Source organism: Humulus lupulus, chromosome X (genome assembly GCF_963169125.1).
Source record: "Humulus lupulus chromosome X, drHumLupu1.1, whole genome shotgun sequence".
Classification (NCBI taxonomy): Eukaryota; Viridiplantae; Streptophyta; class Magnoliopsida; order Rosales; family Cannabaceae; genus Humulus; species Humulus lupulus.
This window is the reverse complement of record NC_084802.1, coordinates 14,864,811-14,936,899: the sequence shown is the minus strand read 5'-3', so window position 1 is coordinate 14,936,899 and position 72,089 is coordinate 14,864,811. Positions and strand designations below refer to the sequence as shown.

The window sequence follows — 72,089 nt, the reverse complement described above, 5'->3', positions numbered from 1 at the left end:
TAAAAAATAACATTTTTCTTTCTTTATTTGTCTTGGGTGTCACTCATCTCAGGCACGTCCTTGATACAAACTTAACTTTAATAATCTTTTCCTAAAATAACTTATGTTTGGAATCCTGATAAGTATCAAGAATTTTGTATAGAATGTTCATACTATTATTATTTTGAGTACACTTCTTAAAATTATGAAATTTATAAAAACTTAAAAAAGATGAGCTCTTTTATATAATTTTATTGAACTCCAAAAATGTCATAATCGGCCGACAACGGTCCTCGGCTTGTACCCATATACGTACTCATCATGCACGTGACAAGTTTATTAGATTATAAAATAAGGAAAAACTTTAATTATATATAGAAATTAAATGTGGGTGGATCTTGATTGTTATTTTAATTAACATATCCACAGATCTTTTGCTTCATATAATTGCTCATCTTTACAAATTACAACGATGCATGAATTTAATTGCTTTTTCTTTTCCTTCACTTTTGGGGATGCAAAATATGTAATAGTACTTTGGTGCAAGCTAAAGTAAAGATAAATTGGCTTCCATTAGGTTGTGTCTTTTGTATCTAGTTAGGGGGCTGAGCATCATACTTATCTGATTTGATATTGAATATTAATGACTAATAAAAGCTATATATGATTTTGAAGTTTCATCTTCATTATATATATATATTTGGTAAATGCAAATACATATCAACTATCTTTAATGATACTTTTTGCATTCACTTTTTGGAGGATTTTCTTTTCTTTTTTGACTGCACATAAAGTAATTTCCACACCAAAAAAAAAGTTGATTATACCTTTTTTTTTCAAAAATAAATAACAACTTCCTATAATGTACTTAATTTAGCAGTAGTTTATGATAATGCACTTAACTTTTCTTTATCAATACTAGGAATATACGTCGTAATACACATACATGAAGCGGGGTCAATTCTGAGATGGATGAAGCTGAATATAAAATAGAGAAATTTTCATATATACGGTAAATAACAAAAAAATTTGAAATTTATGGTGTTTCAAGTTCCTTACAAATATTCAGTAAATCTGAAGCCCACAAGCCCAAAACCCAATATCATGTATACGGTAACCCCTAACCCACAAACCTAACCTATTACAACCCCGCCCATTCTTGTAACATGTTGTCTTCATCTTTGTTACAAAAATCTGCAACACAAAAAATAAAAAACTAATTCAAGAGCTTACAAATTTGTGAAGTCCGGGCAAAATCAGAATTTTTCTACTATAATCTATTGCGAAATTTCCAAAATGATGTGTCTACAAAAACAACTTTACGACAAAATTAAAACATCTATTTTGTGGTAAGTTATCTTGTTCTTCTATTTTGTTCTTGGTATATCTTGCATCTAGAGTAGATAATTAGTTTAGAACTTTCGAAACTCACTAAAACAATCTATCAAAATCATATATTTTGTCATAGATCTCCACAGAATCATAGACAAATCTTAACATGGTATCAATTGTAAAACAAGAAATATTTTTATAAAAAAAATGTTACACAATTATAATCATCTTTCTCATCATTTCTCCATTTTATTGTAAATATTTATTAATATATAAGTAATTTAAAATTAGACCAGGACATTAACAACCATGTAACACATCTTTACAAAAACATAACACAAGTTAACAACATCTAAACAAATATAACCTGGTATGTATAGAACAAAACCATTATCTTGCAACTTAAAAAAAAAAAAGATATGATAGAGAACTTACGTGTTACAAACCTGTAACAAGCTTTTACAGACAACGATGAATTTATATGTTACGAACCTGTAACAAGCTTTTACAGACAATGACAACTATGAATTTAAATGTTACAAACATGTAACATGTTTTTACAGACAACATAATACATAGGTTTGTAACATGCTTTTACAGACATCATAATACATAGGATTATGTTTGCTACTACCACTACTACTACTACACAAACCTTCATCCTCAACACTTTTGGAGACATAATTTGACCCATTTCCAACCCCCACCTGTTGAGCAAAACACTGTAAAATAAAGGGTTATTGATAACCAACAACACTTCAACAAGTTCAAAACAAATTCCTCTTTATGCAGTAAAACTCCAAACTTTTTCCAGCCAAGGTTGTAATTCATAATTAAAAAAAAACAATTTTGAACCCAGTTATCATTCTGTTATACCCAAAAATTGGAGAATGCATCCTAGGAGGCTAAGGAGAATGCATTCTAGGAGAGCTAAGGGGAGTGGTCCTAGGAGACCCCAAGAGAGTGATCCTAGGAGAACCCAAGGATGAGGTTCGAGGAGAACTCAAGAAAGTGGTCTTAGGAGACCCCAAGGAGAAAGTGGTCCTAGGAGACCCCAAGGAGGATGTGGTCCTAGGAGACCCCAAGGGTGTGTTTGAGGTAAGCCTCCCAAGGTTTCCTAAGTGTTGGGTCGAACGTGTCCAAGGTAGGTAGCTAAGGAGGAGGAGTCCCATGCAAGTCAAGAGTGGAGACTTAGTTTTTGACAAGGAGAGCCTACACAATGTCCGATCGGACATAGTTGGGAGATGCTAAAGGAGAGTGCCTCAGACTTGTCCAAGGTGAGGTGCCAAGGAGGATGTCTCGGACCACCTTGGTCAGAGGAGAAGGCCACGAGGTCCGAAGGGACCTTGAATGGAGGAGGTATGCTCGGACTTGTTCGAGGAGAGAAACAAGAGAGAAGGATGCCTCAGACCACCTTGGTCCGAGGAGAAGGCCATCATGTCCGATCAGACATGTCATGGAGGAGGTTGCCTCAAAGTTGCCCGAGGTGAGGTGCCAAGGGAGTTGGCTCGGACCACCTTGGTCCGAGGAGAGCCAAGCTTGTATCACCTTAGTCCAAGGAAAGCTTGAAGGAGTAATCAACTTAAATGTGAGACTACGTCAAAATCCCTTGAACGACTCTAGCAAGAATTGGTCTAGGCACCCGGGAATCTCTCATTCCTCACTCAAATTGAGGAATTAGTTGTATTTTAAATATTTCTTGTAATATAAATATAAGATGAATAATAAAATATCCCTTTCTAAAGGGGATATCAGTTGAGTATCCCAGGCCTATAAATAGAGGGCTTATGGGATTAGAGAAGAGGTTCTTCTGCTTTTTCTTTCTAGAGAGAGAAAATTGGGTCTGGGTATTCTAGAGAGAGAATTCTTGTATTTTTGCCATCAGTACTGAAGAAACTCAGTTGGCTCAGTCGATCTGATCTTGAGTACAGATATATAAATCACAACTCTAAGTGGATTAGGCTATTACCGACAATCGGGGCTGAACCACTATAAAAATACTGTGTGTTATTTATTTTTCTTGTTTATACCGTCTGTTGTCGTTTACATTCTCTTGAAGGTTTGTCGTATTTGACGTTCTCACGTCGTTGGCTAAAAACGCAGTCAACACATTCCTTGTCATCTTTTTTTGGTGAATAAACGTGCCTTTTATTCATAAAAGTTAGACAGTATATAAAATAGCTGCTAATTAAGATAATCTCTTTTCACACTCAAAAAATCTCAAATGAAAACAAGCTCGCGAGTAGAGATAGGAGCTTTCTTGTCCAAAAAATCAAACACCCATAAAAGTTTCACACAAAAGAATTCATCATCTAAAGAATTGTATTGTATTGTTCCAAGAGAAATAAATAAAGAAGAAGAAGATGGCATACAGATAAAGGAGTAAACTTTCTTTATGAGAAATTAAAAAAAAATCAGACTTTTTTTTTTTTATTTTTTTATGAGAAAGGAGAAGCTTCCCTTTTTATTTTCTTAGCAGCACTTGAAGAAGCAACAATGGAGTTCCTTCGTAGCCAAATTTAGAAAACTCAAATACTTGAAAACAAATGATTCAAACACCAAACCAACAAATTGTTAGTAGCGGGAGATGAAAATTTTCAGTCATCTTTGGGAGAAAATGGAGAAGAGAGGAGCTGAGAAATAAAGATGGAGAGAGAGTTAGAGTTTTCAATTGGGGAAAAATGAGATCTAAAAATTTTATACCGTATAATTTTTTTTTGAAAGTTTCCGTATTTTTTAAACAAAATACCGTATAAAATAAAACAACCGTATATTTCGAATTTTTTTATACTTTATAGTGAAGGGTGTAATTTTCCCTATAAAATATGATATTTTTCTAATTATCATATACAAAATGGTAATTTTCTAAATTTTATGAACTTTGATATAAAATAAAAATACATTTTCATTTTTAATTTTGGGCTCTTCAAAATACCTAGGTAGTTTATGTAGGTGGTGGGTCTCTTGGCTTTGTAACCAAGAGGCGAGGGAATCAATTCGTGCCCATTGCATTTACTTGTAAATAATTTATATACATATTGTGTATAGTATATACTATGTTTGTGCCCTATTTTGGGTTGTATTTGTTGTTCCTTCTGTGAGTTGTTTATGATCTTCCTCATCGAAGAGCAAGATTAAATACTTGGTGCTTAACATAACATGTTATTAACTGTATTGTAATATATATGATTGAAATACATAATGATTATAAAAAAGGTGGTCTGGCCTACCTATATATACTTAGGCATGCCATAGAGCCATGTTAACACCAAGAAATTCCCTCAAAAAAAAAATCTTAAAATTAGTATTATTTTCTAAATGTAACTCTATCTACGAAAATAATAATAAAAAAAATAAACTTTTAAGCATTTAAAAATCGACTGTCCTTTTGAAGTTGTTGCCTCTACGACTATTACCATTTTCATGGCATTTGTTAGTGTCACTCAAACACGTTGATTGAGGTAAAAAATTGAAAATTTGGGTATCGGTTGTGGGGAATATATGACTTTACTCTTTACAAATCAACAATGAATAATGATAGTAATGTAATATTCCAAACCTTAGATGTTGGTCAAGATTCAAATTTAAAGTATGAGTGCAATTCTTGATAATCAAATAAACATGTTCATGATATGAATGTTAATCTTGAATATAAGAAACTAAATGATTAAATGATGATAAGAAGAACTTAGATACATTTAATCATCTATTCCAACAACGAAAAACATAAAAGAATAACAAAATACAAGAATAAAGTTAGAGAGAAACAACCTTTGTATTGAGCAACTTGAATCTTTAAACTTGAAGAACTTCTAAGGCTTATATACAGTATGAATATTGTTGTCAAAAATCGTTATTCCAAGCCTTCCCAATTGCTTGAAGCTTCAACTAAGTAGAATGAGATTTGAGATTGAACAAGCCTTGAAAATCATGCAATTCAAGCAAGCTTGATGAGTTTCTTGGAGAAAACTTTAGTCTTAGAAAGCTAGAGAGAGAGTTGGAAAGTGTGATCAAGACTTTTCAACTCTAATGACCCATATATATAGTATAGGCATCATCATTAGTCTAACAAATAGGATTAGAACATTTAAAACACATCATTTGGAGCATTTTACGTAAACTGTACGACCCTAAAAGCCTAGGCGATACTTCGCATTTAGGCGATGCTACACCACTTAGGGGGCGACGGAACGCCACCCTCTCAGACTTTGGACCACTCTAATAGTCCTAACATTGCTCCGAATGATACCAAACTTTTTGGGAATGTTTAGATACCTCATTGTATCACTTTAGACCCATAAAATTCACTTTTAGATGCCTTCTACGTAATCTCATATATTCACTTCTCTTCAAGTGAAAACTGTTAAGTGTTTTGAACCTTAACGTGTAAACATCTTAACCATTATATTTAACCATTATCTCACTTAGTTAAATATAATCATCTCTTCTTAGCTTAACAGTTTTGGTGCATAAAATAAAGTATCTTTCGATTTAAACTTTATCTTAGTTAAAGTATTACAAAGTCTTATTGAAGTCATTGGTGTCTTAAAGATTGAACCAAGTACACCTTAACGATAAAACCGGCAACACCTCACACACCTCCACTTGACCATTCATTTTCTCACTTTTCTTGCTTAGCACTCATATGGCCATGTGCTCTTCCATTTCATGAGCGTTCCAGGGTGAAACTTCAACTCCCATGAGAGGCGGCACCACCTCTAAGTTCACATATGTGAAGTTCTTACAACATATTTGCTACCTTTTGAGATGCTTGTTGCACACAACTAAACTTCATTAAAATCCAGAGGTTTATGCCTCATTCGGTAGCGACCAACACTAACCATCCCTGGATGGAACTTATGATTTTGTTAGTATTGAAACAATTCACCCAATAACTTGTTATTACCTATTGAACTCTTGCCCTTGATTTTCACAAGTTTGGAGTTGGGTACCATCATTGGTGAATATATTATTCTAGGAGTTTTAGTCTCATCATTTTTGTAGTAGAACTTACTAACCTCTTTGCAATAAGTTTTGTAAATGGATCTGCTAAGTTCTCACTTGTCTGAACATATGAGATTGATATGATTCTACCACAAATCAATTGTCTCACATACTCATGTCTTAAACTTATATGTCTAGACTTCCCATTATATACGACATTATATGCTCTAGCCAATGTGGCTTGACTATTACAAAGTATCGAGATTGTCGATACCTCATCCGCGAAAATTGGGATCTCCAACATGAGATCCCTAAACCACTCAACCTCTTTGCTGGTTACCACTAGACCTATAAATTCGGCCTCCATGGTTGAGTGTGAAATACATGTTTGTTTCTTAGAACCCCAAGAAACTGGTCCTCCTCAGAGCATAAACACCCAACCACTTGTGGAGTATTTATCTCATACACTTGATATCCAACTCGCATCGAAATATCCTTCAAGTATCTTCAGAAACTTTGAATATTGGAGGCCTAACTTCCTTGTCCTTTTAAGGTACCCTAGAACTCTCTCAACCGATTTCCAATGTTCCATACTTGGATTGCTAGTAAACCTACTTAGTTTACTAACCGCATATGCAATATCCGCTCTTGTACAATGAGTGGCGTACATTAGACTCCCCAATGCACTTGCATACTCAAGTTGAGCCACTGCTCTACCATTATTCTTTTCAAGATTTATGCTTGAATCAAATGGTGTATTTGCCTCTTTGATTTTGAGATGACTAAACTTGTCAAGCACTTTGTCAACATAGTGTTCTTGACTTAAGGCATAACCCCCATTATTTCTTCGCACTTTTATACCCAAGATGGTATCAACCTCTCCAAGGTCTTTCATCTTGAAAGTGGAAGATAGAAACCTCTTCGTTTCCATTATGTCTTTCATATCATTACTCAAAATCAACATATCATCAACATATAGACACACCAAGATGACATAGTCATTACAATTATTAGAGTATAAGCACTTGTCCGCATTATTGTGTCTAAATCCATATGAAATTGTAATGCCCCAAATTTCCTAATAATGTTTAAGACCTTGATTAGGAGGCCAGGAGGGACATAATTGATTTATTATGCAATTAAATGATTATATACATGTTTATGTGTATTAAATATGCATGTGAACTAATTTATGATTAATTGGGTGATTTTCATATTTTGGTCATTTCGGGCATATTTGGCATATATGTGATATGCATGTGGTGCTTCATTATTATTTGGTTATGCTAGGGTTACTCAGCACGAGACGATCCTAAGAGGTAAGCTAGTGGGAAAGTCACAACGGGATTTATACTTGAATCGGAGTGAGTCAAGGGGTATTTAGCATTAACGAGTTATTGGGTAATGGGAATACATATTTGATGATAAATTGGGAGTTAATAAGATCAGGGGGAAATTTTGGAAGTTTTGACTATTTTTCCCTCGGAGATAATTTCGGGACCCCGAGCATTAGGATTTGCTTGAGGTTACTTAAGCTTGAAGTAACCTATTAAGAAATAAAAAGAACGTTCAGAACGTTCTCTCTTCCTAAAAGTTCCATTTCGACACCCGATCGCATTTTCGAAGAAAACTTGAGTTCTAAGACTCGGATTTAAGCGAGGATCGAGGCATAACAATTCTAGTGAAGATTAGAAGCTTATTAGACAGAGGATTTAGTTGGTAAACAACTCAATTGGAGGTAATTCAAGTTTTAAGTTCTAAGTTTTCAAATTTTTCAAGCTTGAATTGGATATTGTGTTTTGATGAGTTTTTTTTTTATTGAATTGAAGCTTGGGTTTTGTGGGTTTTGGATCACGGGGATGTTTGGGTAGATTTTTGGAAGATTTTAAAATGGTAAAATCGAGGAAAAATGGCTAGTTCGTGGTTGGGCTGCGGCCCTGTTCTTGGGCGCCGCAGCCCAGGCTCAATGAAGAAGGTGGAGGTTGCTGAAAGGCTTGAGGGCCGCAGCGCTTGGGAGGTGGGGTCGTGGCGCTTAAGATCATTTTTGGCCAAAATGGTGTTCTTATCATGGGAACTTAAACCTTAGGCATCGGGATCGTTCCTACTACTCGGTTTAGTGGGATTCGACGTCCTAGAGGCTAGGTCATGGCCCGGAAACCTTTTATTACTCATTTTGATGAGGTTTTATATTATGGTTGTGACTAGATTATCACTAGAGGCTTGGAATCAGGATCGTGCTTGTGGCTTGTTTATTGGTAACCCGTGCTCGGACCAAAGGTAAGAAAATTGCACCCAGTATGTGATGCATGTGATGCATGAGAAACATGTGGTTAGGGCAAGCCATGAATGTTGAATATGAAATTGATCAGAGCTTGAGTCTCTGTGTTTGTGCATGATCTTAATTATGCTAGCAATTGTTAAGTAAGCATGCTGAATGCCTCACATTCAAATATTTGACATATGATATATGCTTGGTAGCATTGCTTACTTGTGCGTGGCACTGACTTACTAGTCAGAATCGACAATGGTGTCAGAATTGGCTGTGAAGTTGTGACTTGCTAGTCAAGTTCGACAGCGGTACTGAGCACTGGTCGTGTGCTATTGACCTATGAGTCAAGAGTGGCATAAGCATCATGAACGCAGAGCTGATAAAAGATTAGATCTAATCGACATCTGCATTGAATGACTCATTATGAGCATTAATGTCGGACCAACCCCAAGTTCGATGAAAAACTATAAGCGCTTGTCTAGTCTATGACTAGTTACTCAGAGCCGGGGCCAGAAGGCCCAGGTGACTGTATCGTCACATGGCTAAGGGTACAGAACCCACACTAGTGACTTGTTCATCAATCACTCATCTAAGGGTGCAGATCCCATGTTAGTAACTTGCTCATCAGTCACTCATCTCAGGGTGCAAATCCCATGTTAGTGATTTGTTTATTAGTCACTCATCTAAGGGTGCAGATCCCATGTTAGTGACTTGCTTATCGGTCACTCATCTAAGGGTGTGGATCCCATGTTAGTGACTTTGATTAGGGCTATAAGCCCAGCATGGTTATCGGAACCACCAGTGTTTAATTACTCATCTGATTAGGATTGACTTGATAGTCATCCACTCAGGAGGGCATGTTTTCTTATCCTGGATACCCCATCATTATCTGAACTTATTTGCATGCGTGATTAAGGCTATTATTTCTAGGCATGCACATTATGATTTGATGACAGGTTATTACTGTTCATGAGCATATTGAGTTTTCTTGCTGGGCTTTAGCTCACGGGTGCTATGTGATGCAGGTAAAGGCAAAAGAAAGTTGGACCATCCTTAAGATTGGAGAACTTAGGGGACAATGTGTACATATGCGGCCACTCGACCGCCACGGCCGAGGGTTTAAAGAGGAACTACAGTTAAACCCTATTCTGCCGCTTAGGTTGGCTGGTTGTAAATATTGTGTTGTAATAAACCTTTAAATTATATTTTTGGGATCACAATGTATACAGTAAACGTTTTAGTGAAACGTTATATCTTAACCAAACTTTTTAACCCTAAACCGCTAATCATACTTAGTTACACGATTATGGCCAAATGACTCGATTAATGAGTTTAGAACTGTTTAAAAGGCACACCGTAATAGTCCCTGGAGTTTAGGGTGTTACAGAAATTATGCCTTTATCAAATTTCTCATGCCATTTTTTTGGTGCTTGCTTTAAACGGTATAATAATTTAACAAGCCTACACACTTTTTGTTTATTTCCCCTTTGAACAAAACCCTTCGGTTGTTCCATATAAATCTCCTCATTGAGATCTCCATTTAGGAATGTCGTTTTGACATCCATTTGATGAACATAAATGTTATATATTTATGATAAGGCAAACAGTACTCTTATAGTGGTTATCCTAGCAACTGGTGCATACGTGTCAAAATATTTGACTCCTTCCTTTTGTTTAAACCCTTTAGCTACTAGTCTTGCCTTGAAGGTTTGAAATGTGCTATCAGTGTGATATTTCCTCCGAAATACCCACTTGCACCCAATTGATTTTGAACCTTGTGGAAGGTCTACCAATTCCTATGTGTGGTTTGAAATAATTGAATACATCTCATCATTTATTGCTTCCTTCCAAAAAGTGGAGTCTCTCAAAGACATTTCTTCTTGGAATGTTTTTGGATCGTCCTCAACTTGAAGAGTCATAGGAAATTTCAATGTGACTTCTTCAAGGTTTCCCTCTACTAGGTTGAGTGTCTCCACTTGAGAACATGTCTCATTTAATCACAATTCTTTAAGCCTTTGGCTTCTCCTAGGCAATATAGGTTGTTCATCAACCTTTTGATCTTTCTCTTTAAGAGATTCTCCAACACTTGTGGGTTCTTGAGAATTGCTATCACAATATAACATATTCTCAAAGAACTCCACTTCTCTTAATTCAATTATTACCTTAGAATCAAAGTCTAATAGCCTATAGGCCTTGCTATTTGAGGCATAGCCAACAAATTCACATTTATGGCCCTTGGACCATACTTGGTTCCTTTTAGGCTCTGTGCTCTTGCAATAAGCAAGGCACCCCCACACTTTTTTTTTTGGGGCAATGATAACTTCATTGAAAATAATCAAAAAGTCGTACAGCCTAGAAACTAAACATCCCTAAGAAAGGAGGGGATGTCATCTAACCAAACAAGTTGTCTATCCATCCAAAGAGCACGCACAACTAATCCATGAGCTGCCATATTGGCCGACCGACGAACATGGATTAGGGACACTCCTGGAAATCTGGACAACAAACTTGCTATATCCTCTAACAAAGACCCATGGTCATTGAAAAAGGTTTTTCTCTTAGCATAGGCAGACACAGCTGCAAAGACAATCAGTTTTGACTATGTGTACTGATAGTCCTAATGAAAAAATCCAATCCAAAGCCACTATTAATGCCACACATTCTGCCTGTATAACTGTAAAACCTCCTACAAAATAAGGAAAACACGAAAACAACAAAAAGATTAGTAAGGAGAAGGACATTAAAAAATTGAAACATAAAGATAGAGAAATATAGAAGGACAATATAAAGAAAATGATATATAATACTCCTAAGAATGGGCATAATATGTAAATACAGTAGAAAGACAGCACAGGAAGATTGTATGAGTTAATGTCAAAGTTGGAAGCTATGGGGAAACAAAGAAACATATTAATGAGACTGCAAAACAAACCCAAGATCTACACAAAAAAAAACTAAAAAAAAAACGACTAGTAGTCATATTGATCTAAATAATAAGGGACGTTCCCGATTTCCATGGCCGACTGCATCCCGAGGACTTTCTTGATTGGCTAAGTAGCGTGGAGAAGTTCTTTGATTGGAAAGAACTATCCGAGGTGCGCGAAGGTGAAATTCCTGAGCACGGGTCATGCCTCAATTTGGTGGGATCAAGTCCAAGCAAGGCGTGAGCGGAAAGGCAAAGGGAAGTACATGAGACAAGATGCGATCGACAAGAACAAATAAGTTTTAGCTAATGTAATAAAGATACCAATTGTCGGTTCAAAAACACCATATGTTACCTATTAGAAATAATAAAAACATTATAGTTACCTATTAGAAATCAATATCATAGAGAATGAGCAGTATATTGGCTAAAAAATGATAAACAAGACTAGAAGAATTTTATGACAGAGAACAAACCAAACAATTAATAGACATTCATAAAACAATATAATATATGATATCTTTAATCATACTCAAGACTACCAAATATATTTTTCAAGAAAGGAAAAAAATAATATAATTACCAAATAGTGGTTTAGATAAACATGCGACACCATCTCCATTTGAATTTCGAAGAATAGCTCCAATACCAATAGAATTTGAAACCGCGTCAATAGAAGCATCAACATTTAATTTATACTGGTTCAACAATAGATACTCCCAAAGTCTAGTTGAAGTACATATGTGGGAATCAACCAAAACCTTAGTATTCCAAACCTGATCAGTTACAACAATAAGAAAAGGTGTAGATGAATGGAAAAACAAATAAATGGAAGATTAATAAACATATATGAAATATGTTATAAAGTGGTTGATGAAGTCATTGTTCAATCTACTTATACATATATAACCACTAGATGGAGAGAGAAAGATGAAAATTTGAAGAACAATTCAAATGTACTTCAGACTAATTACACCTCTAATATAAGTATGTCAATAGACAGATGAAAAAATACACCAATAAAATATACCCAGTTCAAATCAAAGGAAACCGGCTAGTATTAGCCACCTCTAAAATCATACGAGGAAGAGAGATGAAGACAAAAATAAAATAAGGAAAAGATACAAATAAAATTAATTTTCTGACCTAAGAGTACTCTTGAAACAAGGACTGAATTCGAGACACTAAAATATGAGGTGATTGTGAAGGCAGACCATGAGTTATATTATTTCGTTCCCCCCAAATATACCAAGCTGATAATATAAATAACTCGAACTCAGATTTGGAAAGCACCTCAGAAGCTTGGAGAATCACTTGTTGAAAAGAGATATCAAAAAATACTTTATGCAGGAAATCAAAACGTAACAACCTCCAAACCTTCCTGACTCGCGGACACCAAAAAATAGCATGACCATTAGAATCTACAGGATTACTGCACAAAGGACAACTTGGACTTGGTAATACTTGCCTATGATAAAGCCCAACTGACTTAGGTAAAATGTCATGAAAACCCTGCCATGCAAAATGTAAATTTTTTTTTTCAATAAGAATATCTTCCAAAACTTCCTCCACCAGTCCAAAAAAACTGCTCTAGATGGAGACGGGTCAATAGAAGCTATACTTGTGGCCAAGGAATAGCAGCTTTTAACAGAATAATTACCATCATTGGTATAGTGCCATAACCAACTATCCTCCTTAGAAAACCTGGTAATAGGTTGATCAACTACGTGCTTGATCAACTACGTTGAAATACGTTTTGAGAAGATCCATGTTCCAACCACCTCTATTAGATAAGATAAGATCCTTAACCAATAAATTTGGGTTGGATACATCTATAGTCGTAGGTAAAAAGAAAGGGGGATGTGGTAACCAAGAGTCCTTAAAAGCCAAAATATTTTCACCATCCCCAACACGTCGACGTAAACCATTTAGTAGTAGAGCTCGCCCCCAAATAATACTTCGCCATACATAACTTGGGTTATACCTAACTGAAGCTGTGAGGATGTGGTTCTCGTTATAATATTTGGCTTTAAAAACCGAAGCCGCTAAAGAAGTAGGTTTTGTAAGAAGACGCCAGGCTTGAGCGACCAATAGTGCTTGATTATGGTACACAAAGAGTGAAAGCCTAGGCCACCTTTAGATTTTGGAATAAATCATTTGTGTCATGCTAACAAATGAATCTTACGATGATGAACATTACAACTCTACCAATATCGAGCCACCGTAGATTCTAACTCATCACTCAAACATTTTTTAATTTGAAAACATAACATTACATATGTTGGCATTGCTTGGATTACTGCTTCAAGGAGAATTTCGCGACCTCCATAAGAAAATAATTTAGAATTCTAAGAATTGAGCTTTGACCAAACCTTCTTCTTAATATCAGCAAAAAGCCGAGACTTATTTCGACCACTTAACACGGGAAGACCCAAATATTTCTCTATAGAATGTGTAATGGGCATCCTAAAAATCGAGACATAGATGTCTTTCAAATTTCCTGGTGTATTGGGAGAGAAATACATCGTTGATTTGTCAAAATTAATTAGCTGTACACCAGGACAAAAGAAAACCATTATCAGAATAAATGTTATACCCAGATTTCGAGCCATGGTAAATATGACCTCGAAAGTTGGATTCGCAACAAATGGTCTCGTAAGGATTGAAGTATGCTCCAGGATTGTATATCGAGCCTGCAAAGTACGATATATGACCTCGAATATATGATCTCGAAAGGTAGCTCCGAGAATACACTCATCTTCGGGGACGACTTCGGATCGGGGGTCTCGAACTAGATGTATGTATGGTCTCGAAAGAGACGTGATCTCGGGAGATGCCATTAGCTCGAACAAGGACGTGAGACCTGGGATGCTAAAGCCTTAGAGATACGCGATAATCACCTTGAATATCTACAAGTATTATAAATATGAGATGTAATCCTCATTTATTAATGTAAATCCCCAAGAATCGTGGGATATTATTTGGTCAGCTATGCGTTTCCTGGTCTTCAGGGACGTTTCCTTTTATATCTGATTATAGGCATTTAAAGCCATTTATTTTATTCACAAAAGAGTAACTACCCAAAATATGTGGGATAGTATTCTGCATCCTTCTCTATAAATAGAGAAGCCATGCACCATTGTAAAAGACCGAAATTCTGATCCTTGAGAGAAAACTCTGAAGAATTCATGCTAAGGAATTTTCAGAGATAATCTTAAGATTAATAACAGAGACTCATGGACTAGGTAGATTTAACTGCTGAACCACGTAAAAATCGCGTGTTTGATTTGTTTTATTTCGTTTAGCCATTGTTATTCATTGTTTACGTGCTCTTCTTTTACTGTTTGACAAGAAACGGCGTCAACAATAAGTATGGAAATAAGAAAAATATTAAGCCTAAAACAAGATCACATATATAGAGACAGAGTGATATAGATTGATAAATTAAATTACTATTAAACATTAAGTACAAATCAGACATCCACGATCAATAAACAATTACATGGAATAGTAAAAGTAGACAACATAAATATATATGTTTACAGTAACAATTCAAGAAAAACTTAAGCATATATAAAAACAGTAAGAATGTGCCATAAACAATTAATATATAATTAAACACAAATGGATAGACTAGGAGATTACATATGTTCCTTATATTAAAAGTATTGCTTAAAAAACAGAACGCATTAGTATAATATTGGGCATAATACACTTATCAATCAAATGGAACATTATAATAATAATCAGATAATATACAATACACCTGGCCTGATGCTTTGGAATATACTTCAAAAAATTTAGCCATAGTTTGACATGATGTTTATGAAGCACGACAAAAAAGGAGATTATCATCTGCAAAAAACAGATGAGTAATAGAAGGAGCCGTCCTAGCAATCTTATATCCTAAAAGATCTTTATTTCATTCCGCTTGACAGAGAAGTGAAGAAAATCCTTCTGCACAAAAAAGAAACAAATACGGGGAAAGAGGGCCTCCTTGACGTAACCCACGTGAAGGACAAACATTTCCAAGTATCTCGCCATTAATAGAAAATGAATATTGAACAAAACATACACAATTCATCAATAGACTAACCCAAGAAGGAGCGAAACCAAACTTAAGCATAACAAATTCTAAAAAATCCCACTCAACTCGATCGTAAGCTTTACTCATATCTAGTTTCATCACCGAATAATACTTACTACCTTTAGTAGTAGCACGCAAAGAGTGCAAAAGTTCACAAGCCACCATAGCATTATTTGTTATACAACGTCCTTCAATGAACACACTTTATGCAATATGAATGATATCATCTAACCAATGATGCAATCGATGAACCAAAACTTTGGAGACAATCTTATAGAAACCATTACATAGGCTTATAGGACGATAGTCACTTATCCTGGTTGCCATCTTCAATTTTGGAATCAAAGTTACGACAGTGGAGTTAACAACAGAAATATCAACCATGCCATTTAAACATTCCAAAACTGCTTGCGAAACCAAAGGCCCTAAAGTATCCCAATGATTTTGATAAAACATGGCATTCATTCCGTCATCACCCGGACTTTTATCTTGAGACATTGAAAAGACTGCTCTATGGACTTCATCTTCCGAGAAAGGCAGCAACAAAGAACAATTAGCAGTATCTGTAATTTTGTGAGGAATTGTAGAGGTTACTAAAAAAATATCGTCTGCAGACGGAAAAGAGGACATAAGGAGATCAGTATAATAGGACTCAACGATGCACAAAATATCAGTAGTACCAGTGCACAACTGTCCTGCAACATTATAAAGGCCTGTCATAAGAAGAGAGAAAAGAAAAGAGAGAAAAAAACACAGAGCGATTAGAACATGTAGATGCTCGAAGATAATGAATTAGAAGTATCCATATGAAACCAGCAACCTAATGTAGGAAGACAACTATAAAAATGATTGCAGTCCCCAAAAGGAAATAGAAGTCTGACAGAGGAATTAGAACAAAGAGACAGGCAACTAGAACCAGTATATTATTTAATCAAAAAATACAGCAAAAGAAGAAGAAACTAAATTACCAAACCTTTAATAGAGTTAGTAGAAGATCTTATTCGGGTAAAATGATGAGAAAACTTTGTGTTTTGATCGCCAACTTGAAGCCATTGGACACGTGAATGTTGCTTCTAATAAAGTTCTTCTTTCTCCAATAAATAAGAAAGGGAATTCTCTAAACGTAGCGCCTGGGAATGGTCATACGATTGTCCTATAGTAAGCTAAGCTTGAGACAGTTTCTTTTTAACATCCTTAATTTCCTTCGGTAAAGAACCATATTTATGGGCATGCCAAGTAGTCAATTGAGCAGAACACGATTTGATATTCTGGAGAACCGATGATAATGCAGAACTACTCGTGGAAGGCAGCAATTAGAAATAATTATCTCATGACATTCAGCATCCCCTATCCAAAGAGCTTCATATCGAAATCGCTTATGCTTATGATTTGGTGGACAATCCTTGTCTGAAGAAAGTCCTAAGTTTAATTTAAGAGGACGATGATCGGATCCATAGAAGTCCAAATGGGATAAAACAACAGAAGAAAAGAGTTCCGACCAAGGTTGGTTAATAAAGGCCCAATCAAGACATTTGAAAATATCCCCATTAATCGAACTATACTTCCAAGTAAAGTGATTGCATGTAAAATTCAAAGGATAAAGATCACAATCTGAAAGCACTTGTCTGAATTGATCTAACTGTGACTCTCTCCGTAAATGGCCGCCCACTTTATCACCCTAACTTAGAATCTCATTAAAATCACCCTTACATAACCAAGGACCATTAATCTGAGAAATTAATCTTTGAAGGAGTTGCCATGAGAGATACATGTTGGATTGTACAGGGTCACCATAAAAGCCACAAAAATTGAACAATAAGTTACTATCCTGAATTATGATAGAACAACAGAGATATGGTGCATATTAAATGAATGGATAGTGACTTGTAGAGTGGAATCCCACAAAAGTAATAAACCATCACTTAACCCAAGACTTGGAACTTCAAATCCATGTGAAAAAGAAAATTTATGACATATTGATGGCAAAGATCCTGATGGCAGCCGTGTTTCTTGAGTGAAAATAATAGCAGGATGGCAGTCTTTAATAAGTAGACATAAAATCGTTTCCCTTTTAGGCCATTTAACCCACGAGCGTTCCATGATATCAGACTCATAATGAAAACTAATATGACTGATCAGGAAAAATATTAAAGAAAGGGGAAGAGATACATAAAAAATATTAAACTAGGTGGAATAAAATAAGGGATTATCGCAAGTGAAATAGGAGATTGGAAGATATGTTAAATAATAAAAGACGTAACAAAACAACCCCACAGTAGTGAGCACAATTCACAAAAACTAACAGCCAAATAAAAACGAGGGAATGAAATTGAAATTGAAATTGATAGATGTTGGTTAGAGTGTGACAATTAATTTGGACTAATATGTCAACTGTGGGAACGTTATTCAGTGATATCCATAATTTAACAAAATTAACTGAAATTGCCCAAAAAAATAAATAAATAAAGAAAAATAAAAAATAACTGAAATAGATAAGATTAAATATCACACGTGTGTCAGAGTAAACAAGAGAACTTAATAACTGTAAAAGATAACCGTATAAATAGATCATCATCGGTTATCAATAGAAGAGTATTATTAATACAATTTAATGGAAAACGACAACGAAATCATGAAAAGATAATAGCAATCTGATATCAGCTAACATCCATGAAAGTACAACAAAGTTATAGTCAATGCCTTAAGCATTTAAAGGAGTTAAAGTCCGTACAGCAAATAACTTGCTATCCATGTGAGCCAATATAAAACCTCAAGGAAATGTGGAAAGGAAGACCAATTGAGATAAACATTCATAAAGTCGCAATATGGTAGAAGAGTAATATCCATACACTTGTTCCAAAAGATTGGTATTAAAAATTGAAAATCATATTCTAGTTGTAGAATTATTGATTAAATGTCGAAACATGAGTGATATGAAACAGGCATAAGATAAAGAATATTATAAAACTACTGTGAGATGGATAAGAGTAGAATAGATAAAGAAGAGGAGCCCGGGAAAGATGGACAAGAAAATATATAATATGTTATATAAACAAACAACATAATACAATTTCTAGAAAGAGTACAACAGAACCATTGATAACCAACGTACATAAGTAATTGAACAACTGGATTCACAGACTTAGCACAAAAGCATAAACTAGAACCCCTATTAATAAAAAATTAAAGCAAACCTAGAATAAAAAAATAGTCTTTTAAGGACATAATAAGATAAAACAGAAATAATAACAAGTAAATACAATGATAGATTACTGCATAAAGACACTGACCACAACTAACCCTATTTAGAATTCTTATTATTGGAGTCCACCATAGCTGATTTGGAAGCAACCGTATGAGAGTCTTTCTTCTGTATTATCTCTAGAGTGGTAGATGATATAACCTTTGATACTTTAATTACTGGTTAAGTGGTTCCAATCATTGGTCATTTACCAGCAGCTTTGGATTCTTTAGCTAGCTAAATGAGAGGTGTGTTGGTCAGAATCTCAGTGTCTGGAATAGAAATGGGTGGTTGATTGGGCATAATCTCAGTGATATAAGTAGAAGGTGGAGAAAGTGAAACCCCTTGAGCAGTTGGTGGCATACTTTTTCCATAGGGCATTGATTATACAGAAACAACTCTATAGGAAAGGTACCAATCATTTGGTGCCCGTAATGCAACAGTGTAGTGACAATCAGCTTGTTCTCCTTTGTCCTGTAAATCATTATAAACATCACGGCTAAAGACTGTATGTCCTACAAGACCACAGTAGAAACAGACGTCGATGAGTTTTTCATATTGAAAATCAACCTCAAATGATGATCCATTAGCACTGAAAGCAAGAGTCATTCCTCTAAGTAAAGGCTGAGTGACATCAAGCAACACACGAATACGCATAAAATGATCCCAATTATTACTAAGGGAAACCCTATCAACATCTAAAAACCTCCCAATTTCATTCCCAATAAACTTAGTAGTTAATTCGTTCATACCTCTAAAAGGGACCCTAAGTACTCGAATCCAGAATTGAGAAAATTTAAAAGAAGCAGGCTCAATGGATTGCAAACCATCTATAAGCTAAAACAGAAGAAGTGCTCAATCAAAATTCCATGGTGATCCCACTTCCACTTTGCAAAGATCAATTTCACAATCAAGGTGAAACAAAAATAGATCATCTGGAATATCTTGGATATGGAGTCGATCTCGTAATCGCCACACCCGAAGCATTTCATTCTTGATAGCATACTTGGTAATCTGTTTCTTTGTAAGTAGCTTTCCCACTAAACATAAATTGACACGAAAATTAACATCTTCATCTTCAGAGGAAATTATTTGGTGGACCTGCAATTCCTTCTCACATCGGGAAGTATCAGCATGAGAGGAGGAGAAAGCCATGACCAGCAACCACGTACTGAGGAGGAGAAATCCATGACCAGCACCCCCACACTTTAAGATAGCCTAAGTTAGGTTTCTTTCCTCTCCATAACTCATATGGAGACACGTTGTTCTTTTTCATAGGAATTCGAGTCATTATATAACACGCAACAAGCAAAGTTTCACCCCACAAATTATAGCACAATTTAGCATGTAAAAACATAGAGTTACTCAAGATAAGTCATATTCTTTCTTTCAGCTTTTCCATTTTGTTGTGGAGTGTATGGTGCAGTGCATTCATGTATAATACCATGTTTTTCACAAAACACAATGAAATCATTTGAAAAGTATTCACCACCTCTATCACTTCTAAGAGTCTTTATTTTCTTTTCCAAATGATTTTTTACTACAACTTTATAGAATTTAAATGCATTAAATGTCTCATCCTTACTCTTAAGAAAATACACATAAGTATACCTAGAACAATCATCTATAAAAATTATGAAGTATCTATTTAGTCCTCTAGTCAACATGTCATTCAATTCACATAAATCACTATGTATTAAATCTAGCAAGTTTGAAGATCTATCAATACTTGGAAAAGTCTTCTTTACCATTTTAGATTTAACACATAATTCACATTTATCATGCTCTTTCACATCACAATTAATCAATTCACATTTAACAACTCTTTTAATTGTGTTATAACATATATGAGCAAGTCTATTATGCCGCAAAGTAATAGAATTAGAATTAATCATATTGCAAGATTTAGATGCCATATCATTATTGTCACTATCAAGAGCACAAAGTTTGATCATTTCATCACATGTATAACCCTTTCCCACAAAAGTGCCCAATTTAGTCAAAGTGAATTTACTGAATTCAAACTCCATTTTGATGCTGGATTTACTTAATAGACTTCCACTCATAATGTTTCTAGTCATATCAGGAACATCGAAAATATTAATTAGGGTCATTTTCTTTCCATTAGTGAAGAACACATCAATGCAACCCCTTCTAAGTACCTTGGATTTCTTTTCATTTCCCATTTGGACTTCAAGTCCCACATTTGCACTTTCAAAGGTTTTGAAAATGGTTTTGTCATAGGTTACATGAATGGTGGCACAAGTATCATACCACCATCCTTGCACATTTTCTTGGGTTGCATTAACTTCACTCAAGGTTGCAATGATCTCAACATCAAATGCATTGGCCTTAGTATCTTTACTTAGGTTTGCAATGATCTCAACATTAAACGCATTGATCTTAGTATCCTTACTTAGGTTTGTAATGATCTCAACATCAAATGCATTGACCTTAGTATTTTCACTTTCTTTTGCAATGATCTCATCATCAATTGCATTGACATGTTCACATTTTCTTAAGGTTGCATTAGTCTCATCACTGCATGCATGAACCATGTAAATTCTCTTTAGGGTTATCATACATTCCTTATTGAATGTATTAAATTCAATTAAGGTCACAAAGATCTCATCATCAATTGTATTGACCCCATTCTAATTATGGTTAATTTTACAATTACCATATCTCACATAATGATCAATAACTTTACAAAAAAAACAAGTACAACAACAACCCTTGAATTATTTATTAACATTCACCAGTGTACTCTTAATATAAACAATGATCTCAAACTCACAAAAATATGGAAGCAAGCATATTTAATTCAAATTCTTGAAATCTACACATTTAGAAATAAGGAACTTGATGATACCATTCTCCTTAAGCATGTAATCCCATTGAGTTGCTCATTCTTTGCTGATGAAGACTTTGAATCCATAACCACATTCATATAGAGAATTTCCAAATAGAACTTTCTTTGATCTTTCATAGTTATTTGTCCAACACAAACCAAATCTTGACACAATGATTTGAAGGTTGTAGAAGATGAACCAATTTTCCTCATTGTTGATTATGCAAGACACAAAATGAAAGTAATTAGAGATAGAGGTTTTGATTGTTGGGAATATATGGTTTTACTCTTTGCAAATAAACAATGAATAATGATATAATGCAATATTCCAAACCCTAGATGTTGATCAAGATTCAAATTTAAAGTATGAGTGCAATTCTTGATAATCAAATAAACATGGTCATGATATGAATGTTAATCTTGAATATATGAAACTAAATGATTCAATGATGATAAGATGAACTTAAATACATTTAATCATCTATTCCAACAATGAAAAACCTAGTAAAATGACAAAATACAAGATTAAGGTTAGAGAGATACAACCTTTGTATTGAGCAACTTGAATCTTCAAATTTAGAGAACTTCTAAGGCTTATACGCAATATGAATATTGTTGTCCAAAATCTCTATTCCAAGTCTTCCCAATTGCTTGAAGCTACAACTAAGTAAAATGAGATTTGGGATTGAACAAGCCTTGAAACTCATGCAAGTCAAGCAAGTTTGATGAGTTTCTTGGAGAAAACTTTGGTCTTAGAAAACTAGAGAAAGAATGAGTTTAGAGAGAGAGTTGGAAAGTGTGATCAAGACTTTTCAATTATAATAATCCATATATATATAGAGTGTAGGCATCATCATTAGCCTAACCAATAGGATTAGAACATTTAAAACACATCATTTGGAGCATTTTACGTAAATTGTACGACCCTAAAAGACCGCCCAGGCGATGCATCGCCTGCATGTAGGTGATGTATCGCTTGACAGGCGATACGTCACCTACTAGCAAGCGATGCATCGCCTGCTAGGGCTTTTGATGCACTTCGCATTTAGGCGATGCTACACCACTTAGGGGGTGACGTATTGCCACTCTTTCTTACTTTGGACCACTCCAATTGTCCTAAAATTTCTCCAAATACTACCAAACTTTTTGGGAATGTTTGGATACCTCATTGTATCATTTTAGACCCATAAAAGTCACTTTTAGATGTGTTAACGGTGAGAACTAGTCAACTAAGTTGAGTTGGAAAAATTATCAAGTCAAGATCACTAATAGAAAAGCTGTAGAAACTTAAACAATCACTCAAGAACAATGATAGAACAATAATGGAGAATTCAGTCTTTCATTCACACTCAAGCCTTTGCTACAGTAAAATTTCCAACCCCCTCTCAGGTGGTGTTAGAGTTCATTTTATAGTAGGCTCTAATGGCCTTAGGTACATGGTGGTCCAGGAAACCAAGTGGTACATAAGTACTATGTCACGGGAGTGGCTTCAGAGGTTGTGGTCGTACATCCAATACAGGAGCAGATGTCAGGAGGATGTCTCCACTACTTGTATGTACCCATGTCTGATGAGTGGTGGCAGGCATAGTGGCGCAGGTGATAGTGGTGTCGACTTTGACCTTTGGCCGTAGACGTACGGGCCATAACTCTTATCCCAGCAGTCCCCCTGGTACTGGTGTCCGTACTCAGTACTAGGTCGTACAAGTATGTCCCATTCGACTCGCACTGGAGCCTCTAAGCATAGGGGTCTCAAGGTGTAAGGAATGGGACCCTCGGTGCATGGCTCTACTCACGTGGCCACTAGGTGACGTAGCTCTCACTCCTTCGCGAGGCCCCCTTGGAAGGCTTATTGATGGCGCGACTCTTTTGGCTGTTCAAGAGGCCGAGTGTGCTGCGGATGTGACCCCCATGAGGCCATGGGCGAGGCCAACCTGGGGCCTAGATGGCGAGGCCACCACGGGGCCTAGATGGCGAGGCCACTCTGTGGGCGTGGACGAGGCCACCACGGGGCCTAGATGGCGAGGCCACCACGGGGCCTAGATGGCGAGGCCACCACGGGGCCTAGATGGCGAGGCCACCCCGTGGGCATGGGCGAGGCCACCACGGGGCCTAGATGGTGAGGCCACTTCGTGGGCGTGGGCGAGGCCACCACGGGGCCTAGATGGCGAGGCCACTCCGTGGGCGTGGGCGAGGCCACCACGGGGCCTAGATGGCGAGGCCACCCCGTGGGCATGGGCGAGGCCACCACGGGACCTAGATGGCGAGGCCACTTCGTGGCCATGGGTGCCAAGGCTCGGCCGAGCGACGCCAGAGAGACGTGCACGCGAGGTGGCCTAGCGACGCCAGGGGATGCGCACGCAAGGAGGGCCTCGCGCCTGGGGCACGGCTGAGCGACGCCTGGGGGGTGCGCGCGCGAGGTGGGCCTTGCACCTGGGGCATGGCCGAGCGAGGCCATGGTGACGCGGCTGGGACTTCGCGCATCGCGGGTTGATCCGAAGTTGCCGTCAAAGGATGATTGGCCTTCACGGGATCTTTTATGGGCGTGGAATATTGAGCGTCCACAAGATGCCTTCTACACAATCCCATGTTTTCACTTCTCTTTAAGTGAAATCCGTTAAGTGTTTTGCACCTTAACGTGCAAAAAACTTAACTATTATATTTAACCAATCTCAGCATTAGCTCATCTCATCCTACTTAAGGCTTCCTACCTATCCGGTGCGCTCCTTTCCAACTTGGGCACATTAAAAGTAACATGATACTCTTTAGGAGTTCCCATAATGTTTAAATTCTTCTTTATCTGGCTCAAACATCTTTTAGCCACCATGGAATCTTGTCCACTTTAGACTTAGGCATTTGAATCCGATGAAAATATGGAAGTGATGGCTTTGTCGAGCAGTTGGATCCATCTATTAGGCGGGAATGCAATAAATGGAACTAGGCTAAAACACATTGGCTCCACCAATAATTCACCTTCCACATTCGCATCACTGGGTTCCTGGAATGGGAGAGGTATAGGGGGTGAGCTTATAAAGCCTAGTAGGAAAGCAACTAATATCATAGGACCAAAAGTTTAATAAAATCCCTGCATGGTTAACTTTGAAAACAAAATTTACATTATCATGTATAAACCAAAATAGAAAGAAACCAAGAACAGTCACTAGAGCATTGTTACACGTGCACATCACATCGTCCACTAGATCCTTAGTTCCCATTACCCACCATAGAAAAACCGACATCCTAAACCGGGTAGCCGGACTTGATAACCACCATAAAAGGGAGGCTCATAACACTTCATGTATACAGATGCTAGGTCTTTACATCTGCAGGTGAGTGGACACATGATCTACCTATGATGACACAGAGACTAGGTCGTGAAACAACAACATGCACAAATCATGATCACTATGGCTCTCATCAGTATAACCAAATGCTAGTAAACATGAAAAGAAGGAAACATATTCCCTTTATATTTTAGAAAATTTGGCAGCATAATAGTTGCATTTGAATAAAATCCCAAAATCATAAACTGCATAAATAAGTGAACAAAAATATATTTGGCACTCAGTGCCCTCAGAACAGTCCAGAAAAACATGCAGATTAAGTTTTCATTTTTTCAAACATTTTATAAATATCAAAATTGGAATATGTTTAATGCAATCCAATACAAATAAAATAAGTCCGAGTACCGAGTTGAGTCTCTACCTCTAGATACGATCATTTGATAATTCTCTGAGATGCTCCCCAGCTTAACGATGATCCTAGTGTGATTAACCCAATTAAAATATCACGTTTTCCCCACGTGCACCAAATGAGCAAACAATTATCAACATTCCATTCCATATTCAAAATCGTGTCCAATGACATATAATATGACTATTTAAAATTTCAAGTTCTAGAACCTCACCCAAGCGGTGTACAAAAGTGGTTGGTGGCAGCAGTGAGCGGTGTACCAGAAACGTCGATGAATATATGCATGGCATATATATCAAAATGATCCCCTCAATGAGTACATCACAAATATGCAACTCATTATCCCAAACAATCGCTGGTGTCGTTGGAAAACACTTCTAAAGGGGTGGAGATACCCAAAATCTGGCTGGAGAAAAACAGCGAATTAACCTGAATGACTTAGTGGGAGACGTTCCTCTTGCAATGCTGATTCCAACGGGGCCACCCACTCACTGAATGGTGGTCAGAGTTCGCTGGAAAGTCACCTCAAAGTTTTGACGACGAACTTCGGAGTGGTCGTATGAGTGCGTCCTTGCTCCGATGGTCACCAAATTTTGGGGTTGTTGTCATCCCCGGTCAGAGAAGCTGTAGCTCCGGCGGTGGTCCGACTGGGTTGTGGCTGTGGCTAGTTTGGAGAGAAAACGAAAGGAAATAAAAGAAAAAGAAGAAGAAGAAGAAGAAGAAGAGATGATTCGAGGAGAAAGAAGGGGAAAGGAGAAAAAATAGAGTCATTTGACTCTTTTGACTCAGGTGGGTCTTTACAGAAAAACTCTCATGTATATAAAAAAAATGATTAGTGATGCAAATGGGGTGGAGAATGGCGGGGATTGCTCTCCCTGTCCCCATCCCCACTTATAATTTTAATCCTCGTCCCCGCCCCATCCCCGTTTATTCCCCATTGGGGACGGGGCGGGGAATCCATTTATTTCAAAAATCAATTTTAGATTAAAATTAAAATAGTAAATTATATGTACATTATAATATTGCACAATATTTATGATTTAAAATACAAAACATTATTCAAAATAAAATTTAAAATATTAAAAAAGTTACTATTATATTACAATAACACATAAAAAAAGATATAAAAACATATAAAATATTACAAAAATATATAATAATTTAATGGGCCCCGTCGAGGCGGGGAGTGTCATTCCCGCCCCCGCCCCATTTAATATTCAAGGATTAGAAATTATCAGCGTTCCCCATTTAGATGAGGATTCCCCACCCCATTCCCATGGAGAAAATATCCCTACATATGATTAATATATATGGTATTAGACTAATGGAATACACTTTTGATGGAAATAATATAGTATGATGTGGTGAGTGTTTTGCAATAAAGAAAAATCCAAATGATGAATAAGCTATTAGACCTAATCAAAATGAGAAAATATTATATGCAACTGGTAAGTGGTGCATGTTTCCACAGTTATATGGACATGGCCATAGAAGGCAATGGGAAAATGTGATTGAACAATAATTAATACTGTGAGTAAATATATTCCCACGTTTTCCGAAATTACACAATGTTTAAATTAAAAAAGAAAACTAAACCAATATTAAAAAGAAAACTAAATCAAAGTTTGAAAATTGTTAAGAATAGAATATTATAATGTAATGACAATCATCAGTATTAATATTATATTATAGTAATAAAAAATGTAAAATCTCCGAAATTTACATATTTATTCTCAATATAAAAAGACAAAAGATCAAATATACGCTTAAAAACACTTTTTTTTAAATCTTAAAAACACATTTTTAAAACATATAAACATATTGTACAAGCATACAAAATAATTACATATTTACATAGAATTGGAACACATACAAATATACTATATATAATCAATATATAGAATTTATAAAGCAATTAATTGATAAAAATTAGTGTTATCCAAACAAAATTATTTTCTTAAATGATATCAAAGAAATATACAACAACTTTTCTTCTTCTTAAGAATATAACACCTCTTTAATTCTTAGCTATATATCCATTATAATTATTAATCATTTACAAAATTAAATAGAATTTATAATATATATAAATTTATATAAATTAAGACAGAACAAATTCCTCCGTAACAATTAAAGATCCTAATTTTGCTCCTAACATATCTCCTCTAATTGTTACTAATAATTTCTCTTAAGTTTTTCACTCTCTTTTTAATTTTAACCATTTCTCTCCCACGTACAAAATCAATGACCAGAGACACCCCCACCTCAGAAACCACCACCGTCGCCGTCGTGTCCGCCGCCGCAGAAGACCCCGGAAACGACATTTCGGCGGAGCCAGTAGACTCCCATTATTCCAAGTCCCAAACAGCCATCCAATCTCTCTCCGCCATCCTGCCCTCTATTCCTCCCTCCCTCTCCACTTCCCCAAACCCTTCTCATTCCCTCCTCCACGACCCCCAAGTGTCCACCCAAATCTCCACCCTCCTCCGCCACCCCTCCTCCGGCACCGGAGACAACCACCTCTGCCGCTGGCTCTACGACACCTTTCAGTCCGGCGATCCCCACCTTCAACTCGTCGTCATCTGCTACGTCCCTGTCATTGCCTGCGCGTATCTTTCACGTGCCACCCTTCGGAGACCGCTTGCCGGTTTCGAGGCCATCCTCCTCGCCCTCTACGCCCACGAAACCACTTCACGCGCCGGCCAGCCGTTGACAGTCAACATCCCGGACATGTCTCACCCGAGCCTCTACCACGAGCCGACGACGCCGACAAAGAACAACTCCACGTCGCTCCACCTCGCCGTCGTGTCGCCGAGCCTGGAACCCCACCGGACTGTGAGGTCCACTCGTCGGGCGTGGATCGTGGGAGTGGCTATGGAGCTTTACTACAGCAAGATTTACGCGATGCCCACGAGTTCCAAGGTTGAGTTCTGTGAGTTCGTTAGGGTTTGGGCTGGTGAACAGCGTGACGAATCAGAGGGTGAGTCCGGGCCGAGTGAACTCGGAGAAGGGAAGCGTATTTCTCTACCGTGGGAGCTGTTGCAGCCGATTATGAGGACTTTGGGTCACTGCGTGGTGGGTTGTGGTAGGAACAAGGAGATATTTGACGCTGCCATGGCTGCTTGCAAGGGTTTGCATGGAAGGGCCGTACATGATATCAATCCCAAGGCAATTTTAGCCACCGAGAGCTTGCTTAGGCTGGGGAATATCAGCTTGGAACCCGACGACGACGCCGTCGACGAGATTGACAGCGGCGAAAACGACAATACCAACAACGACAGTGGCCACCAACAGCTTGATTCTGCTGATGATGAAAGTCATATGTCCACTGATCATGATAATTACTCTCGAGAAATAAGTGATATGATCTAGATTGAAGATACATATGTTTCTTTATTTTATATTTTTTATCACATGCATGATGATCAATAAACACATATATGTTACCACATGATTAAGTTCAATTAACATTAAAAAAAAACCCACTTACATGCACTCTACATAGTTGATAATTAATCCCTTGTGTGTTGATATATAAATATATATATATATATTTAAATAAAGCAAATAAGTGGTACACATTTTTACATAATTAGTTTGACTCAAACACTATGCTTGGAAGTATTTGAGAGACAGCAACCTTTTTTAGACAAAATATTATGAAATTGGTGTTAGAAATATTTTATATGGATTGTGTGGACGCGGTTCTTCGCCAACAGGTAATTAAGAAAATAAGAGGAAGGAATTAGTGTTTTTTCATGAACTGAAATAGATGAATGATCTTTTTATGGACTGGTGACACGAAATACGTTTTTTTAGGTGGTTCAAATGTTAAAATCCCCCTACTCCACCAGTCAATATTATTGCTATATCACTGGTATTCTTTTACGGGGTATTTCCTTATACAATAGAATCCAACCATTTGCAACTCCCAGGGTCTCCATATTTATAGGAGAGGGCACCTGAGGGTTGGTAAGGGGGGTCATCCCGTGACCTTCTTATCTATCATATCACTTCGGTGACATTCATGATTAATTCCTAAAACCTGACACATGAAGTGTGGTCTAATCAATAGGTAAGGGGGATAATGGGCCGCACGGCCCAACCCAGTCGTGGGTGCCTGAATACGCACGTTCATGATGCATGTCCGAGAAGTCAGGGATATATCATACACGTGATGTCTGATATATGCACGTTTACCTTGCGTGGTTGACATTACAAGAGGTCATAGCTTCCAACTCCAGCTCGTGGCACGAGCTGGATGCCCCCTCGACCTGTGGCCTTCACAGTCTTGACTCGGTCCTTGAGTAGTCTTGGCGAACCTTTTGGATACCCAAGCTAACGAGGTAGGACCTGACGACAGCAGATCCGGTCATGGGGGATCCACGTGGCTGATATGATTTAGGCCGTATCTCAGCTCGCTAATAGCCCGTTGGAAAATTAGGGCGTACATTTGCCCCCCAAGTCCCTGCTCGTGGTACACGACGTCGTGTAGGGCCACAGTAGGGGCTTTTAGGCTTCCCCATGAACTCTTCATATTCCACCTTTTATGCAGGCGCCGCATACGTGGAACATCGTGGTTAGTGACGGTACGTCTTCCGAGAACCGCATTAAATGGCCTAGTCTATACTCAGCCGTCGTTTCGCCTTTTGGGTGGAGAGCCTTGGATCCTACATCAGGGCAATCCAACGGCCCTCCTCACGTGTCCTTTCATATATATAAAAGGGGTGGCCACCTTACGCATGGGCCACCCGGTCATTAAAAATTTTCTGAACCTTCCACTTTCTTCTCTCTTCTTCATCTTCAAAAGAAAAACCCTCTTCTTTCCGGCCGCCATTCACAGCACTCAAGAAATTCAGGTGTAAGGGCTCCCTTGAAGCTTTGGAATCAACTACTCTGACGAAGCCCCAACCCAGACGATCTCTTCATCCTCTTCTCAACAAGAATACTTCGTAAGTCCCCTGACTGTGCATGTTTTGAATTTTTTTTTTACTATAGCTGCATGCAAGGTTTTGTTGGTTCTTTGTGGGCATGAAGGGTGAAAGCCTTTTAGGTTAAGGTATCGCTTGTAGTAGAAAACCATTTAGTAACACGGTTTATAGGGTGCATTTTCTGGGGAAATATTTTGGGTAGGATTTTCGGTATGGTTGTTTAAAATATCCAGTATTTTTGGGTGCAAAATCGGGTAGCTTAGGGGACACGCCTCACAGACGGTTTTGCATCCCTTGCCTACTGAAACTTTCCCTCCAAGGAAAATTTTCACCCTGACCCTCCTGACACACGAACCCCGAGCAATTGAGGATCTGTTGGGAGCACAGGCGCGTGTTCATAGAACTGCGTGGTCTCACTCTCCACGAGCTGAGATTACCTCTACTTGTGCAAAGGAAACTCCTTTTTTTGATTTTCCCTTATTCCTAGGTCGCCTTTTCTGAAAATTTCTTCTTTTGTTCGCTAGGCGACCAGATGGGACCCAAGAAGAGCGCTTCTAAGAGGATCGCAGGCAGCTCGTCTTCCCAACAATCCAAGGGAAAAGAGGTGATGACAGACTCCCCAATTTCTGTCTTCGGGCCAGCCGTGGAGCGAGAGCCCGAGGTGGCACCCGACGCTTTCTTCGAGGCCGAGAGGATCGTCTCGAAGATCACCGACCAGGGGAAAGTGAATAAGACATTCCTTTCCCACAACATCGAACTCGGGAGGGGTACCTTGATCGCCCGACCTCCCCTAGAAGATGAGCGGAGCTGTGCGCCGCTCGACGAGGAATTCGCGGCCTGGAGTGACGAACACTTCAAAGTCGGGGCTTTCCTCCCACTGGACCAGTACTTCGCCGACTTCCTCAACTATGTGAAGTTGGCCCATTTCCAGCTCCCCTCCAACTCCTATCGTTTGTTGGCGGGGCTGAGATATCTGTTCTTGAAGCAGGAGTGGGAGGTCCCCACTCTGGCAGATATCCTATACTTTTTCTGCCTCAAGGCCAGCCTAGAGCAGCGGGGGCGAGGCGATGGGTTCTACTACTTGACTCGGTTTCCGAATACGGCTGCGGTCATCGAGCTGCCCAGCCACCCCAACGACTTCAAAGACCAGTTCTTTATGTCCAAGGGGTTTCGCAACTGCGACCTGCATTACTTCAACCGTCCTCGTAAGTACTTTTCATCCTTAGCTCGTAAGTTAAGTATCCGTTAGCTTTCCCCCTTATCCGTTTCTGACTTAGATTAATTCTGCAGCCATTTTCGCGAGGACAGACAAGTCTGTGATCCTCGGGAGCTAGTACGAGACACTGGCGGGCTTGCCCCTAGTGAAGAGGACTATCGCCAGCTCGTGACAGACGAGACAATGCTAGCATGCAAGCTGATCTCTCCAGGCCAGACTCTGAACCTGAGGAGACCCCGGGTGCCTCCCCCAGCTCGCGAGATGAGGCCTATCTCCGAGGAGGAGGCCGCGGGGGAGGAGGATGAGGAGGACGGGGTGCCCCTCGTGAGGAGGAAGCGGGAGCTAGAGGAAGCCCAAAGAACAGACGAGGAGAGGATCCGGTCCGGAGCAGCTGCAGGTCCCTCCGGCCAAGGTAACCCATATATGTTTAGGAACTAGATAAGGCCACTGCAGACCCCCGGCTAGCTAGGTTCAATCCCAAATAGCTCGTCTAACGCCATCGAAGTGATCCAGACTTTGATGTAACCCTGCTCCATTGCGTCGACCGGCTCGTGTTGGATTACGAAAGTAGCCGCCCTAGGGGTACCATAGTTTGAGACAACACCCTAGCCTTTAGGTCGGTCCTATTCGAGGAGTATGGGACCAACCTTCGGTCATGGCCATCACTCCGGGAGGGTGTCATAGCCCCGGATCTTAGGCAATATGTAGAAGAGTCTAGTCCTGAGCCAGCCTCGGACCTAGAACCCGCGCCAGCTCGAGAAGTAATTGTCTTAGATTCCCCCCCAGAAACTCCGGGGCCGATGGTCATGACCATAGATTCATCTTCTAGCTCGAGGGGTAGGATTCCTTTTAGTATATATACTTGAGTTTTGCCTTTTTCCCCCTTGTTTTTGTTTTTGCATGACTGCGTACTGATATATTGATGTTGTCTTTGTTTTGCCAGAGGAGATGTCTCAGCCCGGGGGAAAAGATCTGCGAGCTATGTTCACCGAAGGGAACTCCTCAGCTGGGGCCTCTGGGCCCAAAATGAATAAGCTCCGGGTGGTGAAGAAAGCCGCTGGGACCCCAACCAAGTCCCCTGCAAATGGGAAAGAGCAGACCCCAGCTACCCAGGCCAAGGAAACTGCACCTCTTGTTGTAGTGGGGAACATGCCCCCACCCCCTCCGCGAGCTCCGGCCTTTGTCTGGGACACAGGGGCGGAGCTCGAGGCCTCGGCAACTGCGGCCCCCAAGGTGTGTATCCCGGTGGACCCCCAGGCCCTGGAGAAGATTCCAGATGTCTTTCAGGGGACGGTGTATGAGACGGTGAGCTACGCCGTCGACCACTTCTACCGCTTCACTGAGAGAGAGCTGCGGGCCATCGAAACAAGGAGCCCGGATAGTGTGATGGAATCTTCATTGGGCATGGCCCTAACGGTAAGTTGACTTTACCCTTGTATGATTTTTGATTATCATGCCTTGCCCTGTTTTTCCTCTCTCTCTCTCTTTTTTTAAGGCAGTTGTCTCTCTGTTTTTGTAGAGTGTCTTGGCCCTTCATCGGAGCATAGCTAGATCCAGGGCCCAGCTCGAGGATATGAGGGATGAACATCAGGCTGTTTTGGCCGCCCATCAAATTTCCTTGCAGACGGCCCAACAGAAGGAAAAAGAAGCCATGGATGCTCTGGCGGCCGTACAGGCCGAGCTGGAAGAAGCCCGTCCCAAGGTTCAAGAGGCCGAGGCTACGAAAGCCGCCCTTGCTGCCGCGCTGGTCGAGGTAGACTCTACGAAGGCTGGGGCCAAGGAGGCTAAGGCCGCCTTGGAAACGGAGAAGGCAGCTTCCAGCACTGCCATGGAGGACATGCTCTACCACTGCTGGGCCTATAACCCGGACGGCGACTTTTCCTTCTTAGGAGCGGACGGGGAGGTCTTCCTGGAGGGGTTCAAAGCTCGCCTCCAGCAGGAGGCACCTTCTGAGACCGGGGAGGCACCCGCCGTGGCCGAGCAAGAGGGCGAGACAGCGACCTCCTCGGGGCAGCCTGGTGGAGCTTAGGGCCTTTCTTTTTCGCACCCATTCCTTTAATATTCTCATTTTTTTTTGTAACTTTGCATGAGGTTTTTCTACCTCGAGACAATTGGTTTTATCAATTTTTACTTTTGATTGGTTTACTTTCTTTTGCTTCTACGTATTTATGTTACTGCTTTGAAAAACTTAGTTCGCGTTAATTTTTATCAATATCTCGTGCTCTTTAAGAAAAACAACGACCAATCGATTTAAATTAACTTCTAAGTTTTATGACCTGGTTATGTCCAGGAACTTAGTTTGAAAACTTAGTTCGCGTTAATTTTTATCAATATCTCGTGCTCTTTAAGAAAAACAACGATCAATCGATTTAAATTAACTTCTAAGTTTTATGACCTGGTTATGTCCAGGAACTTAGTTTGAAAACTTAGTTCGCATTAATTTTTATCAATATCTCGTGCTCTTTAAGAAAAACAACGATCAATCGATTTAAATTAACTTCTAAGTTTTAAGGCGACCTGGTTATATCCAAGGTACAGCTTAGTTTGCGTTAATTTTTATCAATATCTCGTGCTTTTAGAGAAAAACAACGATCAATCGATTTGAATTAACTTCTAAGCCTTTTAAGGCGACCTGGATGTATCCAGGCACCATATGCCCCCCAAGTAACTGGGAAAGGGTCTTTCGTGGTTACTTTAGATTACACTTGTAAATATGTACAATCATGAACAAAAAGTTAATTCTCATTGCTTAATACATAAAAAAAAAAAAAGTGGCCTTTAGGCCTTACAAGGGTGTCATTGATAATATCTCTTCAAATGGATGGCGTTCCAAGCTCATGGGACTACCCCTCCATTGAGACGAGCTAATGTGTAAGTTCCTTCTTTAATGACCTCGATGATTTGATATGGCCCTTCCCAGTTCGGTCCCAATGCTCCATCTTTAGGGTCCTTACCGGCCAAGAAGACTCTCCTGAGGACTAGGTCGCCAATGCTAAAGGTGCGTTTTTTGACTTTTGAGTTGAAATAACGAGTGATTTTTTGCTGGTAATGCGTGAGCTAGAGTTGCGAATCTTCTCGTCTTTCATCAACCAAGTCAAGGGAAGTGCAAAGTAGCTCGTGGTTGCGATCCTGGTCATATGCCTGGACTCTATGCGAAGGTACCTTAATCTCCACAGGGAGGACTGCTTCACTCCCAAAAGTTAAGGAGAAAGGGGTATGACCCGTAGGATTCCGATGCGAGGTCTGGTATGCCCACAGAACCTGGGGGAGCTGTTCTGGCCAGACCCCCTTGGCTTCGTCTAGTCTCTTCTTGAGGCTCGCCTTTAGGGTCTTATTGACGGCCTCGACCTGGCCATTTTCCTGAGGATAGGCCACGGACGAGAAGATTTTTACAATCCCGTACCTTCACAAAATTCGATGAATAGGTCGTTGTCGAACTGCGTCCCATTGTCGGATACAATTTTCTTGGGCAGCCCGAATCGGCAGATAATCCTCTTAACCACGAAGTCGAGGACTTTTTTGGAAGTTATTGTTGCCAAAGGTTATGCCTCAGCCCACTTCGTGAAGTAGTCGATGGGCACCACAGTGTATTGGACCCCACCCTTTCCAGTAGGGAGGGCGCCAACCAAGTCGATTCCCCAGACCGCAAATGGCCACGGGGAAGAGATCATCTTCAGCTCGACTGGGGGAGCTCGGGAAACTTTGGCGAACCGCTGGCACTTGTCACATTTCTTGACATACGAGATCGAGTCCTTGGACAGAGTGGGCCAGTAATATCCTTGCCTTAAAACTTTTAGGGCCACGCTCTGCCCCCTAGTGTGATCCCCGCAAAAGCCCTCACGCACTTCCTGCAGGATGGCCTTTGCTTCGCCTTGAAGAACACATCGTAGGAGAGGTAGGGAGTGCCCACATCGGTACAGCACCCCATCTACCATTGTATACCTTGGAGCCTGGTACAGTATTCGCTGCACATCATTACGCCTCTCTGGTAGCTTCCCTTCAGTGAGATACTCAAGCATGGGGGTCATCCAGGTCGACCTGGCGTCGATCATCTCGACCTCCGCCCTGACTTCTTCTATACTTGGTTTCTCCAAGAATTCTACCGGCACTAACCCCAAAGCCTTCGTCTCCCCGGAGGTGGCGAGCTTGGCAAGAGCGTCTGCGTTAGCGTTCTGCTCCCGAGGTATCTGCTCGATTGAGCCTCGCCCAAACGTGGACAGCTCGACTTTTACCTTTGCCAAGTAGGCAGCCATCTTGGGTCCTCGTGCTTGATATTCGCCCAGAACCTGGTTTACCACAAGCTGGGAGTCACTGAAGCATTGGACGGAGCTTGCCTCCAGCTCCTGGGCTATTCTTAGCCCGGCCAGCAAAGCTTCGTATTCGGCCTTGTTGTTGGAGGCCTTGAATCCAAATCTCAATGCCGAGTGGAATCTATGTCCTTCAGGGGATATCAGAATGATTCCAGCCCCAGAGCTGTTCTCATTGGATGAGCCATCCACGAAGATCTTCCATGACGTCTGGGCCAAGGTGACCTAGGGTGAGTCTTCTGCAGGATCCTCCCGGAATCCTGTGCGTTCTTCCATAAAATCGGCCAGGGCCTGATATTTTATAGCAGTTCGTGGGGTGTATAAATCTCGAACTGACTGAGTTCGATAGCCCATTTTAACAAGCGTCCCGATGCTTCAGGTTTTTGCAAAACCTTCCTTAAAGGCTAATCGGTCATGACGTGCACTGAGTGGGACTGGAAGTATGGCCTGAGCTTTCGGGAGGCCGTGATAAGATAGAACGCCAATTTTTCCATCAACGGGTATCAGGATTTAGCCCCGAGAAGTCTCTTACTGATGTAGTAGATTGGTTTCTGAACCCGGTCTTCTTCTCGAACTAATACGGCACTAGCTGCATCCTCTGTGATAGCTAGGTAGAGAAAAATGGGCTCTCCTGCCTTTGGTTTGGATAATACGGGTGGCTCGGCCAGATGTGCCTTCAGGTCGAGGAAAGCACTTTCGCACTCTTCTGTCCATTCGAACCTCTTATTTCCTTGGAGCAGGTTGTAGAATGGCAGGCACTTATCGGTGGATTTTGAAATAAACCGATTGAGGGCTGCCACCTTTCTTGTCAGGCCTTGGACATCTTTGCGCGACTTGGGTGAGGGAAGCTCGAGTAATGACCTGATCTTGTCGAGGTTTGCCTCGATTCCTCAGGTATTGACGATGAAACCAAGGAATTTTCCATATGCGACTCCAAAAGTGCACTTCTGTGGATTAAGCCTCATGCCATACTCCCGTAGTATCTTGAAGCATTCCTCCAGGTCGGAAACATGGTTATCGGCAGTCTTTGACTTAACCAGCATGTCATCAACGTACACTTCCATGTTCTTCCTGATCTGGTTGGCGAACATTCTATTTACTAACCTCTGGTACGTAGCACCGACGTTCTTCAGCCCGAATGGCATGACCTTGTAACAATAGACGTTAGTCGGGGTCATGAAGCTGGTGTGCTCCTGGTCCGCTGGATTCATGGCGATCTGGTTATAGCCTGAGTACGCGTCCATAAAGGACATGAGCTCGTGCCCCACTGTGGCATCCACCAATTGGTCAATCCTTGGCAAGGGAAAACAATCTTTGGGGCAGGCTTTATTCAGGTCGAAGAAGTCGATGCAGGTCCGCCACTTCCCGTTGGGCTTTGGGACCAGCACGGGGTTGGCGACCCAAATCGGAAACTTAGCTTCACGGATAAAGCCGCATTTCTTTAGCCGGGCTACTTATTCCTCTAAGGCCTCAGCCCGGGTTGTTCCCAGGCGCCTCTACTTCTGGGACTTCGCAGGAACGCTCTTGTCCAGATGAAGGGTGTGCATGATGACATTCGGATTGATTCCCACCATGTCCTCATGTGACCACACAAACACATCCAGGTTATCCTATAGAAACTTAATCAGCTCCGCTTTCCTCTTGCTACAGAGGCTTTTCCCGAGCTTGACCGTCCGTGAAGGGTTTTGTGGATCGATGCTTACTTCCTCGAGCTCTTCAATGGCCTGGAGCTCGGACTTATCCTCGCCTATTCGGGGGTCAATATCCTCACTTAAGACGATATTTTCCCTTTTGGCGCTCTGAGGTTTTTCAATCTCAGGATCAGCTAAAGGTTCCTGAGATTCCTCTCCTCCACCTTGGATGGCCATTGCTAGCTGCCCGGGTTTCGATTTTCCCTTCATGGAAATGTTGTAGCATTCCCTGGCGGCAAGCTGGTCGCCACGGACCGTGTATATTCCCGTGGAAGAAGGGAATTTCATCGCGAGGTGGCGAACAGAGGTGATGGCCTCAAAAGCTATGTGTGGGTCGACCCAAAATAACATTGTATGCAGCGGAGCAGTTGATGACCACAAACTCGAGGAGTTTGGAGACTGTCCGAGGTCCTTCTCCTAGGATGATCACCAGCTCGATTGTTCCTATAGCCGCTGATCCTTCTCCCGAAAAACCATACAGCATTATGGAGGTTGCCTTCAGCTCGGTGACAGTTAAACCCATCTTCTCCAGCGTGGACTGGAATAGAAGGTTTACCGAGCTCCCATTATCGATCAGCACCCTCCTAACCCTTCGATTGGCGAGCTGCATTGCTACGACCAGGGGGTCGTTATGAGGGAACTGGACATGGTTGGCATCCTCTTCGGTAAAAATGATTGGTTATCTCTCCAATCGCTGCTGCTTCGGCAGACGCTGCTCTGGGATGAACTCTACTCCGTTATGCGCCTTTAGTTCGTTCACGTACCTCTTTTGGGCACCCCGACTCGTGCCAGCCAAATGCACACCTCCCGAGATTGTGGATATCTCTCCTCCAATCACTGGATGAAGGACGTCTTGATCCACCTGAGACCTGGGTTGACTGGTCGGGACCTTCGGAGCAGGTCAGCCTGTCAGAGCCCTGTTTCACGTGTACTGAGCTAACGGGCCGGCTCTGATGAGAGTTTCGATCTCATCTTTCAAATGCCTACAATCATCGGTATTGTGGCCAACATCGTTGTGGAAATGGAAAAACTTGGAGGTGTCTCTCTTCCCCTTCTGGTGCTTTAATGGCTCCGGCTTCTTCCAGGGGAGGCAAGAAGAGTTCGCTAGGAAAATGTTCTCCCTAAAGTGGGTGAGCTCAGTATAAGTCGCATAGATCAGCTTGAATTTTTCTATGGACTTATTCTTCTTTGGGTCGTGCTGGTTGCCCTCGCCGTTCCCCTTTCTCTTGCTTCCATCGAACTGGTTATTCTGTGTAACGTTTTGGGTCGCTGTCGCGACCTCCATTCCCACTCCAGTGGGCTTCTTAGGGACCTGGCTGGTTCCTGCAGCTGAGGCTTGGGCCTCCTCCATGTTAATCCATTCCTGGGCCCTATTTAGGAACTCATTCACTGAGCTAACTCCCTTCCTTTGTATTTCGTTCCAGAGTCCCCCTCCGACGAGGATTCTAGTCCTCAAGGCCATGAGCTTGGAGCTGTCATCTGCGTCTCTGGCCCGAGCAGTGACGTTCGCGAACCTGCTCAGGTAAGACTTCAAAGGCTCGTCAGGTTGTTGCCTCACGTTGCCCAGAGAGTCGGCCTTGACGCGGGCGGCCTGGGAGGCTCGGAATTCCATTTTGAAGTCAGCGGAGAAAGTCTTCCAGGAGCTGATTGATTGTTTTTTGCTTTGTTTGAACCACTGCCTGGCTGGTCCAGTCAGTGTGGAGGGAAATATCAGACACCTCAGCTCAGGGCCAATGTTGTGGGCCATCATCAGGTTGTTGAACATCCCCAGATGATCCGACGGGTCTCCATCTCCGTTGAATTTGGACAGGTGCGGCATACAGAAACCGGGTGGGTAAGCCATTGCTGCTATGCTGGGGGCGAAGAGTTCAAGCTCGTCCCCTGAATCACACTCGTCTTTCTCTTTCTCCGACAGGAGCTTCCTCATTAGCTCATCCATCTGAGCCAGGCGCTCAAGGGTTTTGTCCTGATTTCCTTGGTTATTCTGGGGCTGCTCGACAGCTCCGGATCCATTGTATACGTTTGGTGGGTTATTGCCCCTCCTATCTTGAGATAGGTTATTTGGGGTGTTCCCACCGTTACGCACCTCGGACAGGTCTCCCCCTGAGCGAGCATGGTTGCCACCTCCTACTGGTTACCCTCTATGAGAGTTAAGGCGATCTCCCAGGTCGCCCCCCTGGGTGGTTTGAGGACTTTGTGCCGAGCTTAAATGTTGACGCAGGTCTCCGCCAGAAAGGTCACTCCGGCGACTACCGGTCGAGTAGCTCCCGTTAGAGAAGCTCGGAGTCCGCCTCTGGGGGTGAGGATTCGGGCTCCCTCTGGGCGCCCGGCTACGTTGGGAAGGTCCTGAGGATCGCGGGTTTCTCCTGCTGCTTCCATAAGCTGGAATATCTCGGGAGGGCCGAGGAGCAGACGGATATCTTATGGGCGACAGAGGATGCCTGATCGGAGATGTAATCCTGGTTCCATCAGGGCGGATCAAGTTAGGTGGGGGCCTTTCAGCCCTGCCAACCTGCGGGTCCCGCGCCTGGCGATCTGGACGAGGTGCAGGATGGCTGGTGCTGTGAGCCCTCCCCGGATCTCCTTCTGGAATTCCCTCGAGCCCTCCTGGGCGCGCTCGAGGCTGGCTGTGAACTGGGAGTTAAAGTTCGGACCGAGCGGCAATACTGTTGTTCGGCTCTAGGCATTCCTTCGAAGTTTGCCTCTCGACGGTGCGATGAGGGAACAGAGTTGGATGCCGGCGGTCTGTCCGAGCGGCTAGGCCTGGACCGATTACCCCGGCAGGACTTATGAGTCTCGCCTTGCCTCTTTCCGATGTTAGCGTCGGTTGTAAGAGGGGGTAGTCGGGCCAACACCTCCTTAATCTGCTAACTAGCTTTCGCTAGTTGATTCCTCAGCTGAGCGTTTTCCATTTCTACCGCAGTGTAAAAATATGGGTTTTGGATTAGGTGGCCGGGGCGCCGAACTTCCAGTGTCATCTTGGCCCACCGGCAGTTTTCCCGGCCACTGCTGGACCTCAGGAATTTGTTCACCGAAGATGGCGGCATGATGAGCCTCCTGCCCATCATGTTTTTCCACCTCGTTACCGTGTCTTGATAGAGTGGTCACCATAGTTGGATGTTTGCGATAGCACCAATCTAACTCTCTCTCAATGAAAGCACCAAACTATTGACGCGATTCTTCGCCAACAAGTAATTAAGAAAATAAGAGGAAGGGATTAGTGCTTTTTCATGAACCGAAATAGATGAATGATCTTTTTATGGACTGGTGACACGAAATACGTTTTTTTAGGTGGTTCAAAGGTTAAAATCCTTCTACTCCACCAGTCAATATTATTGCTATATCCCTGGTATTCTTTTACAGGGTATTTCCTTATACAATAGAATCCAACCCTTTGCAACTCCCAGGGTCTCCATATTTATAGGAGAGGGCACCTGAGGGTTGGTAAGGGGGGTCATCCCGTGACCTTCTTATCTATCATATCACTTCGGTGACATTCATGATTAATTCCTAAAACCTGACACATGAAGTGTGGTCTAATCAATAGGTAAGGGGGATAATGGGCCGCACGGCCCAACCCAGTCGTGGGTGCCTGAATACGCACGTTCATGCTGCGTGTCCGAGAAGTCAGGGATATATCAGACACGTGATGTCTGATATATGCACGTTTACCTTGTGTGGTTGACTTTATAAGAGGTCATAGCTTCCAACTCCAGCTCGTGGCACGAGCTGGATGCCCCCTCGACCTGTGGCCTTCACAGTCCTGACTTGGTCCTTGAGTAGTCTTGGCGAACCTTTTGGATACCCGAGCTAACGAGGTAGGACCTGACGACAGCCGCTCTGGTCATGGGGGATCCACATGGCTGATATGATTTAGGCCGTATCTCAGCTCGCTAATAGCCCATTGGAAAATTAGGGCGTACAGATTGAAATAATTATATTTTTCTCATGTAGTGTCGTGATTAGCATGTAAGTATATTTATATAATCGGTATTGCATGTTATTACCATTGGGCTATAATGGGATGGATATAATGTACTGACACACTCAGGGTCTATGGACACGCTCTCAACATCTTTAGGCCAGCCCATTTAGCCAAGACAACTAATCATCTCATTGGGTATCTAGGCCCAATAAGCCCATTATGGTTTATAAACAAGGGTTACACCCTTTATTAAGTGTGTGTGGACAATGGGTGTTTTAGAGGAAAAATGAGAGAGAGAGAGAGAGAGAGAGAGAGAGAGAGAGAGAGAGAGAGAGAGAGAGAGAGAGAGAGAGAGAGAGAGAGTAGTGTTCATCCCTTTGATCTTTGATGTGTAGGTGGCTGAATTGTAATTAGCATAATTATGGAGAATAATGGTTAATAGACTTGATCACAAAGGTAAGTAAAGCTTCCTTTTATTCATATTATGTTTGATGCCTTAAATAAGATGATTTCATTGTGCAATGTTGAACATGAATATGTGTAATCAACTATTGATTATCGTTTGATGCTCAATTAATTTCAACAATTGGGACACATTTTATTGTGGGTTTGGTTTGTTGGATGATCACAAGTTTGAGACAGGTTGTTATTTTGGAACAATTTGTGATCATAAAATGCTGATGGATCATCTTATTCTTCTCCGCTATCAAGTTGTATTATAGATAAGCTCATAAAAAAAATTACAAAATTAAAGCAGTATTTATGCTTTATATTACATCAATATGGTAGCTTCTTAAAAGAAAAATCTTATGATTAGAGTTTATGTAGTAATAATCTATTAATGTAAGAAGCATTTCTTTTTATGTTCATCTTAATTTATTCAATGAAATATAATTGTACGGAACGACTACAACGCATCCTTTTTTTTGCAACATCGGTGCATTATTTTTCTATTTCGACACCTGGATAGATATAATCCCAATTTTTTTTATATGAAGGTGTACATTGTAGGTATTTAGAATATCCTGCAAATTTTCAAGAAATTCTAAATAGTTTACGAAGCCGAAAACAGAGTTCAAACTATCAAATTTTACACGCGTACACAAAAAAACAGGCACCCGTGCAACAGAAAGTTTAAGCCTTGTTTCGGTACCATAATTTATTCAGAATTTCTTGAAATTTTGTAGGATGTTCTAGATAGCTATAATGTACACCATCATATAAAAAAAATTGGGATTATAACTATTCAGAAACCGAAATAGAAAAAAGATGTACCGGTGTTGCAAAAAAAGAGGATGCGTTGTAGTCGCTCCCTATAATTGTATTTTAAGCCACAGTCTAAATTAATTTACCTCACACTACTACAAAATATATTTTGTATGACTCCTTACAATGTCTTACATAGACATTAAAAGTTGGATGGAACCTTTTATGTCATAACCCGAGCCCTAGGTTGTGGCAGAATTGTAATATCCATAACTTGGGTGGTCAAAGGTCAAACTTTGACCCTCGGTGGAAAATAGTCTTTATAAATGATCATTTAATTTATATTAAATGTTACTATAATTATAAGTCAAAATAATAGAATAACTCCTATAATTATATATAAAAATATTATGGATAAAAGTAGAATCATTTATCCTAATACATAGAACAATAATATCCTCACAGTTATGTAGTCACCAAACGGTTAAATTTAATAAGTCATAAAACACCCAAAATAATACTTAGCATTCACCATTCCTCATTTCTAACTATTACATAGCTAACTTAGATATACAGACCGATAGGTTCCAAATTAATTACATATAATGTCCAAAAGATAGGACTATGGCGCTAAACACATTAGCTTCATCATCAATTCACCTTATACACAATTGCGTCACTGGGATCCTGGAATGGGAAAGATATAGGGGGGTGAGCTTAGAAAGCCCAGTAGGAAAGCAACTAATAACATAGGACCCAAAAGTTAAATAAAACCCATGCATGGTTAGCTTGGAAACAAATATATATCATCATGTATAACCCAAAATAGAGAGAAACCACAAATAATCATAAAAGCATAGCTACAAGTGCACATCACACCGTCCACTAGATCCCTAGTTCCCGTTACCCACCATAGAAAAAACGACATCCTAAACTGGGTTGCCGGACCTGATAACCACCATAAGGGGAGGCTCAGAACACTTCCTGTATACAGATACTAGGTCTTTACACCTATAGGTGAGTGGACACCTGATCTACCTATGATGACACGGAGACTATGTAGAGTCCAAGAACTTTACTTAGCTAGTTAGATAGTAGTATTATAGTATTTATAGTATTATCTTTGTAACTGTGGATTTTTGGTTCAGACCGGGAATTATTTGGACACTCATAGTAGTACTTATAGATTTTCTAAGTTTAACATATAGTTTAAGAATATTAAGTTTAACCTAAGGTTTGATTATATGACTGATATTAAGGATAATATTTATTATACTATAAGGTTTAGATGAGGACCAATAGGATTTTAAGCACATGTTATGAATGGGTGATTAAGGATTAAGTATTTTGAGGATTTAATTTAATAAGGTTAAAAGTTTGAATGCTATAAGGTCAGTCAGCAGCTTTGAATACGTTGAGGGCTTAGTCAAGGTTGTTTACTCCATTCAAACTTAGCTAAAAATGTGTAATTTCGTGTTTAATTAATCAGCATATGCCGATATATCACAGCTATAGGGGGCGATATATCGCAGCACGTAGATACGGAAAAAACGAGACGATGCACGACAGCCTCGGGCATACTGGCCTAGGCGATATATCGCCTACAGGGGGCGATATATCGCCTCCTTCAGTGTATTTTGAAATGTTTTGAATTCATTTTCCATTCAGCCATTCAACCTCTTGATAAGTCCAGCATCTTTTTGAACGAGTCTTCAGCCTCTGCTGAACGATTATTCAAATTATTTTCACCTAAAAAGCTATTATTTTTATTCAAGTAAAATCAAGATCCTTCCATTCCTAAACTCTATAAATAGGACCTAGTACCCAACCATTATTCACCTTTTGCTCTAAGTTCAGAGGCTACAAGTGCTAAGTGAGTGTGAGAGTATAAACACCTGGGTTTGGGAATCATAAGCTTGAACATCATAAGCTTATCAAACACTTTGGGAAGTAAGGTTCTATAGTATTTCGGTTGTGGTGTAGATTGGTCTTACAAGTCTTTGAGGTAAACCAAAACTCTAGTTCATTTGTTTTATGTTATTTTCTTTCTCATAGCCTTCTACTCAGTCTCCTAACCTCATTCTTATTTTGGTTAGGAAATCTAAGTTCTTGAGCACATAAGTTTCGGTAAGCATGTTTTTCAATGGTTTAGTCTTCCCATTCCTTTTCATTAGACTCACTCTTTCTCATAATGGTTATTAGGAGTGTTCCAAAGTCCCAACGCTGTCCACATATCCTGGTAACTTTGGTAAGGAAAATAGGATAGAATCTATATGTTTTATGCTTATGTTATCTTATGTCTTATGTTATGAAATATGTTTCTTATGTTATGATAAGTGTTATGATATGTATGTTTGTAGGCTTGGGCATATGACCCATATGACTAACAAGACCCCAAATAGATTATGGGCATATGACCTACTTAGCTAGTAGGACCCCACTAATCTCATGGGCATATGACTTGTTTAGTCTATGGGACCCCAAGTAATAATGGCCATTATAGTAAGTGTATGATATAAGTGTTATGTTATGTTATGTTATGTTACATTATGTAGTGTTATGTTCTTATGCTTCTTATGAAATTATGTATATGACTATGTGTTAGATTTTCCTTGCTGGGCATTAGGCTCATTCCTTTCTGTTTTATGTGCAGGAAAATAGCTTTAGAGGCGGTAAGATTCGTGGATGCTTGGAGATTGTGTATCGATGATGAATGGAGTCAAGGAGTCGAGAGTTCGATTTCGAGGATGTAGTCAATTGTTTATGGTCTTTATATGTATTTTCCGCACTTACTATGTAATCCCTATATTTTATAAATCATGTTATGTTTTGTTTTTCAAACAATGGGATCCCATATCCTTCTTGGTATTTATGTAAGTAACTCTTATTTCTATACGTTTTCTAATAAAAATATGGTATTTTTGCAAATGTAAGTTTTAGTAAGAATTTGTATGTATAGTTTAGTAATGGTCCAAGAGTCTAGAGTAGTGGGTCATTACAGACTAGGTCGTGAAACAACAACATGCACAAATCATGATCACTATGGCTCTCATCGGTATAACCAAATGCAGATACACATGAAAAGAAATAAACATATTCCCTTTATATTTTAAAAAATTGGGCAGCATAACAGCTGCTTTTGAATAAAACCCATAAATCATAACCTGCATAAATAAGTGAACAAAAGTGTATGTGGCACTCAGTGCCCTTAGAACAGATCAGTAAACATGCAGATTAAGTTTCCTTTTTTTCAAACATTTTATAAATATTAAAATTGGAATATGTTTAAGGTGATTCAATAAGAGTAAAATAAGTCTAATAGTCAAGTTGAGTCCCTGCCTCCTTAGAATTTTCAATCTGAGGCCAAAGTGATGCTCCTAAGCTTAATGATGATCTTAGAGTGATTTAGTTCGATCTTAATATCACGTTTTTCCTACGTGCACCAAATGAGCAAACGATTATCATCATTGCATTCCTTATTCAAAATCGTGTCCAAAGACATATAATATGACCATATTTAAAATTTCAAGTTCCGGAACCTCACCCAAGCAGTGCACACTAGTGGTTGGTGGAGCTACTGGAAACGTCGACGAATAAATGCATGGCATATATCAAAATGATCATCTCGAGTAGTACATCACGAAAGTACAGCCCTTTTGCCCAAATGACCTCCGGTGTCGCCGGAAAATGCTTCCAACGGTGAGTTGACTGAAATGACTTAGTGGGCGACGTTCCTCCCTTCACGCTGGTTCCAACGGTGCCACCCACTCACCGAACGGAGGTCTGGGTTCGCCGGAAAGTGTGGTCAAAGTTTTGACAACGAAACTTTGACTGCTCCATTCGTGTGCATCTTAACTCCGATGGCCGTAGGATTTTGGGGATGGGGTTTTTGCCGGCCACTAGTGCTCCAGCTCTAGCGCGTGGCGGCAAAGGAGACTTCGGAAATGGCTTCCTGGTACCCAGCGGTGAGTTGTTGCAGAGAGAAAAAAAAAAGAAAGAAGAAAAAGTAGAAGAAGAAGAAGAAGAAGGAGAAAGAAGAATGGTCGGGAGGGAGGGAGAAGAAAAAGGAAGGGAAAAAAAGGGCTGAGCAATTTTAAAACAAGTGGGTCCCACCACTTAAAATAAAACTTAAATAATAATTTTTTTATTTTATTTCTTTTATTTTTTCTGAGTCTTCACATTTTATGTCTAATTTTGTATGACATAAAATGCTCTTAATTTATTTCTCATTTTGTAAGACATAAAAACATACGTAAGACACTGAAATGATAGATTTCATGTCTCTCCTAGGAAGTCATAAAAAGACCTACCATGTCTCCCTAATGGAGATGTGAAAGACCTACCACATCTCCCTTTGGGGAGTCATAGAAAGTATTTCACGTCTCTTCACGAAAGTCATAGAGAGTCTCTACTCTCTTCCTGATTTTGTCCCGCATCCTTTAGAAATTAAACATTTCACTCGTTCTCCTTTATAAAATGATTCTTCTTTCTCTCTTTTTATCATACATTAATTATTTTATAATAAAAAACGATTAAATTTTAATTTTATTAAGTAATTAATTTAATATATCAAATAATATAAAATCAAAAATATAAAATTATATTTATTAATTGAAATTACTATATTTAATTAAATATAACTCAATTTTATTAATTAATAAATGAAATAAAAATAGAAAAAAAAAGTCACCCCGAGGAAGACATAGAAAACTTGACGTGAAATGTGTGGTCTCCCCATGGGAGATGTTGTAGTGCTACTTACTGAGGGTGACGTGGAAGACTTTTGATAACCCCCTAAGGGAATCATAAAACCCATTTTTTACTATTAGTGTCATTATATATATCCAAGCTAATAATTTAAAGTTCTAGAGCTTTTTGAAAGTAAGCATAAATTCTAATAATTAAAAAATAGAGCAAAGTCATTCTCCATATGCCTTCTAATTAGAGACAACATAAAAATATATACACATTATGTTACATGAATGATGCATCGAAACAACTTTTGCTTAGTGATTCTTCTCCCATTTATATTTCCATTTTAAACCAAAACCAACGATGGATACCCGCGCCACTTCTTTGGCCATCTCAAAATTTGATAAAACTTCCAACTTTGACGCCAAAAATTTCTTCAACCTACTTGAAGGATTCCAAAGATTTCATGTATTTCAGTTCTAATTAAAACCAATAGTGAATATCGACTTGTCGCGAGCACTTTGTTAGGAATCTGATCATATTCAATCTAACTGCATCTATACTCGAGTAAGTAGTCGTACTTCCACTGGTCGAACCTATCTCACCTTATCTCTTGCTTGCAGACTAGTTTTTGGATATGCTAAAACTATGTATAAAATTTTCTCGATAAACACGTATGGAATGGAAAAGATTGGTGTGGGGGAGGAGAAACATTGTTGTCACACCAATCTTAGTTAAATATTGTCGCCCCTAATATTAATTTTTAAAAAAAATTAAAATATATATTTTATTAATTAAAAAATAAATAATTGAAAATTAAAATATTAATTAAGATAACAACTATCTATATTTATAATATAATGTAGCAATTAACTAACAAAAATATAATCCCTACTCTCCTAAATCAGTAGCGTCCTCCATACCGTCTTCTTGCGGCAGCATCGACTATGAATATTGTGGAGGTAATGTTCATGATATTTCTCAATACATATAAGGATATGGTGGAGTTTGAGACGACGGTGCTCCAAATATAAAAGGATAAGGTGATGGTACTGCTCTAAACATGTAAGGAGGTGTCATGGGTTATGACCGCGCTGCTCCAAACATGTATGGATGGGTCGAAGGATGAGAGAAGATGAAGGTGTAGACATGTCGGGATGGACCAAAGGTTGAGATATGATGAGTGTTGTGGAGGTTGAGACGGTGCATTTGCATTCCTCCCGACAACGTTTTCATACATAATCTTCATCTTAACGTTCAGTGAACTACGAGCTTCAAGTGGAAGATAGTGAGACAAGTATTGGACTTGCTTAGTCAAATTATTTACCAAATTATGTTACTCATCATACAATTTTTGATGAGACGCCTGAAATTGGGTGTATTAAGAGTGTTGGGTAAATGATGACCCTGACCCTTTCGATTTGTGGCTCAATCCTCGCTCGTGGCTACGCCTTTGACCCAATACGTTTTTAACACATTGGGTTTTTCTTGCTCTCTGCTCTGTTCTCAGCTTGAGGGCTGGTGCCATGGCAAAGACGAGGGTTAAGGTGAAAGGTAAACTCAAATCGACATAGAAGAAACGGAAAAAGCGTGGTCCGAATTCTACAGGGGATGTTCAGAAAACAAAATATATGGCTGCTATACTTGGCATTGATCCTCTTAATGTCTCTGATGAGGATATTGATATAGAGAAGGAGAACACTGAACGGGATGAGGAGTTGGCTATCCTTCGGGAGGAGCATTGTCCAGAGGATGGCCCGGAGATCCTCTCGCCCAAATCGACTCTGAATTTGTTGAATCGTCAACAGGAGATTCGGGATGTTTTTTCGAATTTTTTAGTAGCATCTCAAAAATGTTCTCAGGAAGTGCAGCAAGGTAAGCATCCTTCTCCTCCAATCTTGCGATCTGGAAACATAGTGCAAAATTTAAATGCTAAATTTGCTAGTTCACATGCTGATTGTGAGAAACAAAAATCAAGTGGTAGAGGAGTTAAGATAACCATGGATGATATTGAGGATGAAGTATCATTTTGGAGTTCCTCTATTGTTTGTTATGTTTTGGGGGCAAATCCTCCTCTCTCTGTTCTGGATGAGTTTGCTCGAAGAATCTAGAAAATTAAGGGGGTAGACAAGGTTGGACAACTATCTCATGGCATTTTCATCATTAGATTTGTATCCATGGCTGCTAGGGATGATGTACTCACAGGAGGTTTTATTTTCTTTGACAATAAACCAGCGGTTATGAAATTGTGGGATGCATTTACTGATTTCAAGAAAGAAGATATTAGAAGAGTACCCACTTGGATTCAGCTTCATGACTTAGATCTGAAATATTGGGGAGAACGATCTCTCTACAAGATTGTCGGTCAATTAGGGAAGCCATTAATGGTAGATTCGATTACAAGAGGAAGGGACAAGCTTAGTTTTCCAAGGGTTTTAATAGAAGTCTCATTAACACAGGATTTTCTAGAATTCATTTATTTTGAGAATGAATTGGATTTTGAGGTCTCTGTGGCTGTTTTTTATGAATGGAAACCTCTGGTTTGTAATCATTGTAAGGGGATGGAGCATTCAACTCAAAAATGTAGGAAGAAAGAAGGTAAGAAACAGGAATGGGTTGTGAAGCAAGATCTGAACTTGCATGGGCCAGTCACTGAACAGGGTCCCGAAACAGATGGTGATGGGTTTCAACCAGTTTCTAAAGGCTGGAAAACAAAAGATAAAGCTAAAATGGTCCCAGGGGTGGCTTAGCAAACCATCATTAGTAATAATTTTCAAGTTCTTGACCTTGAGACAAGAGATAACTCGCAAGTGGCTGTAGAGGAATCTAAGGGAGGAGGGGGAGTTCCTTCTCTCCCAAATGGATAGAATAATGAGCTGGAATGTCAGGGGGATCAACAGCCATCATAAACAGCTTCAAGTAAAAATTCTGATTTTTTCTAAGGGGATTGGCTTGGTTGGTCTTCTTGAAACGAGGGTTAAAGCTCATAATTTGGGAGCTTTATACCTTCGAGTTTTTTCTGGCTGGTGCTTTACTTCGAATAATGTGTGGCATAAGGGTGGACGCATTGTAGTTAGTTGAAATCCTTTGGTGTTCAATGATGCTATTATAAAATGCTCTAGTCAAATGATTCACATGCATGCTAGTTCGACTTTGAATATGGACAGTTTCTTTGTAACTTTTGTGTATGGTATGAATATTGAAGAGAGTCGAAATCTTTTGTGGAAGCACTTGCAGGACCTATCTATGGAAGATCCTTGGATTGTATTGGGAGATTTCAATGATATATTGGTTAAGGAGGAGCGTATTGGTGCTAGAGTTAAATATACTAAGGCTCATTCTTTTCAGAGGTGTGTGGAGATTTGCCAATTGGAAGATGTTAAATTTAGTGGGAATTTCTATACCTGGAATAACAAACAGCAGGGCCAAGATCGAATTTACTCGAAAATTGATAGAATCTTGGCTAATCAAAAGTGGTTGGATACTTATGGAGCTGCAGAGGTACACTTTATGAATGAGGGGTTATTTGATCACTCTCTAGCGATTCTCACTGTAACACCTGTTTTAGTCACTGGTAGGAAGCCTTTTAAATACTTTCGCATGTGGAAGTCCTTTCCTGGTTTTCAAGATCTGGTGCACAATGATTGGATTCGTCCTATAGATGGCACTCTGATGTACAAAGTGGTTCAGAAGCTTAAAAGACTAAAGAGCACTTTGAGACTGATTAATAAGCAAGGATTTACGGACATTCATGTTGCTGATTTGGAGACCTCGCATGCTTTAACTGAATGTCAAGATCAATTGAATAAGGATCCTCTAAATCCCAGACTTATTCAATTGGAGCTTGAAGCTCGTCAAAAATACACTGACATTCATAGATCTTACTGTTCTTTCTTGCAGCAAAAAGCTAAGCTCAATTGGATTCAAGATGGTGATACTAACTCAGCTTTGTTCCATGCTCGCATTAGAGAGAGGCGAAATCAGAATAGAATTTGCTCTATTACTTCGGAATTGGGTGAATGGATAGATCAGCCTGATATGGTCACAGCAGCATTTCTGGATTATTATCAGAAGTTACTGGGCAGTAAGATGGCTGTGAGGAATAAAGTGCTTACAAAAATAGTTTCTCTGGGTACATTCCTTACTACTTCGCATGTTAACAATCTGTTGCTGCCTTATAGTCAAGAGGAAGTTAAAAAAGCCATTTGGGAGATTCCTGGAACAAAGGCATCTGGTCCGGATGGATATTGCAGTTTTTTCTTCCAGGATAATTGGAATTTAGTTGGAGATGAAGTATGTGATGCTATACTGTCATTTCTGCATTCTGGGAAAATTCTAAACGAATTGAACTCTACTGTTTTGACTCTTATTTCGAAAAGTAAATGCCCAAAACATGTGAGTGATTATAGACCCATAGCCTGTTGTAATGTACTCTATAAAGCTGCCACGAAGATGATATGCACAAGGTTGAGGGCTGTTCTTCTGGTGCTTGTAGCTCAAAATCAAGGAGGTTTTGTCAAGGGGAGATCTATCGCTCACAATATCATGATATGTCAAGATTTAGTCCATCATTATGCAAGGAAAGTTGGGAAACCTAAGTGTATGATCAAGCTTGATTTGCGGAAAGCTTATGACACTATTGAATGGGATTTTATTGAGGAAATGCTTGGAGCTTTCAATTTCCCAAGTAAATTCATTCAGCTTGTTATGCAGTGTGTTCGCACTCCAAAATTCTCGCTTATGTTTAATGGCTCTTCCCATGGATTTTTTGAGTCTAAGAGGGGGCTGCGGCCGGGCGATCCTATGTCTCCGTTATTGTTTGTATTGGGGATGGAATACCTTTCAAGAATTTTGCATCGAGTAGGAAGTAAAAAGGATTTTAAATTTCATGCTAGGTGTGAAGGGATCAAACTTAATCACCTTATCTTTGCTGATGATATTCTGTTATTCTGTCATGGTGATTTCAGATCTATCTACTATATGCTTCAAGGATTGCAGCTCTTTTCTAGCACTTCTGGGCTTTGTCCAAATCAGACTAAATCGGCTGTCTACTGTAGTAATATGAATGAGCATGAAGTCCAACGAATCCTTGATGCTTCGGGTTACAGTAGAAGTGCTCTGCCTTTCAAATATCTTGGAATTCTGATCTGCTCCAAGCGAATTTCAGCAAAGGATTGTGAGGTTCTTCTTGACAAGATGCTTGCTAGAATTAAATGCTGGAGCTCCAGAAATATTTCTTTTGCTGGCCAGGTTACACTGATCAATTCAGTTCTTCTTTCAATTCACTCTTACTGGAGTCAGATTATGATTATTCCTAAAAAAGTATTGAATGAGATTGCAGCCATTTGTAGAGCTTTCCTTTGGACAGGGCAGGCCTATTCAACCAGACCAGGTCGTATAGCTTGGGACCTAGTTTGCAATTCGAAGAACTCAGGTGGTTTAGGATTCAAGAACAGTAGGGACTGGAATATTGCAGCCCTTGGAAAGTATATTTGGGCTGTTGCTGAGAAGAAAGATGACCTTTGGGTTAAATGGGTCCATCATGTCTATATCAAACAAGTAGATTGGTGGAATTACATTGCCCCTGCTTCAAGTAGCTGGTATTGGAAGAAAGTTGTGGAAGTTAAAGAGAAATTTAAAAATCTGTTCTCATTGCCGCAAGTTAAACCTGAGAGATATCAGATCAGATATGGATACAATATTATTCATGCTGAATACACCCAAACATAGCTTCATTTTATGGCTGGCTGTTCATGACAGGTTGAATACTAAAGACGGGCTCAAAAGGCATAGGATCATTGAGAATTCTGACTGCTTGCTGTGTGGAATAGTTGAAGAATCTTGTGAGCACTTGTTTTTCAATTGTTCTTTTGCCATCAGATGCTTTCAACAAGTTCTGCTTTGATTGAATTGGAATACTAATTCAACAACTTTGTTGAAAGTGACCAGATGGATTGAACGGGCCAAAGTTAATACTTTTAAAAAGCAGGTCTACTCGGCTGCCATTGCAGCTCTGGTTTACCAGCTTTGGAGGGTGAGAAATGAGATTTTTTGGCTGGGGAAAATTACTCAGCCTGAGAAGATTGTACAGAATACAAAATTCAGTGTAAAGACAAGAATTACATATATAATGCCAAAGAAAATTAGTCAAAGAAACTTAGTTTGGTTTGGGAATTTGTAATGGGTCTGTTTGGGTTTTGTTCTATTTTTGAAGCTCGGGCTGTTTGAGGACTTATCTGTAATAGTTGTTGGTTGTTTAATGAATCTTTCCTGATTTATCAACAAAAAAAAAAAACGTTTTTAACACCTCTACATGATCAATTGTTGTCAAACCATCATCATTCGAATCGGATATCAGAGATGCCTTTGACACAATACTTTTTGTAGCACTTCAATTTTGTCTATTTTAAGGAAACATTAGAGACAACAAAAAAACATAATTATATGAATATTAGAATACAATTAGCTAGACTTACATAATCTCGTTCAATGTCATCATTGACAAAATTATTTGTCTTTCTTACACAGATACTCCTTCCATGTCTCAATAAGGTCCGGGTTTGCCTGAAAAATATAAACAAAATGTTAGAGAAATTATAATTTAATAGAAAAAATTGTGTTGGTATTTTCACTTACTCTCTTGTGGCGAATGATCGCCAACGATTTTGTACCCTGCGATGTAGGATACTTTATTTTCTTTTCTTTTTCCTTGTTCTTTTGGGAGCATGCAATCAAACTTGGAGTTGTAAATAACTCACAATTCTGCTTCCACTGCGCCTTGGTTAGGTGGTTGAAGATCTCGTCCCAATCCTCTTGTCCTTTGTAGTAACTTTCAAAGTGTGTCTGTCTTTTTGTTTTCCTATCATGGTATCGATCTTCCATCTCTCAATCGATACCCTCTAGACACTTTGCATAATCCTCACGACCTTTTATTTTATAATACCACTACATTGGAAAAAAAACACAATAATATATTAATTATAAGACATTTTTAAAAAAACAATTGGTCCTTGTATTTTTAAGGCATTGATTCCCATGTATTGTAATGTCTGGGAACCTTCGAAATGATCTAGGTGCCCATAAGGTAGAGAAAAGCAGCATGCTCATACCCCACCACCTTGTACGAGCGGTGGTAAAACACTAAGGGCAGTGGTGCTTCATTTTTTTTGTCATCTTTCATTTACCTCTTTTCCACTACCACAACCCTTTTGTTAGGAGAGAGTGAGATTACACCACTACAATAATAAGAATCTAAACACAATATAACACTTGACAGAGTCCAATAAAAGATTGACATAGAGATATACAATTAATTATGACCTTTAATTCTGTTTTAGACTCTATTCTTTTTGGGCTCGTTATGACCGTTAGTTAGCTCTGTTTCTTTTCTATGTTTTGACGCCTTATATCTATGCCTATAAATAGTCTCATCGTAAAGACACAAAGGTATGGTTTTACTTGTAATAATTGAGATTGTTTCAGAGAGAATAATAAAGAGCTTAAGTGTTGCTTCCTGTGGATGTAGGAAGGAGAAATCCTTCTAAACCATGTAAATCTTTCTGAGTTGTTTGTTTGTGTTTGTTCTTGATTATCTTAGTGTGAGAATGCGTCAAATATCAAGTGAAGTTTGCTTAACAAACTGGTATCAGGAGCCAGGTTTCGCCAGAGCTTGATAGAGTTCAAGACTTGGAGGGTTCGATCTTGGGGAACACTGGGTAATGCAAAATTTGATATGGAGAAATTTAGAGGAAAGAATGATTTTGGATTGTGGAGGGTAAAGATGAAGTTTGCTTGGGGAACAAGGACTTCAAAACGCCATTGATGAGACCAAGCTAAAGGGGATGACCAAGAAGGAGAAGGATGACATTCTTGACAAGGCCCATAGTTCTATCATCCTAAGTCTTGGTGATAAGGTCTTGCGTAATCTCACAAAGGAGAAGAGTGCAAAAAGTATATGGACAAAACTTGAGAGTCTTTATTTGACTAAGTCTCTGGCAAACAGATTATTCTTGAAGCAAAATTTGTATTCATTCAAGATGACACCTGATAAGTCCATTGAAGATCATTTGGATGATTTCAATAAAGAATTCTTGATTTGGAAAACATAGAAATTAAGATCGAAGATGAGGATCAAGCCATTATAATTCTGAATTCTTTGCTCAATGATAGCTATGAACACTTCATAGACACTATGATGTTTGGAAGGGATTTATTGACATTGGATGGGGTTCAAAGTGCCTTGATGTCTAAGGAGATGAAGAGAAAATCTGAACAGAAGGAAGAAATCTCAGGAGAAGGGCTACTGATCCGAGGGAGAACAGACAAAAGGGAAAATAAGAGTCAAGGAAATCAGAAAAGGGGGAAGTCAAATTTGAGGTACAAGAAGAGATGTTTCATTTGTCACAAAACCACACATTTGATAAAGGATTGCCCTGAACTAAAATCTAACAGCAAGAAATCGAGTAATGCTAATGTTGTTTTAGATGGAGGCAATAGTGAAGGTTATAACAGTGCTGGAGTTTTAGTGGTATCAAGGTATTCAGGCATCGACTGGGTGATTGATTCAAGTTGTTCCTTTCATGTGTGTCCGAATAAACTTCAGTTCATCAAGTACAAGAAGACTGAATGAGGGACAATAAAGCTTGGGGATAATCGAGCTTGTTCGGTGATTGGAATAGGATCAATAAAACTAGAGGTTATTAGAGGTAGTATAGTATAACTATAGCAAGTGATACATGTTCCTGAGATAAAAAGGAACCTTATATCAGTTGCAATGTTGGATAAAGAGGGTTGTTTAGTCAAAGTTGAGAATGGTATCATGAAAGTAATAAAATCTTCAATGGTGTTGATGAAAGGTTTAATGATAAATGGGGTACATGTTTTACAAGGGAGTACATCTAAAGATATGGTTTCAATAGCTTTTAAAGTCATGACAAATTCAGCAATGTTTTGGCATAGAAAATTGGGTCATGTTAGCCAAAAAGGTCTCGAAATTTTAGAGAATCAAGGGTTGCTTGGTGAGAACACAATTCAGGACATGGATTTTTGTGAAAAATGTGTTTTGGGAAAATCAACAAAGGTCAAATTTGGTGTTGGAACTCACAGAACTAAAGGCACACTTGACTACATACATTTAGATCTTTGGGGACCATCAAGGACTCTTTCTCGAGGTGGAGCTAGGTACTTTCTAACTTTCATTGATGACTTTTCAAGACATGTATGGGTTTATATACTTAAGAACAAGAATGATGCATTTGAAACTTTTAAAGAATGGAAGGTTATGATTGAAACTCAAACTGAAAAGAAAATCAAAAGGCTTAGAACTAACAATGGGTTAGAGTTTTGTGCTAATATGTTTAACAAGTTTTTTAAGCAGGCTGGTATAGCAAGACATTTGACAGTTAGGAATACTCCTCAACAAAATGGTCTCGATGAAAGGATGAATATAAGTTTCCTTGAAAGAGTAAGGTGTATGTTGATCTACTCGGGTTTACCCAAGAATTTTTGGGCTAAAGCAGTTGTTTCTGCATGTTACTTGATTAATAGATGCGCTTCAATAGCTTTTAACTTCAAAACTCCAATTGAGATGTGGTCGGGACATCCAAAAAAATATGATCATTTGAGAACTTTCGGATGTGTTGCTTATGTTCACATAAGGTAGAGCAAATCAGAGCCTAGAGCTTTAAAGTGTGTGTTCATCAGGTATTCAATTGGGTTCAAAGGCTACAAGATGTGGAGCCACTACAAGAAAAAATGCTTTTAATAACACCAAAAATGTGTTATCAAAACATACGATAACACTTTCTCATGTGTTAAGACCGACTATGTTATCGTAGGTCAGGGTACTTTACATAACACTTTATCAGTATTATACAGATGTGTTATTGTACTATCAACGATAACACAATTTCTGTGTTATTTTAATATATAGATAAGTGTTGAATTATGTTATTTATAGTCGATTATATAACACATTTTTTGTGTTATACTACACTTTAGCATAACCCTTTTTTTGTGTTATACTACACTTTAGTATAACACTTTTTTTGTGTTATACTACACTTTAGTATAACACATGTGTTATATTAGCTTAGAGAAACATAATCTTTTTTTACTTACACAAAACTAGGAAAACAAATATGAAAGTTGAAGCCAAATATGGTAACATAAATAGATTTTTATTAATTACTCAAAATGTAATTACAATATTTAGTCTACTAGTCTAGGCTTAAGAAATCATATTACAACATAATTTATGCCCAATTTAGATTCCTTTATCACTAAATACAAAACAAGAAATGTACACAAAAATTAGTGAAATACATTCTTCCATTCTAAAGGCCTCAACTACAAATGTTGTCAAGAATTGCTCCAAAGAAATCATCTCAATATACCTGCACATTGTAAAAGAAAAAGTCATTTTATTATTAATATGAAGAAACAATTCATACATTTTGTACTAACTTCTATCCCCATTTATTTCTTCTCTAAAGACCTAGCAAGGTTAATTCCTTTCTGTAAAGTTCAATACAAACATAGAATTGATGTGTAAATAGCTTTGTCAAAATTCTCTCTGTGATAGGTAACCAGCAGGGCATCAAGTATGGCATCCAAATTAACAAATGTGAATATGGCTGTTAGAGGTCCTTTATGAAGCCCATGCTATTCCTCTTATTCTCCCAAAGTTTCTCTTTCTTTCTAAGTTCGAAGTGGGAAATGTGTTTAGAGTTAGGTTATGGGAAACAAGACAAACAAAAACTGGGAAAAAAAAACAAAAGTGGAAATGTTATCTTTTTGTATTAATAAACTAAAATATGTTTCTTGTCAAGAAAGCGAAAAGCACTAGCTTTCCAACTTACATTTCACGAGAACTTCTAAGATTTCTAGTTGCATAAATTTTTAAGTTTTTTAGCCTAACTAAATAACCATACACACACACCATACCTGAATCATGTGCCATACACACCGCCAAGCTTTTCGAGAAAAGACAGGAGCCATAATTTCCACAAACCTGAAACATATTCAGAAGGTACTGTTAAACTTTACACCGTTCAAAATATCTTTCCATAAAACAGAAACATATTCATATGAGAATCACTTCCGGGTGGGCTCTATCTCATGCAAGTGGCTCTTGTGACTCAATTCATAAAAGCTCAAACCATCCAAACACGACTTTAATTCATTTTATAAGTAAAAATCAAATATTGAAAATCAAATGGATTTGTTGCAGAAACATTGGGTAAAGGCCAATTTGATATATTATTATTTAGATAATTACTATGTCTTGTATAAGACAAACTAAAGTATCAAACAAAAACTCTGGAAATTGTCATGTTTTAAGTTCATATATGGGAATATGACATTATAAAAAAGGAAACCTCATCAAAATGCTGTCAGGAAGAGATGCTTTCATAATACTATGTGGTAATTCATTTCAAGAGGGAAAAGAAACTCTATACCTAATAAACTTACAATAGAAACTTGAACAAAACTAAAAGAACAACTCCCAACAGCAAAGAAACAGAGCCAAATGACTTTGTTTATTTAGTTAGCAAACTATGGAATTGATTTTTATTTTGTTTTTCTTTCTCATATCAGAAAAATAAAGTTACAATTATGCCTAGCATCTCTGATTTAACAAATAAGTAAAGCAAGAAAGAAGGAAATAAAAAAGAAAAGAATAGCAGAAAATCCACAAGGGTAAAAAAAAACTGCCCAACATACACTACATCCAACCAATAAGAGAAAAAGAAAAATCTAAAACGCAACTATAATGGAAGCTATCTAATTGCCAGAATAAAGAACTATACAAAAGGAGCACCCAGCAGCATAAATAGAAAGTAATTAGACAAAAGGGTTGCAGATGTGGTAACTTCTCTACAGGCTGTTGTACAAATTTATAAAAAGAAAATAATACATGATGTGTAAATGTGACAAAATTACCATATTCATTTCACACACCAAGAAACACTACTTGTGCAAGGAAACCTCTAAGAGCCAGACCAATGACTAATGCTATTCCCATAACAATAGAAGAAAAGCTTCAGACAAGACATAGTATGGAACTAAAGAAGTTCTACATGTTAGCATTCAGAGTGAAGAAAAGAAAAAATCAAAGAGAAACAACAAACTAAGTGGTTCATACCAATAACTGTTGTAGGGCAGCAGGACAATCTGAGAGATATTTCACTGGAAGAGTCAAAAGAACAGGAACTGAATCCTCTCCTGGGATCATCATATCTATAATGTTATAAGCTATTAGATCATCTGTTAATTGACCACTTGTGTCATTTAGAAGAACATCTATTACATCTCTTGGAGCCTCTTCGGTGATCATCCTACTACTACTTTTCCTGGCTTCTAAAATTTTCTATACTTGCTTCACCATTTTTTTCTTTGCCTGAAAAGAGAAGAGGAAAAATATTTTGTACCAACATAATTAGTAATTATGAAATAAGGCAAGATGTGAGTAGTAATAGATTAATAATAACTAACTTACCTGTAATGATCTGTGAAGCCTAGTTCCAGGAATGTTTATTGGTAATGACATGAGGCCTGCAATGAATTCTTGAAATTGTTTTCTTAGAGACTCCATTTCCTCACCAGGATCCAAATTAATCAATGCCTTAACTAGTACTTGAAATGCAATCTGAGAGAAAGACCAAAAGGGGGTTTAGTCTTATATGTGTTATTAACTTTTAAAAAGTACCATTAAACATAATAATTGTGAATCTATTTTGACAGACAATTATTCAATACACAATAAATTGTTGAAATTTGAGATCATTAGCGATATTTTGATGTTCCACAACTTCCCCCCTAAGTATTATTCTGAAACTTGCTGGTAGAAATAGTTAAGAAATGCAAAAAAGAGATGAGTGAGAGATAGAGAGAGAGAGGGAGCCGAGAGAGACAAAGAGAGTAGAAATAAAAATGTAGAAAAAAAATACAAACCTAAAAAATGGGACAGATCTTGAGCTGAAATGGTCCTGCTCACAACATTGTAAATATTTTCCTTTATGAGTTACTGAAAAAAAAATACCAAACTGAATTGACAATGTTTTGCACCAAGGGTACAATGTAGAAGAAGAATAAAATTTACTAGTCTTAGAATATCTCCATGTTTCTTATCCTCTGCTTCAACAACTCTGTCTAGAATACCCCCTGATGTGGCACTAAATGTGGAGAAAAAGAAAATTTTACAAAATTGATTAAGTGAAAATCTGTCAAAAGAACAACTGAATTGAAGAAAAGATGGATTTTGCATAGGAGTTTCATTAAATTGCAGAGTGGGAACTCAAAGGGCTGTCCACAAGGAAATAGAACAAATCCATATAAAGTCATAACAGATCAAACTCATATGACTTTATTTGATTAGTTATTATAATACTTTTCTAATAGTCTAAACTTTTATGGTGTATAATTTTGATAAACTTCTTCATCAACAGAAGTTTAATGAAATTATACACCATAGAAGAATTCTACTATTATTACAACTGGTTCCTAAATAATCTGAATTAGAAATTTAGTACTATAGTTCTGAGAGATGGAAATTAAGAGCAAGAGAGACTAAAACCAAAATTCAGGAACAGGTTAAAGCTGGGGAATGCAATCTTCAATCTGAGAATCAATCCAATTTAAATTCAGTAGTTATCAAATGTTTTCACTGCCATAATCATAGCTGCCACTAAAGCAGAAGAGCATATTGACATAAGTAAGTTCATACAACAGATATTTATGCTGAAAAATCTCCAACTCTCTCAAAGTTCAAGCATTACTTGGACATTGTAATTTTCAGCAGGAAGAATTAAATAAATCTTCTATTAATGGCATGATAAATTAGCAACTGTGAAGATTGTTTAAAGAGAGTTCAAGAGTTAGTTATGTAAGCTAATTCAGTGGGTGACAAAGAACTAGTGCAATAACAAAGTTTTATCGTGACACACAACTACTTGTAACAAGACAGATGATAAGAATATTAGGCCTTCTTTGAGGTTTAATTATTCCATAAAAAATAAAAAGAACTAGTTACTAATTAGGCCTATTATTATTGGCTGAATATATGTCCAATAAGATTATAAGAAATGTACTAGGCATACTAAGTGATTATTATATATATTGCCTAGTGTTCTAAGGGAAGAGATATAAAAAAAAAATTGATTATAAACAAGAGATGCAAGAGAGTAACTTTAATAAAAAGAGAAAATCGTATACAAAGTAATAACAGGATATGCAAACTCCAACAAACAGTTATAAGAATTCAATATTTAGGTTTTCTCTAAGTGGATCAAAATTGAAAACAGCAGCTAAAAAATTCATCTTTTTTTTCCCAAATAAATTTCATTAAAGTTACAGTTGAGAACTCTAAGTATTGATTTAATCCTGCATAAGACTCCCTGTTTCGTATATAACAGTCAACATGACTAGAGTGCAAATATTTAATCAAATATACTTTGTACTTTTCACACTTGTGTTTATTTAGACATCACACGAACAAAGACAGCCAGAAATTTATAGAACATACCAGCAACATGAAAATAATGGGTTCAGTGAGGTTTTCCTGCTTTTCAAGTTTTTCAAGTTTTGACCCATGACCTCTCCGTGAGACCGAGCCATCCACAACCCTCCGCAAGCCGAGCCCTCCAACCTCGTCCATAGCCCTATCCATGAGCTGCATTTGGAGTCTTGATCAAGGTCCTAAAATATGCAAACATAGAAAAACAGTATATTCATGCACAATTTTCAATAGAAATGAAAGAATATATATTGTACAATTTTCAATATATATTGTAAAAGTCTTAGATATGCAAGTCATATTTGCTAGCTCAATTTCACAAATTCATTTAATCATCCCTGGAATAGGAATGTAATGTTTTTTAGCTAAAACAAAATGTTATAATGGCATTTCAAACTTCATAGTTACAAGTCTTGGCCAAGTCGCTCACCATATGAACCACCAGAATCAGGAAACATAACTATTAACAACTGTAGTTGTTTGTTGATAAGTATCTTCTTGCATTGCTCATGAACAGATCTCAAAGCCCTCTCAATTTGGTTAGCTGGCCAAGCGTTGCACGGAATTACTGGTCTAGTTTGGAAGGCCTTCCAAGTATCCAAAATGATAAAAAATGTCAATTATAAACAATCAATGCAATGTCACAGTAAAAGAGATGAGACAGAAAGATCCGGTAACCATACCATTCCCATATTGAGCCAAGTACTGACCAATTCTGAACAAAAGCGATCATGAATATCTGAATTGATACGCGAGAAGTTCACACATGTCCAAAACTCAACTTGGCCTCCATTGATCATTTTCTATCATAACCCAAAATAAAAATAAAAAAATAAGTTAATGAATCATACCTCTTCACATACATCATAACAAAATGGAGTTATAAAGATCATTTACTTACTTTATTGGACATATTCCATTGCCCAAATCGAGGATGCTCAGTAGCCTCCCTCCTAGTACCTCTATATAAAAGCTTCATGAAGAAAAATAATAGAATTAGTTCCAATTGAAAGAGTAGAACTCACTCGTCAAACGCAAAAGCAAGCTCATATTAGAAAAATACCACTGGTGGAGGCAAAACTCGAGCATCAACCATTGTCAAATTGTTTACAACACTAATTCCAAAATCCTGGACAAGTTCATGATCACTGTATTTGTTCTGCTTAACAATTCGCCAAATGCTTTCTTCCCTGTCGTTTGGTCTTTGATAGGTTGCCCTCAATAGATTGGTTACTTGCCTTTCATTGAGTTTCTTAGAGTATCTTTGCCCCTCAACAATTGTACAAACCTATAACGGATACAACATTTAGAAATATAATCATGAAAATAGCTGCTGTCCAATAGAACTTAGCATGCAAAAAAAAATGTTATTGAAACTATGATGGGAACCTCCATGGGTAAGTAAATAGGCTTTGCTGCATTTCCTGCTTGCAGAGCAGGCCATGTCACATATCTGAGTTTGATTTTGTACTTGTCTTGAAAGTAAGCAGCAACTGAAATCTGTGTCATCTTATCATCAAGAGTAAACCTAAAATAAAATATAAACATGTTAGTAAAACAATTTGAAAGTATAGGTAGAGAAGTTTAAATACCACCAAGAAAAATCTTCCCAAATTATTAAAATCAAATAGCAGCACTAGCACATACCAACATGGAATGGTTAAGGTCATGACATATGCACACTCACATTAATTTGTTCAGTGGCTCTGTCGATATCCCAGTAATCTTATAAGTCCTTGTATTTTGCAAATGACTGCATGCTACTTTAACCCCTTTCAAATTTTTCTTTAGCTGCAGCAATAAAAATAGATATAAATTTCTTTTAATAATGTTAATAATAGATAAGAAAAACACCCATATCCAACTTAGTAATATGCAAGAACCTGGAGCCGGACTTGATCATGCAATGGCCTTAGATCGTCTCTCACATTAAAGTTTTTGAAAACGAAATCAGATACCCTTATAGTTTCATAAAAAGCCCTTGCTGAAACATCTACAACAATTGGATAAGGTAGTTCAGAAAAAGAAACGTCAGTCCACTTGGTAAAAACCATCTAGATAACAAAAATTGTTGTAGGGCATCACATAACATCTTCCATATTAGATTTTAGCATCTTACTAGATTATGTGTGAACCGACATTAAATTGCACAAACAACGACCTTACGCCATCGGGTGGTGCACCATATGGTGCCTTGTAACAATATAAGCATAAAAGAGTAAACTAGCTAAAGGCAATACCAATGTTAAGAGAAAGCCCTAACTGAATTAGCCTCAAACTTTGATAGTACCCTTTCCAATAGATTATGCCATCTGCAAGCTCACCAGGACGCCCCAGTGTGAGGTGAAAAAATGACCTCCCAACAACAGTATACCTACAGTTAAAGATATACATACACTCAAGCCATTGACTAAAAAAAACTCAGCACTTTTAACAACATACAGAGTACATTATTATCAAGTTACATAACATAAACAAACCAAAATAAACTACCAGGCACTGAATTTTCAGATGAAAAAAAATAGTAAAGTAGTAAGAAAATTTTATAAAGAATAGCATTTTGTTCTAAAGCCTGAAGGCAGTATTGAATTACTTATCCGATGGATCTCCTCTGAGAGCAACATCCAGTGCTTGAATTGTCTCTTGAGGAGCATCAAGTTGCCTGCTCTGTAAAAACTGACGCAGATGATGTAAGTCTGGCTTCGAAGCAAACTTGATGGTCACCTTAAATTCATGTTCCCTACGGCTAATTAAGGGAAAAAATATCAAATCAGAACAGAGTACATAAAAATGAAAATAGTATTACTCAAAATGTCAAACTTAATGTAGTATATAATACCTCCTGGTACTAGAGCTTCCAGTTTCTCTATCATTGTCAGACAACTTTATAATAAATTCTTTGGAGGAAAATGGCAACTCCCCAGCAGTGTAGATAGACTTCCCGCCATCATAAGAAACTCTCAGATTAGCCAAATGAGAGGCACGGTAGAGAGTATCCAGCTGTTTGATAATGTCACGGTTTACCTTCTTTGATGTTACTTCAGGACTTATCGATACCTGTAAATATATTTAGTAAATATAATTAGCTTTAGGGATCTAAAAACGACAATGTAATAAACGACAAGTTGCCTTCTTTGATGTTACTTCAGGACTTAACATTTTACTCATATATCTCACTGAAGCATTCCATCAAACAGTTATTATGCATAGGTTTAGCAAAGCTTATTTTTATATAACAAGACCAATTTAAGCAGTCAAACTAAACAAAATTTACAGATAAATTGACACAAACATCAAATAACACAAAGACACTCGATACATACAAGTTTAGCCTACATACAAACATTCATTTATATTCCAAAACACACCATATTTAAACATAGAAACAAAGATCACTATGATCATGGTTGCAATAATAAAATTAACAAAGAGAACATTAATGATGAATCATTGATCAGTCATGAAAAAACAGAAAGAGAAATTGAAAGAAAAATGGTACTTAAAGTGAAGATTAGGGTTATAGTTGTAGAAATAGATGAGTGAAGATGGATAAATAAAGATGAAGAAGTACATACCCATGCCGATGAGAGCTTGAAATTGAGATAGTGATTGCCAGAAATTGAGGAGCAATGGGAGAAATGTGAGAGAGAGATGGAGATGTCGAGAAATGGGAGAGAGAGACCAAACGTAAGATTCTCAGATCTATCAATGCCATTGTTGACTGTGTACAGAGCTTTCTCTTACTCTTTCTCTTTTCTCTTCTTAATTGAGACTAAGTATGAATAAAGTTGAGCTTTTGTCTCATATTTTCTCGGCAACCAAACAAATAGAGAAAGAAAGATATAATTTACTTGAGAACATCGTACGGTCACGAGCGAAGCTGAGACAGGGGTCTTTCAAAAGGCTCATATTCTTGTATAGACTATCAGCCTCATCTTCGACAAGGGTTTCGCTGAAGTAACCCTTGGTGGTCAATCGGTCGACGAGGGCCATCCATTCGGGCCAGGGGTGGCGAGAGTCTTCGGTGCTGTCTAAGGCGGTGACAGTGTCAACGGCAGCGGAGGAACAGTAGCAAGGATTGGGATTTGGATTGTGAAGGAATAAAGGGTTTCTTCAAGTTGATAATGGAAGGGTGTAATAAGGATGGAGCTTTTTGTGAAAAAATATTTAGTGTGAAAAAAAATATAAGTGGCGGGCTCCCAAATAAGTTACCGCCCTTTTTTTCCCCCACATATATATATAAATATACCATAACTCTTTTTAAATAGTATTATAATGATGTGTTATGGTAATGGGTGTTTGGTGTAGTGAGCATTGATTAAAGCAACCATCAGAAATATTTTATCAGTAGAGATGTGGTCTTTGAAAAGGATAAAATGTACAAGGGAACTTTAGAAACTCAACCTGTAGGACTGTCAAAGAAACTAGCTGAAGAATTATATTTTGAGGTGGAGAATCATGAGGAAAATCAAATTGAACAGTAAGATAGATAGCCAACAACTGAAGTAGAAGAAGAGGAAATTTCTGATGAAGAAGATCTAGATGCAACTGATATGGCGGTTGGTATTCAAGTTTATCAACTTACAAGGGATCGTGAAAGGAGAGAAATTAAGGCACCTAAACGATATGGCTTTGTAGATATCATCCATTATGTTCTTACCGTATCTGAATATATGGATGAGGAACCAATAACTTACACTGAAGTTATAAGGTGTAGTGATAGACTTGAATGGGAGGTTGCAATGAGAGAAGAAATAAACTCTCTACATAAAAATGTGATACCTAGATTTTTGTCAAGAAACTTGTTGGGCAGAATAAATTCAAAGAAGAAATTCCTCAAATCGAAAGAGCATGTTACAAGGCCAAATTAGTGGCAAAAGGTTTTACATAGCGTGAGGGGGTAAATTACACTCAAATCTTTTTTCCTGTAGCCAAACACACTTCAATTCGAGTGTTATTAGCCTTAACATCCATTGATAATTTATAACTCAAACAGATGGATGTAAAGACGGTATTTTTTCATGGAGAATTGGAAGAAGAAATCCATATGAGACAACCTGAAGGCTTTGAAGAAAAGGGAAAGGAAGACCATGTTTGCCTACTAAAAAGATCCCTATATGGGCTGAAACAACCACCTCGCCAATGGTACAAAAGGTTTGATGATTTTGTAATCAAATCAAGTTTTAAGATGAGCTCTTATGACTGTTGTGTATATGTAAAGACAACAAATGTAAGGTATGTAGTACACTTGCTTTTATACATTGATGACATATTAATTGCAAGCAAGCTCATTTTTGAAGTTAACACAGTAAAGGGGATGCTGAGTGCATAATTTGAAATGAAATTTCTTTGTCCAGCAAGGAAGATTTTGGGAATTGAGATAATTAGAGACATAAAGCACAAGTGATTGTTACTCTCTCAAAGGGATACACATATCTAAGGTTCTTAAAAGATTTGGTTTTGACAATGCCAAATTAGTAGTGACTCCAATTGCTCAACATTTATGATTATCATCTACTCAAGCACCAAACTCAAATGAAGACATCTGATCTATGCAAAGAGTTCCTTACACTAGTGTTGTAGGGAGCATGAAGTACATTATGGTCTGCACATGCCCAGATCTATGCCATGGAGTAAGTGTGGTGAGCAGGTATATGGGAAATCCATGGAGAGGGCATTGGGAGGTTGTTAAATGGATGATGAGATTTATAAAGGGGACATCTAACATTGGGTTACTCTATGGTTTAAGTTCAAACAGACAAGAAGTACATGGTTATGTCGATTCAGATTATGCAAGGGATGTGGACACTAGGAGATCTCAAATTGGTTTTGTGTTTCAGATTAATAACTACACCATCAGCTGGAAAGCAAATCTACGGTCAATTGTAACTTTGTCCACAACCGAAGCCGAATATATAGCTTGTACAGAAGTTGTCAAGGAAGCTTTATGGTTAAAAGGCTTAACAAGGGCACTTGGTATTGATCAAAGAGTAATTATTGTATTTAGTGACATTCAAAGTGCCTTACACCTTAATAAAAATCAGGTGTTTTATGAAAGGACCAAACACATTGATGCTAGGATGCACTTTATCTGAGACATCATCACAGAAGGGAAGATTAAGCTGGAAAAGGTATCAACCGAAGAGAACCCTTCTGCTATGCTCACCAAAGCATTACCAATAGCAAAGTTCAGACATTGTCTGAATTTGCTCATGGCCACCGTTGAATGAAGAGGGTGACCTTGGAAGCACATCAAGTCTCATCAAGCATTTAAATCAGAATTATCAGTCAAGGTGGAGGATTTTTAATTATGATCGTTAATTCTTTTTGGGTTTGTTAAGACCATAAGTTAGCTCTGTTTCTTTTCTATGTTTTTGTCGCCTTATATCTATAAATAGCCTCATTGTAAAGATACAAAGGTATGGTTTTTGTAATGTTCCAAAACTCATAAGATTAAGGGCTTGGATTAGCGTGCTGGGAGGGAACGTGGAAAAAATATGTAGATTACATTGATATATAATTGAGTATGCATGATTATGTGTATTAAATGTGTTTAGAGACCCACTTTTGTTAAAAAAAAAATGGAATTTTCATAATTTTGACCCGTTGAGGGTATATTTATATTTTATGTGTTATATTCTTGAGACCACATGATTATGTGGATGTATTCGTGATATTCTTCAGGAGTGGATCCTTTTGAGCAATTTTAGCAAAAAGTCACAACGGGGTTAAAGTATCCGGCTCAGGGAGCCAAGGGGTATTTTGGTAATTTCGTATATTTGGGAAATTATTGATAAATGAAATAAATTGGTGGAATAATTGCATTGGATGGAGTAGTTGATTAATTTGATGATTAGTGGAACTAATAGAGGTTTGGTGGGAACTTAGGCAAATGAAAAATTTTCCCTAGAGGTTTATTAAGGAGGATATTATTGAGGAGGGGCATTTGGGTCATTTGACCCTAAAACTTGAAAGAAATCAGCTAAGGGTAGCAGCCTCCCTCATTCACGTTTTTCTCTCTTTCTTTTCATGTTCTTTTCTAAGGTTGAGCATGTTGGGTTTTTATGCCCTAATTAAACCCATTTTCTTTATAATCTCATTTATTATCAATAAAATAATAGAAATCAATTTTTGACTCGGTCAATCACTTTGCTAACATATTTTATTTTCATGATTATTTGTTTGATATAAACTTCTATTAAATCCCGAGCATATAGCTAATCATATTTATAGTGGCGTAATCATAGTGGAATATAATTATGATTATATGTTCAAATATAAGTTAGTCCTAAGATTAGTCAGTGCACGGGATTTACACTGACTTGCCAATCTACGATATGATCTACTTACACATTGTAGTATTATGTTCTTTCCAGAACATTAGCAAAGTATATAAGATCAGATGTATTTGTTACATCGAATTGGACCGATATTGAAAGTAGATAGGATAAGTAAACATACCATCATTATCTATTCTAGTCATATCATATAGTTGACCATAGGTCAATTCAATCTCAATTCTGAGTGGTTAGTATTCTAACTGATTGTATTATTTGAGTTCTTTGACTTGTTTGTTACCAGCTTACCCTAAGGACTAGCCCATACTTACATTTTTGGAACTCGGTAATGTTTACCCAAAAATGGCTCCCGATGATGTGGCAAGATTTTCTTACACGTGGCAATTTCGAGTGAAGAGATCATGTTCGATCATCGAACAGATAATTATTGATTCGTCAAGTCTCTTGATGAGGTGCAACCAGTCTAGTCGCATACTCTCATTTACTTCCTTTGGGATATGCAATCTTGTAATAATTACATTTATAATGTTTCCTTTTATTACCTTGATATGATGATATTAATTGTAGTTAAGGCCCATCGGCCCATGTAACCCTCTTGAGCCTATAAATAAGAAGAGGAGGGCTCAAGGAAGGGAGGTCTGGACTTTTGAACTTTTAATCTTTGTATTAAGAGAGAAAAGCATAGTGTGATTATCCACCGAAATTGTAATCTTCCTAAAGCTTGTGAAACTCAAGAACCCTAGTTCTTTGATCATATTAGTGGGATTCAATATCAATAAGATCACTAAGTGGACGTAGGTCATTACCATCTCATTGGGGCCGAACCACTATAAATCGCTTGTGTTATTTACTTTTCATTTTATTCTCTTCTTGTTTTCATCTCATTTCCTGTCGTTATTTTGACTCCGTGTCGTTGGCCAAATCAAGGGCCAACATTCTGGTGCTCTCATTGAGAGATTAATCAAGAACTTTAAGAAGATCAAATGGTGAAGACATCCAAGATAGCTGGACAGACTTCTGGCGCTGCATCCACTCAGCCTCCTCCTCCAAATGTGGCTGAAAATAAGCCACGCTTGGATTTTGAGGAGGAAGAAATGGACTCTGAAATGTTGAGGACAACACTAAGTGTGTTGCAGGACGAGTTGGCCAATCTGAGGGCCAATCAAGAGAATGCGGTGGAGAGCTTGGCACAACAACAGAGGGAAATTGAGTGTCAGCTTCAGGAGCTAAATGAGCAGCAGGAGGACCTGGACCGCCGGCAAAGAGATGCCACAGCTGCTTTAGAAGCAGCCATTTAGTTGGCTAGGGGACAGGTTGCACTGACTTCTCAACCGGATCAGCCACCAAATGCAACATTGCAACAGGCCGCAAATCCGAGTCCTCTGCTTCAGCCAGCAAGCCCTCAAAGGTCGGAGCAACTGCCTGCTGCTCAACAGGACATCCTAATTCAGGATCCTGAACAGCAGCCACCTTCTCAAGCTGGTCGAGGCAATCCCCAGTGCCAGAGGTAGATTAGGGTCAGGCAGCCTCCCTGAAGCCCTAGACACCCAGGGGCCAATGAGCCAAATCCACCGAGCAGGGGGCAACGACCTTCTGCTAACAGAAGGCACAATGAGTCAGGCTCTGCGGCCAGGGGACCCCCATGGCATAATAATGCATGAGGACCCACTGACTATTATATTATTTCATATAATATAATATTAGATTAAATAATGTGACAAAATGTGATTTGTCACACCTTGTAACATATTATTGAGAGTCACAAAATTGGACACATGTGTGTGTCCAAATGTGACATATTTTGGAGTTACAAATTTGTAACTCCCAATAATGTGTATATTATATGTTACACGTTTGAGATTGGATTTCATAAAGCCATATGAGAAATGGCTGATAGAGATGTGATTTTAACTCCCATATTGTGTATGGAAGTTACAAAATCAAGTGGGAATAAATTGGAACGTTTTGGAAAAACTGAAATTTTTGTTGCTGAACTTGACTGAGCGCCGCGGCGCATGGAACCAGCGTCGCGGCCCTAGTGGCTGACAGCTTCTTTGAATTTCAGTTTTTATCCAATTTTGAACGTTTCCAACAACCAAGTAACTCCGAAATCTCTATTTTAATTCCATAAAACATCCAATTAAACATTGGTAATAGCCATGGGGGTTTGTGGAATTTGAAATTCAAAGGGGTATCTCAAACTCTATAAATAGGAGCCTAATGCTCACTTGTATGACACCATTTTTCATCCACAAAGCACTTGGCTGAAAATACACCTTGAGGCTTGATTATTCCAGAAAGCTATTTCCTTGAGAGATCCCTTAGTGCTTAGAGAATAGAGGGAAATAAGCTTTTGGACAAAGGTCTTGAACCTTGTTCAAGTTGGTGATCCCCACTACTCTACACTTTGGTTGTGTGAGAGTTTGTTTGTGTTTTCATTCTTTTGATCTTGTTGATTTTATTTACTTGTATTGTTATAGTATTGAGTTTGTAATCTTCTTCTTCTACATCTTTTTATTTACTTGTATTTTGAGCAATTGAGTTGTAATACTTATTTAATCAATATTATCTTGTCCATTGTATTTTTTCATAGAGTTGTATTTGGTTTTTCCATAATTCCATTGAGCAATAATATATATTCTCTAACAATCAAAAGCTTATTTTCCTTTTCAATGGAAGGAAAAACCATGGAGATCATATGAGGATCCAACTTTGAAAAGATGGTAAGATAAGGTAATGCTCTTCTTTGGTTTTCTTAGAAGATCTAATGGTTTTCATATAGTGATAGAAATGAGAAGAAGAAAAGTTTATAAATGAGATTCATTGTTTGCTAATCTCCTTTGTTTTTTAGTGGTTAGATTAGAAGATAATATAATATCTTGAGTTTTTGTTATATGTGATTAACATGTAAATAATCTAGTAGATTATTGGGAAGTATGCTAGCATGTCATAGAACTTATTTTGTGTTAATGGGAAATTATTAGAATGACAA

At 38.5% G+C, this 72,089-nt stretch overlaps 5 protein-coding genes and 1 long non-coding RNA gene across 6 annotated transcripts; 3 read left to right on the top strand and 3 right to left on the bottom strand.

Annotated features, from left to right (window-relative positions):
• Positions 1-27,560: 27,560 nt before the first annotated feature.
• LOC133805554 (uncharacterized) lies at positions 27,561-48,598 on the top strand. The gene is made up of 3 exons (XM_062243736.1): positions 27,561-28,550; positions 31,617-31,656; positions 48,546-48,598. Exons 1-3 carry the CDS (start codon positions 27,561-27,563, stop codon positions 48,596-48,598), a joined length of 1,083 nt encoding a protein of 360 aa, XP_062099720.1.
• A 1,845-nt stretch (positions 48,599-50,443) lies between these two features.
• On the top strand, positions 50,444-53,014 carry LOC133805553 (uncharacterized). Its single transcript, XM_062243735.1, has one exon. It carries the CDS (start codon positions 50,444-50,446, stop codon positions 53,012-53,014), a length of 2,571 nt encoding a protein of 856 aa, XP_062099719.1.
• A 4,432-nt stretch (positions 53,015-57,446) lies between these two features.
• LOC133804390 (uncharacterized) lies at positions 57,447-58,374 on the bottom strand. Its single transcript, XR_009878450.1, has 2 exons — positions 58,229-58,374; positions 57,447-57,678 (listed from the first exon to the last, which is right to left on the bottom strand). It is a non-coding gene; the product is annotated as an uncharacterized LOC133804390 (long non-coding RNA).
• An 863-nt stretch (positions 58,375-59,237) lies between these two features.
• On the bottom strand, positions 59,238-62,491 carry LOC133805552 (uncharacterized). The gene is made up of 6 exons (XM_062243734.1): positions 62,483-62,491; positions 61,809-61,981; positions 60,387-60,459; positions 60,239-60,273; positions 59,430-59,524; positions 59,238-59,299 (listed from the first exon to the last, which is right to left on the bottom strand). The coding sequence occupies exons 1-6, from the start codon at positions 62,489-62,491 to the stop codon at positions 59,238-59,240; spliced, it is 447 nt and encodes a 148-aa protein (XP_062099718.1).
• A 359-nt stretch (positions 62,492-62,850) lies between these two features.
• LOC133805551 (protein argonaute MEL1-like) lies at positions 62,851-64,529 on the bottom strand (the record flags this gene model as incomplete). The annotated part of the gene is made up of 6 exons (XM_062243733.1): positions 62,851-63,087; positions 63,189-63,327; positions 63,487-63,590; positions 63,683-63,792; positions 64,040-64,173; positions 64,393-64,529. Coding segments are annotated over 6 exons (861 nt in total), but the record flags the coding sequence as incomplete, so codon positions are not given.
• Positions 64,530-67,351: 2,822 nt separating this feature from the next.
• On the top strand, positions 67,352-68,029 carry LOC133805550 (secreted RxLR effector protein 161-like). The gene is made up of 2 exons (XM_062243732.1): positions 67,352-67,775; positions 67,908-68,029. The coding sequence occupies exons 1-2, from the start codon at positions 67,352-67,354 to the stop codon at positions 68,027-68,029; spliced, it is 546 nt and encodes a 181-aa protein (XP_062099716.1).
• Positions 68,030-72,089: the final 4,060 nt, after the last annotated feature.

Excerpts from the sequence above, each read along its gene's own strand:
- LOC133805554 (XM_062243736.1), top strand. The coding sequence starts at position 27,561 with ATGACCAGAGACACCCCCACCTCAGAAACCACCACCGTCGCCGTCGTG. Across the intron at positions 28,551-31,616 it reads TGGAACCCGACGACGACGCC|GACTATCGCCAGCTCGTGAC; the intron begins GTCGACGAGATT and ends CCTAGTGAAGAG. Across the intron at positions 31,657-48,545 it reads AGACGAGACAATGCTAGCAT|TGAACTACGAGCTTCAAGTG; the intron begins GCAAGCTGATCT and ends CTTAACGTTCAG.
- LOC133805553 (XM_062243735.1), top strand. The coding sequence starts at position 50,444 with ATGGACAGTTTCTTTGTAACTTTTGTGTATGGTATGAATATTGAAGAG.
- LOC133805552 (XM_062243734.1), bottom strand. Across the intron at positions 60,274-60,386 it reads ATGGAGATATTCTAAGACTA|GACCATTTCAGCTCAAGATC; the intron begins GTAAATTTTATT and ends TGTTGTGAGCAG. Across the intron at positions 59,525-60,238 it reads AGATCTGTCCCATTTTTTAG|ATATGATGATCCCAGGAGAG; the intron begins GTTTGTATTTTT and ends ATAACATTATAG.
- LOC133805550 (XM_062243732.1), top strand. The coding sequence starts at position 67,352 with ATGCAAAGAGTTCCTTACACTAGTGTTGTAGGGAGCATGAAGTACATT. Across the intron at positions 67,776-67,907 it reads AGGCTTAACAAGGGCACTTG|AAGGGAAGATTAAGCTGGAA; the intron begins GTATTGATCAAA and ends ACATCATCACAG.